This window comes from Rosa rugosa, chromosome 1, assembly GCF_958449725.1.
Source record: "Rosa rugosa chromosome 1, drRosRugo1.1, whole genome shotgun sequence".
Lineage (NCBI taxonomy): Eukaryota > Viridiplantae > Streptophyta > Magnoliopsida > Rosales > Rosaceae > Rosa > Rosa rugosa.
In genome coordinates this window covers 27,843,225-27,915,313 of record NC_084820.1, presented here as the reverse complement: position 1 = coordinate 27,915,313, position 72,089 = coordinate 27,843,225, and the positions used below count along the sequence as shown (strand labels likewise).

Sequence of the window (72,089 nt, the reverse complement as noted above, 5' to 3'; positions counted from 1 at the left end):
AAGGGTTAGTTTGGGATTACTGTGACTTTTAAAAAAAAACTGTTGCTGCTGTGTTTTGAGAATAATCAGCTGTGAATTAAAACAGTTTCGTGTTTGGTAAATAATATTTTTAAAAGTGTTGGTAGTACATAAAATAACTGCAGAGCCTGTTTTGATACACAACAGCTTCTAAAATCTGCTGCCAGTGACCTATAATTTTCAATTAAAGCTGCTTTTTATTTATTTACCAAACACAATAAAACCTAAAATTTTGAACAAAAGCTGATTTTTTTTAAAGCGAAGAATCCCAAACGGGGCCTAAAACAAATTATTTTTTAGAGCCTATTACTGGCAGGTACTGATACATCGGCAATATCAATAAAATGAGCTATGTCTAATATGGTTAAGTAACTAAGTGTGTTAAAGAAAGTTAGAGCTGAATTAGATAGTCAACTTGGTCAAAAACGCTTAGTAGACAAACCAAACATCTAAATTCCACTACCTACAAAGTATCATCTCTAAGACTCTTCGGCTCGGAGGCAGCAATGGGATTGTTCAACGCATGGGCGATACATAGAGATTTGACGTTGTGGGATGATCTTGAAAGATTCAAACCAGTGAGATTTGAAAGTGGTGGCAAGAATGAGGAACACAAGCTTAGAGCAACTCCAACAGTTTCCTCATATTTTAATTTTTCTTCTATTTTAGATAAAAATGAGCATTTTTTGCTCCAATAGATTCTCTATAACTATCCATATTTTAGGGATAGTGAGGAAAGAGAATAAATTTTTTTTTAAATTTACAGCAATCTCTAAAAATCTAAGGAAGAATTGTGGATATTTTAGAGATACCTGTAAAATAATTAGGAATCTGTTGGAGAAGAAAAATTGCCTAAAGGTTTCACTTTTGCTTCTCTATAATACAAAAATTATAGGGAAATTGTTGGAGTTGTTCTTATGCCATTTAGAATGGGAAGAAAAGCTTGCCTTGGAGCAGGCTTGGCCCGATGGGAAATCATTTTGACTTCAGCTTCTTTCATTCAATGCTTTGAGCGGGAGAGAGTTAGTGAGAAGGAAATTGTTGATATGACCAATGAAAAAGGTCTCACCATGCCTAAATTTTTGTCATTAGAGACCATATACAAACCACGCTCATTATGAGACAAGGTTTCCTTTGATTAATGGACAATATTTAGAATGTATTAGTAAAAGTTTAGATAAATTAGATGCAAGACATAATGAGAGTAGTTTACGTCTTTTAGTCTTCTGATTAAATTGTTCAACTATATATCTTACTACAATTTTTTTTTGACGAAAAGAGGTCAGCCCATTATATAATATTCAGCAAGCAGTACAAAAACGAAACACTCCTATGGGGTCGACAGAAAGAATTGTTCCTTAGGGAACCCTAAAAACCTATTCCAAACTAGAATAAGACCCAGGAAAACCCCTAGTACACCAACCTTTTAAAGCAAATACGCCCAATTATTCCAAACAAAGATCATAGACCTCCGAAGCAAGAGAAGTAAAATGGATCCTCAGAGGACTTGATCTTTGCAACCTAAAACAAAATTAAATAGCAGCAGACATTGGGAGAGGAGACTCCCCTTCCATGCCACTTTCTTCAACTCACCCCCCACCTCAGGATGTAGCAGCACAGCTCCAGCCGCACCCACACCATCTGCATCGGCCTCTCCCCCATACTCTTCCATTTCCTAGGCCTTTTAACTTACCCTTCCAATTCAAGAACCCGAGCCGCTTTGGGTTTATTTTTGCTTCCTCGAGGACATCCAAGCTTTTTCTTCTTGGGAGACACAATAATCTTACCATCCTTGTGCTGTAACATCAGAGTGATATTCTCTTCCACCTGAAACTCGGGAGTGGGAAGAGCTAGGTACCGTTTCCCAATCTTGGTAAGCTCGAAGGCTGCTTTACGTTTCGAACCTAACAACACTGTGTCCAAAATCTCCACACTCGGAAATGGTTTCTTTTCAGCCTTCTTAGTATCCAGGGAAACCACTCGAGGCACCGGTTTGGACGGCACCATTGATGACTGGACCGCGCCCGGGATTCCACCTTGGAATCAGAAGCGGACATGTGTAGACCAAATTAAAGAGAGATTCTATCAAAAATTTGACATAACCTCCCCTAAAAATGGACTATCCAAAAACCTGTAAATCAACAATGCACTTCTAATATCATAAATCTCTAATAACTCCCAAATATGACTTCCTGTCTCTCACAAAATCAACTTAACCATCAATGAATAGATAAAACAAAGTGTCTCGTCCAGTATTTACATGCAATTTCAATAGACCTCAATTTACTTATGGCATCTCAAAGCTCCTCTAATTAACATAAGAACTACTACTAAGTAAACTATATGACTGATGTCAAAAGATCAAGAAGATCAAGTGGATGCATGCCTTTGACGTGGATATTGATTCGACCTCTGCAACGCTAAAGTGGGCAAAACTGAAAACCAAAGAGCCCCGAGAAAATCATAGAAAACGTGAGACAAGCTCAGTGAGAGGACAAAAATAATTGAATATTTAAAAGTACTTTCCAAAAATCTTATTTTCCTTAAAAATCATTTTTCTTTCATAAACCTTTGGCATGCAATTAACCACTTATAGTAAAAAGACATGTTCAAAAGTTATATGTCACGAATACTTTCAAATACCAATTTATAAGATAAACTTGTAACAAAATAAGCACTTTGCTTTAGTAAGGTCTCAAGAAAATGAAGGCAATAATTGGGTGTTGAGAATATATACATCCCACATGGGAAAAATGTGACATTGTCTATGGGTTTATAAGGATTTGGGCCACTCCATCCATTGCCAATTGGTTTTGGATGTGAACCCCATATTACTTTATCACTGGGAAGTAAACTCGATATTTGCTTGCAAAGGTAACTTAGTCCAAGGCATCTTGCATAACTTCCAAAACTAAAAAGCATTACCAAATTTGTACCCAAAAGCTAGTCATACACCTATAATGAGCTATATCAAAATAGGTAGAGCGTGGCGGACAACTGGTCATACACTCATGCCGAGCGAACTCAACATGAGCAGAGCAGGGGAGGGGGAAGAACTGGTCATACACCTGTGCGCATCAGGCAGAGCGGGGGAGCTGGTCATACACTTGTGCGTCTGCCGATACACAAGCAGAGCGTGAGGGTATACGTGCACGTAAACCGGAGAACTGATGAAGTATCGCTGTATCTTGCAAGGGTTGGGTACTCGTAAGGTAAGTTGAAATCCAATTTACTTTGCCAAAATAGAAGGTTCTTTTTTTTCGTACAGGTAACAACATTTAAAACTTCATATCTAATAGACCGTTTGAAAAGGTTCTTTCATTCCCAAAAATAAGCAATTTACTTCAAACATAAATTATAAAATTGTATAATGACCACAACAATTAATTTACGAGAAATCACAATAAACTTCTTGAATATTAAATAGATAAATAAAAAAAATCAAATATCAAAGAATCGAAGTAATTGCATGCATTTCTTTAAAACAAAGTCCAACTCACAATGAAGGGTGACTAGGTGAGTCCCATCTCGGGAATGTCCTCGGAAGCTTGCTCAACCGGATTACCTAGTCAATAATAATTTATGAATAAATTAAGCTCAATCCCGAAAAACTAAGTAAAGAAACGTGAATGCATCCTCGCAAATCATGATCGTATCCTCTCCTTGACGTAATGTCACCCAAGTCTTTCTATCGTCAAGTATTCATCTTAACTTTCTTCCACTAGCGTCCCTCTAACTCCAACACTTCCAATTTAAAATTTCCCTAATTTATTCTCAACACAAAATCTCAATTTCTCATCCAAAATGCAACAACTTTACTTGGGCTAATACTAACACATCCTAGGAAGCATAACAAATCACAAAAGAACTAAAAATGGCCATGAAAGGCCGGCGGAGCCGTGGTGGCTCATGGTGGCCGGAAATCCCAACTTCCAAAATCTTCAAATATATATGCAATATTATACTCAAAAGAAAGCCCATGAGGTAATGAAAAATTTTATACCTTGGGATTTCTCTAAATTCTCAACGGTTTCAACGGTTTGGCCGGAATTCGGAAAATAGCCGAAAAATCACTCAATCTTCTCTCCTTCGATTCGTTGCGCACACTTGATGATAGGTCTTGAAACATATATCAAAAGAAAGCCCATGAAGAGAGGAAGAGAATGGTGTAAGAATTGTGGCCGGAATAGGCACCAGCGATGGAAAAGGTGGCGGCAAGGCTATGGCGTTCTCTCCTCTCTCTCTCTCTCTCTCTCTCTCTCTCTCTCTCTCTCTCTCTCTCTCTCTCTCTCTCTCTCTCTCTCTCTCTCTCTCTCTCTCTCTCTCTCTCTCTCTCTCTCTCTCTCTCTCTCTCTCTCTCTCTCCCCTTATGTTTTCAACGTGAAAATGGTTGGGGGGAGGGGGAGAGGATCTGATTTAATTAAGGTAAGGTAAGATGAAAAGACCAAAATGCCCCCACACGAAAATACTCATAACTTTCTCGTTACAACTTCGTTTAACGAACCGTTTGCACCTACACTCTCGTATTGTCGTGCTCTATTTTTCCATGCTAAGAAAATAATTTTTGAAACTCCATAAAAAATAATTTCCTAATAAGAAGGCTAATTTAACGATACGATGAATTGAAATATCTAAATGCAATGCAAATAAATTAAAGGATAGTATTTCCGGGTACGGGGTGTTGCAATTGATTAATTGAAGCCCTGTTCATGAAGCAATTCTCCACGTTCAATCCAGCCATAATCTGATCGGTGCAAGAAGAAGCACCAAGGATTAAAGGAAGAACAGACCCTACATCCTGATGTGACGCATGAGCTACCACTAGCCCATCCAGCCCATCCTACTTCTCAGTAGCCACCTACATTGTCACCTTTTCAGGAACCTCCACCATCTCCATACCTACAGCATTCCCTTCCATCTGCACCAAGAGCTCCCTCGAAATATAACCAGTTCCCGAGTTCCGCCCCTGACCCTCCAATGACAATCCTGCCATCCCACCTCTGGCGGCTTTGGCATCAACTCTTCCTTTTCTTTCATGAGAAAATCATCGCATCCCAACACATCATGTTCAAAGAGTCCATAATCTCTACAAAACCCTTTCACCTTCTCATAAATCAAAGTAATATCCGGTTCAATCGTAGGAGAGAACTCAAACAACATCCATGTACGTACCCGACGACGAGTATCCAAAACCAAGCGGATTCTCTGCTCCTCCTCCTTCCGACGGAGAGCCGTTTGATCAAAACGGATCACTTGCCCAATCACAGATCCGATGAGAGTTAGGGCGGCCTTGTTCTGAAGGGCTACCGGCAAACCTCTTACTGCCACCCATGTCTCCACATTCCACAGAGGGACTGCCTCTACAGGACTGATCCCGTCATATTCACCTAACAAGAGCATGGTGTTCCTATAGAACCAAGGGCCACCATGGAGAGCACGATTACGATCCGCTTCTCGAACAAATTAGAACAAGAAACGGTCACCGGCATCTTGGACTGTAAGACCAGATCTGATGCGCCATATAGAAGGAATTGTATTTTTGAAACCCGGAAACCTAGCTTTAGGTCCAAGAAGACGACCCACCATGTAGTAATGGTCGTCCTGCAGAGTCGCTGTCCCTGCCAGGCCTGAAGACACTCGAGCAGAGCCATTAGAACCAGGTACAAGGCTAGCAGTAGCCATGATCTAAAGATCAAAGATGAAAAAGTTTTGTCGCAGGGAACCTACGATAACCCTAGCAGAGAGACGGCTAGGTCGCTTAAGAGATGAAGAAAAATTAATTTAGTATTTTACTATATATCTTACTACAATTGTTATTGTAACGGAAGTTTTTTAATGCATTTGTTTTTCTTTTTGATCTTCAATTCATCTAATTTTTATCTTTATATTCTAGCTTTCTTAATTGTACGTCAGAGAATGTCAAAATGGTTTAGCACTCTAGTGAATGGTATCTAGATCCTCTCTTGAGCTCTATTATTGCCCAACCTAACTGAGTTTTTAATGACAAAGTGACACGTGTATAAAGGAAAATTTGACGGCTTATTGATTTCCCCACCATACTTTCAATCCTTCCTCTATTCCGACCAGGTACTGTTTACACTTGTACATTGTCAAATATGAGTACGTATCACTGGTACCACTCTAGACAGTTTAGAAGCCCTCCTAAGCAACAATCACAGTTCTCACCAAATTGATGAGAAGTGTTGGAAATTGATATGGGTTTGAGAGTTATCCCAAAGTCAAGTGATTCAAGTCTTTTTTATGGAGGGCTTTAATGAACTCTATTCCTAGCTACCTCAACCTTTTTGGAAGAAAATTGACAAAGGTTCTCATATGTCCTCTTTGACTCTTTGTCATCACTATGAGGAATCTATTGAACACAGTGCTCTTGTGTCCGTGGGTGGATTTATTTTGGTTGGGTCACCTTGAGTGGACATATTCTTAGCCACTTAAAAAAGGATATTAGCATGAACCCTTCTTAGAAATGAAAGGATGATTAAACTGAAGATTTGAGGCGTAAAAGAAGGGGAGTGAAATTCACACTCCACATTTTACAATCCACGTACACTTCATGTTTCTTTTTTTTCTAAATATTAAGTTTTGTCTTTTCAGTAGTGTAAATTGTACAACTTGTGATATTAAGATACCAACAAAATATATATGAAGTGTGGATTGTAAAAGGGAAAGGGCGAATTTTATTTCACTAAAAAACTTGCATTCCATGAGAGGGAGATATAGAGATAGGCCTGAGGCGAAAATATACTTTTTTTTTCCTTATCAAATTATTTTTTATTTAATTTAATAATTATAAAATGATAACAGCGAAAAGAAACATATAGTATTTATGTTATATAACAACTTCAAAACATACGACTCGGAAACATGTCTGTACCAACAAAAAAAAAACTAATTCAAAAAATATAAAAAACTTAAGAAAACAGATGCAAAAATGTCATTAGTGGGATTCGAACTCATACTTAAAAGGAGCCCTTAAAGGCAGCCTTACTGCTGCTCTAACTTATAACATTGGTAATTTAGGGGCAGAGATAATATATATTAGATAATATTTACTGAAAGTCAGCTCCGAGGCCCCCCGGAAGCCCGTGGCCTAAGACAGTTGCCTCAGTGGGCAGCCCTCAGGGCCGGCTCTGGATATGGGCAACTGGCAACGAAGAAACATAAGAGGAGGGGAGAGAGAGAGAATATTGAGGGGGGGCCCAGGGGGGGCGCGGAGCCTAGCCTATTTTAAGCCATAGCATGGATTAAAAAATAGAAAAATAAGTAAATATTTGCAAAAATCAATATAAGCCGTTGGATGGGGTTTTATAGACATGTCGCTTTGTCATCAAATTCTTAGGTAGGTTAGGCAAAAGTGGAGTTTAGGAGAGGTCCCGAATCCAAGAATGAATGCATTTTTGAAATAGACATCCTATATGAAGAAAAACACAAACTGATGGGGCAATTTTCTTTGTATTGAATTGTATTGAACCATTACAGGAATGAGGATTCACAGTTTGAATACTACCTAAATTAATTACAATTGAAGAAAGTCAATAAGAAAGGACACCATGCTTTAGACTTGCTTCACCAAACTTTAAACTTGATTGAATGAGAAAGGACTATTGTACCATGCTACAGCAAAGGACACCAAGCTTGATGCTTTAGACTTGATTCACCATGCTTGCTTTACAATAATAGAGGATTCACCGCATGCACAAACGTAAATTACAAGTTCACCTTATCTTGCAAGTTAACCATATCTTGACCAAATCTTTAATACAACAAGAATTAAGTATTTGTTCAAGTAAATCCAGAATATGTGTCTGGCCCAAACTCTAGGTCTCTTCACCTAGTTATAATAAGGTTTGGAATTAGAGATATTCTCGGAGATATTCATAGATATCCGATTAATTGTGTTTCAGCTGTCTCGTGGAACAACTACCCTCATTCTAGCACCAAATGTTTCAGCTATCTCGTGGGGGTTAGATCCAGCTAAATCACGAGTTGGTCTGGTCTGCCACTATCGCTCTCGGTCTCGCTTATCTGTAAAACAAACAAAGGTAAGAGGGAAGACCGGGTGTACCGGCCTTCAACTCTCCGATTCCTAAGTCAGTATCGTTATAAGATAATGATAATGGAAAGCGATAGTAAACAGTTACCTCTTTGGGTTGTTGGAGATAACCTTAATGTAGCAGATATGTGGGAGCTTGGTTCTGTTTCTTTCGGTGTGGGATGATCGGGGTTCCTGATACTGCCCCGACGGATGTCGGACCCCCGGCTGGGAGCTTTCCTTACTTGTGTACTGGCGATACGAGTCTTGTGTTTCCGATACTTGTGTCTAGGAGGTCGGTATGTGTATACCAATAAATTGTACGATTATCTTTCCTTGTATAACTCTAATTCTATGTCTTGTAATCCTCTATATAAAGAGGTCCCTATTATCAATGAAAGTGCGACTCAATTCTCTCCCAATTTTGGTTTTCCTTAAACACGTTATCAGCACGAAGCCCTAACCTTGAAACCCTAAAATCGTAGCCTTCAAACCCTAGCAGCCACCGCCTCAATCCCAGAAGCCTAGAACCGGTGGTGCCACCCCCAGAACAGGCCGAAAAAATACCGAACTGGCCCCCAGAATAAGCAAAAGATCCCTGCCTGGTTCGCAAACTTTCAGACCCCCTTTCATAGTAAAAGTCGGCCACCATCACCGCCCTGATCCCAGACTCCAGGAACCGGGAATAGTACATCAGGAACCGGCCATAAAAGCACCGGACCGGCCACTCAAATTTACTGCACCACCGTGTCGGATCGGCCTGCCCAGTTTTCTGTCCAAAACTGCTTCCAGCCCAGCCCAGCCTAGTGCCGACGTCACCTTCACTCCGTCGCTTTCGCGCGCCAGTCTGCTTGCACACGACCGGCGACGAGGCAGTAGCCTTGCCGGAGAACCAACAGGAAGATGACGCGAAAAAGAAAAGAAGAAAAAAATAGGTGGGTGTGTGACCCATGATAGTAACCCGGCCCAGAAGAAGAAAAAAAAAAGGAAAGAGAAGGCAGCGGGCCCAGAAGAGGAGGCGCGGCCCGCATCAGAAAAAAGGAGGAACGCTAGCCCAACAAAAGGAAAAGAGAAGTGAGCTTCGGCCGAAGCAGAAAAGAAAGAAAAAAAAAAGGCAGGCCTGGGCCAAACAGGAAAAAAAAAAAGAATGCAAGGGAAGTCCACCAATATCTAAATGACGCTTTCAAAGCACCTCAATCAATGGAGTCTGAGCAAAGAGATGTATGTTCTTGATGTGGAGTATCCAGTCATTGGGCACACATTTGTAGAGCTCGTGAAGAAATTGTGACCGTCTACAAAGCATATTGTGAAGCAAGAGAAGCTCACTATGTGGAACAAGAAGATCAAGAAGATGGGTTGGAGACTACAAATCTGGTTGGGATCAATAGATCGTCAATTCTGTTTAAGTCTTTATTTTTCCAAGAGATGTAATAGGCAATTGCCATATACTTTGTAGTAAATGCCATTGGTTTAGTTTTTCTTCACATAGGCTCATCCAAAATGAGTATGATGTCTAGGAAGGTTTTGAGATAAGTGGTACTTAAGCGATCTTTGCTCCACTGACATCTCTCTGCTTACCTTGTCATATTTATTTTGGAGTTACTGAAAGAAGTCAAACGACTACCTTTGTTTTGCATTAGCTAGCATTTGGATTAGATTCTCTTAATTGTTAAGAGACAATGATGTACTCTGTTGGCGTATGAATAAAATTTTGAGTTCTTTTCATTATGACTCTATTTTGATTCTGAGCATATTACTTTGTGACTATGATGGCTGGGCCATCAGTTTCTCTTGCCAAATGGCACCTTGATTACTGTAATAGAAACTCTCTACGCTCTTAGGGCAAACCGCACCTATGAATAGCCAACGGATTCCATGCGAAAACGTATGTAGAGAATGGAAATGAGTTCCTTTGCAATACCTCTAACGATTGCAAACAAATGGGAATCTTAGAGAAGTTTATGTGTCTCTCTAGTAGACTCTATGTCACTATTCGAGCTATTAAATCCAATAAAGTTATGAGAGAAGATCTATTGTATTTAGACACATATTGACTTTGTCACGACAGGATAGGTCATCCTAGTCATGATTTGATGATCCGTCTACTAAAGACTTCACATGGACATCCTTTCTCTCGAGCGAAACGAAGCATGAATCGAAAGTTGATTCTTGGACTAAGTGTGACCACCGTCGTCCACCACTAGCCTAGGGATGGCACAGTCCCTATCCATGACGCCATGGATGGCGTCCATCAGGGTGATGGCACCCTAGGTGATGCTGCAATTACCAACTTTGCTTCACATAGTGTTTCAGACGCTCAGGCCCAACCAAAATCCACATTGGTTGCTGCTAAAGCCTCTCGCTGATTTTGCAAAGCCTGTTCCTTAGGGAAATTAGGACTAAGACCGTCCTATGCAAAGGATATGAAAATACTCATTCTGTTCTTACATAGAATCCATAGGCATTCTGTGGACTAATTCAACCACCTTACGAACGCTTAAATACTTCATGATATTGGTTGACACGCAAACACGCTGGTCACGGGTTGTGCCATTGTCCACCCGTAAATGATGCTTATACTACACTCCTAGAAAATATCATATGACAACGGGCTCACTCCCCGGATCATCCTATTCAGTTAATTGGATTTGATATTGCTAGAGAGTTTACATCGAAGACTTTCGATGGTTATTGAATTGGGACTGATGTTGGACATCATATTCCCATGAACACACCCAAATGATCTTGCGGAAATGACTACAATGGTAGTCCGGACATTGGTAATGCTCACCAATCTCCTTATATCCGCTTGGGGTGATGCAATATCGCATGCAGCTATGCTAATTCTACGACCCACTGCCACTCCATCTACCTCTACGTTACAGCAAGTGATCACTGGGTACCAGTATCGTACTTACGCATATTTGAGTGTGCCATTTATGTGTCAATTGCACCGCCACAGTGTACTATGATAGGTCCTTACAGACGAATGGACAACTACGTTGGATTTGAGATTCTAACAATCATCCGCTAGTTAATGCCCTTGCTAGGCGATCTCTTTATCGCATGTCTTGCGGATTGTCACTTTGATGAGACAGTCTTCCCGTCGTTAGGGGGAGATAATAACACGAATGTTCAGCAGGAACAACAGGAATTGTCGTGGTCTGTCCCCACTATGTCTCATCTCGATCCCTATTAATGTGACGAGATCACACATCTGCTGCAAATATGCTTGCAAGGAAGGACGTCCCTACGAGAGGATGTATCGCCACCCTGCACGGAGGTAGGCATGGCGCCAATGCCAAAGAAAGTGGCACTCTGGCATTATAGGCCATGGCCCCACCTAGGATGCGTGGGAGGTCAGTGGGTTAGAAGGATACTTTGGCACAACCCAATGCTTAGATCATCGACGCTCAAAATCCGTCTCATGAGAATCTTCTGGATTATGGTTATCATTGGGGGACGCGTCAACGTCATAACCTATTCCTGAGAATATAGAGCTCTATGAAAATTACACTAGTGTACATGAGACATGGGATAGAAACTCCATCATAATTGATGATGTAATCGCGCATTTCGTTGCGCAAGAGTTTGTTGAGTCTGATGATATCGAACCACACTCCGTTGATGAATGAATGCCAACGTAGAGAAATTTGGCCTAAATGGAAAGATGCAATCTAGGTTAGGTTGAATTCTCTAACGAAGAGGAAGGTTTTTGAGCTAGTGATGCCAACACCTCCTGACATAAAACCTGTTGACTAATGAGTCTTCGTTAGAAAGCGTGATGTTAACGTTTAAAGTTCAGCGGTAGCTAAACCATTGATAACGCTGGTCTGATGGGCGGACCGATACTTGTGCTGTTCTCAAAGCTTCCGCTACCTGTCAAGTAAAATACAGAGGGCGTCAAAGGGAGACCGCGTTGGGCGGTCTTCTCTTCTCCGATGCCTAAGTTAGTAAGTCAATGTATTTATGTTGACAAAGTAACAGTAGGTAAGTATTAAATGCGTAATTAATAAGGAGAGAAGAGAGAACCTTTTATAGGTGAAGAAGGAGTTGATCTTCTTCATGTTTTCGATGTGGGACTGACATGCTTCAGTCCCAGCTACTGGAGCTTCTGATGCTGTTTTGGCGCGGCGTGTGGCGGCGCGTCAGCGGTGATCTGGGGGTAAGCCGGGGCTCAGGCGGTAGCCCGCATGGCTGTGTACCCATAGGTCACTCATTTGGCGGGAGTTGGTACCGCTGGCGGTAGCATGAGCATGGCTCATTATAGCTAATTATGCTTGCAAATGCCTATGTAAGTACACGTGATGAGAAAAAGAGATAGTAATCTCGCCTTATGGCGCAAAGCTTCTCACAAAACACCCTGGAATCGACTATGATGAGACATATTCTCTCGTAATGGATGTCACTGCACTCCACTATCCTGTCAGTTTGGTAGTTTCCGAAAAACTGAACATGCAGCTTACAAATGTGGTCACTACTTATCTCTATGGGGATCTAGATACGGAATATACATGAAGGTTCATGGTGAATTTTATTTACCCAAGTCAAGTGGTTCTAGACCATGGAGCGCGTTTACAATAAGGTTGAAACGCTCACTAAAATGACTACTTGATTGAGAAGGAATATGCCCGCTCGTTTCCATAACAAGTTTCAGATTCTATCGCGGTTCATGTTGGACATGATCTTCATTGGAAGCCCTTAAAAAATTAAGGGTGAACACTTGAAATTCGAGTTTGAGATGAAAGATCTTGGGAGAACACCATTATGTCTCGGTTTAGAACTTGAGCATCGTGTTGATAGATGCTTAGGCATTTTGACAAGGTCAAGGCTTCGAGTACCCCCATGAATGTCAGTAGCCTTGTTCCTAAAAAGGATTCTCTTCGTCCAAAGGATGATGACGAAGATGTGCTAGAGGCAGAAGTGTCTTACTTAAGTACAATAGGCGCATTATTGTACTTAGCTCAATACAGAAGACCGTACATCTCATTTATCGTGAACTTGTTAGCTAAATATAGTTTTGCGCCAACGCGACGTCATTGGATTGGTGTAAAAGATATCTTTCGATACCTAAGTGGTACACTTGATATGGGCTTGTTCTATCCCTAAAGAGAGACGATGGATTCAGACCCATCATATGTCATGAACGCCACCAACAGTGGTATGCGTTCCCTCTCCCCATCCCAAAACGACATTAGTGTTTTGGATGGTTTGCTGATGTTGGGTATCTCTCTGACCCACACAAAGGTCATTCCCAAACTGGTCAAGTGTTCCCCATGGGTAAGATCACGATATCTTGGAGGTCTACATAATAGACCCTAGTCGCTATATCTTCGAACAATGCAGAGACTATTGCTCTTCACGAAGTGGTTCTTGAATGTATATGGATTGGATCCATAGTTACGTATGTTCGAACAATTGTGGCTTGAAGTCTACCATAGATGAGTCTACGAGCATTTAGGATAATGCTGCTTGTTTTGAACAAATGAGGCAAGGTTACATCAAAAGCGACAACACCAAGTATAATCAGCAACAATAGACTCTCCTCAAGATCAAAGTGAACTAGGTTCAATCTGAGGACAGTGTGGCAGACTTGCTCACTAAATCAGTGCCTAAATTCTATTTTCGAGAAACATGTTGGTAGCATCACTTGCGGAAGTTATCCAAACTCCCATGACCGTAGTCATCAGGGGGAGATGTCTACATGTATGGTCTCAAAACGTGAAGGGTGTGTTGTGCTCTTTTTCCCCTTCGACCGAGGTTATTTTGTCCCATAGGGTTTTTGTTACTCGGTAAGGTTTTTAATGAGGCAACGAGAGGAGCACCACGTTTGGGTGACACAAGGGGGAATGTTCAAGTAAATCCAGAATATGTGTCTTGCCCAAATTCTAGGTCTCTTCTCCTAGTTGCAATAGGGTTTTGAATTAGAGATATTCTCGGAGATATTCATAGATATCCGATTAATTGTACGATTATCTTTCCTTGTACAACTCTAATTCTATGTCTTGTAATCCTTTATATAAAGAGGTCTCTATTATCAATGGAAGTGCGACTCAATTCTCTCTCAATTTCGATTTTCCTTAAACAGTAGTCAAATAATTAAAATTTATGACTAATCAAATATTGTTAACATAAGAATTGAGACAAATGAAAGTCATATACTAATTTACTAATCTGATTACTTGAATTACCACAGCTACATATAAAATTCATATATTAGTTCCGTCATTCCATTTTATCTTCTCATCAACATGATGAATTGACGATAAAGGATCTGATCTCGGGCCATAACGATGAGGATCTAGTAATGATTTGCGGATTCCATTCTTCCTTTCTCCAAAAACCGAAAAGATAACAGACACTAATAATGAGATAAGGATTCGTTCTTAATGAATTATATATATTGCAGTATCCTTTATGTGTTTTAGTGTGAACAATCATCTGCAACACTTTTATTTTTATCAAACAAAACTATATGCAGATGAAAGCTTGCAAATTAGATCTTCGATACTGTTGAAGTTGCATATCCTCGGAGGCCGCTCACTGACAAAAGTAGGATAATGGAGTCCCCCACCTGTCAATTGAAGTTGTCGTAACCAAGGTTTGAAATATCTGCGATATTTCCGATATATCCCCCGATATCTCCTTTTTTCGACGGACCGATATATCTTGGAGGGTAAATATCTTATCTTCTACCGTTTCTGTGAAATTTCTCCGATATCGTCAAATATCCCCGATATATTAGATATTTGCGATATATCCCCGATAAAGCGAAGAAATATCTGTAAAATTTGATATATAAAAAAAAACTCAATAATTCTCCAATGAAAATCTGTGTGAAGGGAGATCTCCTCAAGGCAAATCTGAGTGAGGAAAAATCCTCTCAAGGTGAATCTAGGTGAGTAGAAAATCCCCTCGATCAAGGTGAAGCTGGATGAGGAGAAATACCCTCAAGGCGATTTTGGGTGAGAAGTAATTCTCTAAATGCAAATTTGTGTGAGGAAAGAATATGTGGTCAATGAAAACAACTATATAGATCTACTTCATGTTGCAAGCGAGCCTCTTGATAATGGCATTGATCCACTTCATGATTGGATTATGCCTGCACACCTCGATGATGAAGCTAGAAAACCTCTTCCACAAGTTGTAGAAACTGCAACTAATGCTGGAATCAACGTAGAGAGAGTCTTATCTGAAGAAGTTGTTAAAAACCCAGAAGATAATTCAGATAGTGATGATGCGTGGGGTGGTACAACAACTCCAGATAGTTTTGATGATGGTGGAGAGGATGGAAGCGGAACAGGTGGTGAAGGTGAAAGATATGAATATGGAAAATCTTCTGTGGATGGAGGATTAAACCAATTTACCTATGAAGGTAATTTTGATCATACCACCCAAGATGAAGACCATGGAGTGAAAACAGCTGGTCATGGTGCTCAAGAGAAGACCCAATATGGGAGGAGGACTAGAGGTGCAACTGATGATCAAAGTACCCCATCTGATGTTTCTTCAATTGCCTTAAGTTTTGACTCTATCAGTTTAGGCACTAAGCGCAGTGGAATCTCAAATGAATCTCATGAAGGCAACAATCAATTTGGCTATGATGCTTATGGATATAATCAATATGGAGAAGTATATGATCAGTCATCCAGTTGCGTTCATCCTTATTATCCCCTTATAGGGGAAACAGTCGGCAGCTCTGAAGAGATCTATAACTATCATGTTCATCACTACAATTCGCACTATATGGGTCATATGTCTTGGTCTGATTATTGTATTTTCGTAGACCAATGAGCGGCTTTTCAACAGCCTAGAGTCTCTTTTTGGATGTAGATGAAGTTGACATTCATATGTATTTATATGTAATTCTAAATTTCTAATAAATTGACTTTTTTCAAAAACGATATATTTTCTCATCTATACCCGATATTTCCGATATTTCCCTTTTTCAAAGTACCGATAGATATGAAGATACCGATATTTATAACCCTGACCGTAACAAAGTACCCCAAAACGACACATGCATGTACATGAACTACTACTATTAATACTCTCCATTAGTGAATAGTGGCAACAATTCCCCTTATAAATCATATTTGTCACATCAACGCCACAATATATCATCTTCCTCAAAATATACCGACCATGGTAAACGGCTTCTTCTACACTTCTCTCTCCATCATCGTGTGCCTACTCATCACCCTAAAGCTGTTTGAACAGCGACATTACCCCAACCTCCCTAGCTTAAAGAAATAGAAAAATAAGTAAATATTTGCGAAAATCAATATCGCTTTATCATCAAATGCTTAGGTAGGTTAGGCAAAACGAGTTTAGGAGAGGTCCCAAATCCTAGAGTTAATGCATTTCCGAAAGAGACATCCTATATGTAGAAACACACAAACTGATGGTGCAATTTTCTTTGTATTGAATTTTATTGAACCTTTACAGGAATGAGTATATATATATATATAGACAAAAGAAAGAGAAAGAAGACTAAGAGGATTCACACTTTGAACCCTACCTAAATTGATTACAATAGAAGAAAATCAATAAGAAAGGACACCATGCTTTAGACTTGCTTCACCATGCTTTAAACATGATTGAATGAGAAATGACTATTTGTACCATGCTGCAGAAAAGGACACCATGCTTTAGACATGTTTCACTATGCTTGCTTTACAATAATAGAGGATTCACCACATGCACAAACATAAATTGCAAGTTAACCATATCTTGATCAAATCACCAAATCTTCAATACTATAAGATTTAAGTAGTGATATAATTAAAAATTATGACTAATCAAATATTAATTGTTAACATAAGAATTGAGACAAATGAAAGTCATATACTAATCTGATTACTTGAATTACCACAGCTACATATAAAAGTCATATACTAATTCTGTCATTCCATTTTATCTTCTCATCACCATGATGATAAAGGATTTGATCGATCTCCGGCCATGACGATGAGGACGTAGTAATGATTTGCGGATTCCTATCTTCCCATCTCCAAAAACCTAAAAGATCACAGACACTAATAATGAGATAAGGATTCGTTCTTAATGAATTATATATATTGCAGTATCCTTTATGTGTTTAGTGTGAACAATCATCTGCAATACTTTTATTTGTATCAAACAAAACTATCTGCAGATGAAAGCTTGCAAGTTAGATCTTTGGTACTATTGAAGTTGCATATCCGAAGGCCGCTCAACATTCATTGCGTACATTGGGAAGATAGGAGTCCGCAAATAATGGAGTCCTCACCTGTCAATTGAAGTTGCCGTAACAAAGTATCCAAAAATGACAAATGCATGTACATGCACTACTACTATTACTACTCTCAATTAGTGAATAGTGGCAACACTGCCCCTTATAAATCATATTTGTCAGATCAACACCACAATATATCATTTCTCTCAAAATATACCTACCATGGTAGACATCTTCTTTTACACTTCTCTCTCCATCATCGTGTGCTTGGTCATCACTCTAAAGCTGTTTAAACTGCAACGTTACCCTAACCTCCCTCCAAGTCCTTCCTTATGTCTTCCGATTATCAATCACCTCTACCTTCTCAAACCCCCGGTCCACCGCACCTTCCACCGGCTCTCACAGAAACACGGTCCCATTTTCTCCCTCTGGTTCGGTTCCCGCTACGTGGTCATTATCTCTTCCTCCTCAGCTGTGCAAGAATGCTTCACCAAAAACGACATCGTGTTGGCAAACCGTCCCCCTACGCTCCTGACTAAGCACTTTGCGTACAACAGCACCACCATTGCGAGCTCCCCCTACGGCGATCACTGGCGAAATGTTCGACGTATCGGCACTGTCGAGGTCTTGTCCACCAGCCGGCTCAACTCTTTCTCAGATGTCAGAAAAGAAGAAGTAAAGCACTTGCTCCGTAAGCTTTTTCTAAACACAAAAGAAGAAGAAGGTCGTTTTGTGAAAGTGGAGCTGAGGTCTATGTTATATGAGCTGACCTTCAACAACATAATGACAATGATGGTGGGGAAGAGGTATGTTGGGGACCATGTTGCGAGCAAGAAAGAGGGGAAGGAGTTCATTGAGATCATGGATGAGGTGTTTTCGTACAGCTCGGGAACCAACCCAAGAGAATTCATGCCCTTTTTCAGATGGTTTTGTGGTAATGGTTATGAGAGGAAGGTGAAGAAGTTGGGCAAGAGAGCAGATATGTTTTTGCAACGTCTGATTGATGAGCACCGGAACAAGAGTGCTTCAGAGAGTAAAAATACCATGATCGACCACATGCTTTCTCAGCAGGAGTCAGAACCTGAATATTACACCGATGAGATTATCAAAGGACTTATACTGGTTAGTAAATTTTTTTCGGTTATATCCAAAATTACAGTCATATTAGTTCACCTTTCAGTGTTAAGTATTTACTTTATAAGAAAGATAATCAAATAAGGGCCCGTTCGGTAGAGAAAATAACATCCCATTTTTGTTTTTAAAAATGAAAATAATAAGAAAATCTGTTCGTTAGCCTATTTTTAAAAATACTGAAAATAAAAATTGAAAATGTTTTCTAACTTTACTCTAAAAATCAGAAAACGTCAAATTGATGTTTTCAACGTTTTCTCTCAATCTGCTTTCATTCCTCACCAGAAAACTTCCACTTCTCCATCCTTACACTTCCAATAACATTGGGTAACTCAAAGAGAAAAAACTACCCAGACCCCTGTAGTCGCCGGATTCTGACCAAACTACACCATCAACGGTGCCGGAAAATTCTACAAAATGTTAACGTATGACATGCATACAATTGCCTTAAAAGTGGTAATTTGAGTCCTCAAAATAGTAATATTAGTCCTCAAAGTTGTAACATGAGTCCTTAAAGTGGTAAATTTTCTTAGTTACCACAAGAGTCCTCAAAATAGTAATATTAGTCCTCAAAGTGGTAACATGAGTCCTTAAAGTGGTAAATTTTCTTAGTTTACCATATGAGTCCTCAAAATAGTAATATTAGTCCTCAAAGTGGTAACATGAGTCCTTAAAGTGGTAAAAATAGTTGATGTATGAGAAATGCTAACATACCATAGCTTTACCCCAACGGTGCCATTGTTGGATTATGACTAAGAATCTGTGAAAGTTCTAGATCTGGATTCTTGTATTGAATCTATAGAAACGATGATTGAGAAACATATAAGATTTATATAAATATAGAACTCTTGTATGATTAATTATCGATCATCTGGGTATTGAGTTGATTGTATATAGTCTCTTGCATGATTGATAAGTGATTATGGCCAGTAAACACTCGATTGTATTGGCTGTTACATAAACAATAGCTTGCCTTGTTTGCTCGTTAATTTGCTTATCTACTTTTAGGAAAATCAAATACAGAAGATTCATGGGTACGCCAATCCATTGATAGTCTATTGCCTCTGAGTTATACTGAATCTCCATTGAGTCTCAGCTTCCATGACACCATGACTCATGAATTTCTGATATTAAAAAGGAATATAAAAAAAGAGAATGAAATACCGAACTCATTTTCAATATGGAAAATATAATCTCTTTTCTCTTTTTCATTTTTAAAAAATGTTTTTGAAATTTTGTTTTTGAAAACTTTACCGAACGGGCCCTAAGAGTCTAAAACGATATAACTAGAGTATTTTTTTTTTTTGGTCAAGTTATTAATTAACTCGATTTAATTTTCAGAATCTATTATTGGCGGGCACTGATACATCGGCAGTGACATTAGAATGGGCCATGTCTGGTTTGCTAAACCATCCAGATATGTTAGATAAGGCTAGAGCTGAACTGGATGCTCAACTTGGTCAAGAACGCTTAGTAGACGAACAAGACATTTCTAAGCTTCTCTACCTACAAAGTATTATCTCCGAGACTCTTCGATTGTATCCAGCGGCACCAATGCTATTACCACATTTTGCATCAGATGATTGCATTGTAGGTGGATTTGATATACCACGTGACACGTTGTTATTGGTCAATGCATGGGCCATACATAGAGACCCGAAGTTGTGGGATGATCCAGAAAGCTTCAAACCTGAGAGGTTTGAAATCGGCAGTAAGGACGAGGCACACAAATATATGCCATTTGGAATGGGAAGAAGGGCATGCCCCGGAGTAGGATTGGCCCAACGTGAGGTGGGCTTGACTTTGGCCTCATTGATTCAATGCTTTGAGTGGGAGAGGGTTAGTAAGGAGGAGGTTGATATGACTGAAGGGACAGGACTCACCATGTATAAACTAGTGCCATTGGAGACCATGTACAAACCACGCTCAATTTTTAACATGATTTTCCATTGATCAGTGGACAATTTTTATACTAAAATGTATTATTAAACGTCATTAAGTTATGGGCTATTGATTATTTAAAATAACTAACACCGCGGGCATTACATACACAGACATCACGAGGTAGGTGAGATATTTTCCCTATTGTCGATTTTACTAAATAAATGTATTAATAAATTATAAGCTATATAAATTGTGCACAATTTTGTACTATTATTGGTTTTGCATAGTGTGTATTGATGTCTTTATTTTGGTTTTTGGTCTTCAATTCATTAATTTTTTCTTATTAATTCTTAATATTTATTCTTTATATACAAATGAGATTGAAAGATGAATATCGAGGTATATTTTTCCATTTTTTTTAATTTTTACTAAATTTATTCAAACACTCTAACTTATAATTTATAACAGAGCATGAGAAACTTGTAATATATTCAGAAATTTATTTTTTCTGCATAATAAAAGCCAAAGAGAGAAGTGGAGGTTCTAACTCTAGCCTTTATTTAAATGGTATGGCCATCTCCAGTGGGAGCCTTTCACTGTGGCCTTAATAATATTTCACATGACACAGTGGTACTGCCCAATGAGTGGGCAATAAATACAAATCATAAATTTTGGGTAATTTTGAAAGCAAACCTGAGAGGTTGAAAGCAGGAGTAAGGATAAGGCGCACAAGCTTATGCCATTTGGAAATGGGAAGAAGGGCTTGCTCTGAAGCAAGCTTGGATAGACGTGAAGTTGGCTTGACTTTGGCTTCCCGAGCCTTGTACGCACCATTCGTCACACTATGGGAGCTGACCATGCTCGAAGTCGTTAATTATCTTAACCGCAAAGAAGTGGATGCTGATTCATGCTTTGAATGGGAGAGGGTTAGTGAGAAAGAGATTGATATGACTGAAGCTAAAAGGCTTAGCACACCTAAAGTTGTGTCTTCAGAAGCATTGTGCACAGGGATGGTCTTGACTTTTTGGAGATCTGAGGTGCACAACTAAAATGTGGCTTCATATCAAATTAGCAACTACTATTTAGACAACCTTTTCTTCAAATGACTATATAATATTGAGTGCAACCTTTTCTTTTCTTTTTTCTTTTTTATAAATAGATGGGACTCGAACAGATGGCATGGCCTCATCAATGGAAAATCATTGTCTTACCACTACACCAAACACGCACACTGAAACAAAACTATGAAAGAAAAGTATTAGAAATTGTGTTAATGCATGGATGAGCAGAAGCTTATTACTTTGAAAGGAAAAAAAATATATAGATGAAGAATAAACTGGTTTTGCTCCTTTTTTTTTGAAAGAAAAGAGATTTTATTACTAAATACGATTATGATCGTACATGATGGCATCTAGAACAAACTCTGGAGCATGACCAAACCAATCAAGATGGATGTTTGAATCAAAACTATAACTAGCTAGGCGATGAGCAACCCGATTGCCTTGCCTAGGAGTAAAACCAACTATAACATTTCCCACTATACCCACAAGTCCTTTGATGTCAAGAATCAAAGCACCTAGCTCAGACAAATCCTCAGTCAAAGAATTAATGGCCTAAACTGCCACTAAGAAATCACTTTCCACAACCACCTTGGTGACACTCAGAGCTTGAAGGAATTCTAACCCATACTTCAAAGCCAAAAGTTCAGCGTGTAATGGAGAGATCACAGACTCAGCTCGGTAGGAAAAATCCCCTTGATCATTCCTGTGGACTCCTCCTGTACCACCATACTTAACCGACGAAAGGAAAGCGCCATCAACATTTAGTTTTAGGGTACTAGTCGCTGGAGGCAGCCACTATTTTTGACCCGTAGGTCCTCGCCGGGCAAGAGATGCAGTAGCCTGATTGACCTGGGAATACTCCTCAAACCAAGCCATAGAAGAGGCTACGATACTAGGACTAATCTTAGAGCAATCTCTCCATTACTTGTCATTCCTATTCTTCCAAAGACTCCAACGCAACACAAGCAATTTATCAAAGCAGTCTGGTGACATCGAGGTAACCCGTTCTAGAAACCAATCCTTCCAAGATAAGGAGGAAACCGGGATGATAAAAGGAGGAGCTCCCACTATCTCTCTAGTCAAACTACATTGACAGAATAGGTGTTCCACTGTCTCCACACCACTAGAGCAGACAACACACTGTAGGTCCCCATTATAACCCTTCAAAGACAATGCAGCACGGGTAGGCAGGAGATTATGGACTGCTCTCCACCCAAAAATAGCCACCTTACTAGGGACTTTAGCCTTCCACAAGGCTCTCCAAACCGGGCCATAAGGATCCCCATTGGAAGGAGAGGCAAACACATTGCCAATAGAGAAGTCTCGTGCTATTGTATACGCTGATTTCACATAAAAGAAACCTTTCTTATGAAGCTTGCAAGCAACTCGGTCTTGTCCATATCGACGACTAAGAGGGATAGAGAGAACCTGGTGAGCAACCTGTGGTTCAAAACACGTATGGACAGCAGCCTCATCCCAGGTCCAAGTGTCCAGGTTGATCAAATCAGCAACCTTTTCAAAGATGGTATCCAACGGTTTAACCACAGAGTGATGGGGAACAGAAGGGATCCAATCATGATCCCAAATACTAATAGAAACACCGTTTCCAATCCGCCAAGATAAACCAGCTTGCAACACCGGTCTAGCTTCCATAATGTTTCTCCAAGAAAACGATGGCCTTTCACCCATGTCAGCTGTAAGGAAAGAACCATAAGGATAATACACAGCTTTAAAAACTTGAGCCACAAGAGAATTTGGATTAGTAAGGATTCTCCAACCTTGTTTTGCAAGCATCACAAGATTATGAGCATGCAAATATTTAAAGCCCATACCTCATTGTTCTTTTGGGAGACACATCCTCTCCCAAGACCGCCAATGAATTCGACGTCTGTCATCAGAACTTCCCCAAAAAAACTGACAACAAAGCTGCTGAAGATCATCACATAGAGATTTTGATAGAGCAAAACAGTTCATAACGTAATTAGGCAGAGTTTGAGCTACCACCTTAATAAGTAACTCCTTACCTCCAATACTGAGAATTTTAGACCTCCAACTGATAAGTTTTTTAGTGAGTCGCTCCTTCAAATAGGCAAAAATAGCAGACTTATTTTGCCCTACATGTATAGGAAGCCCTAGGTATAAACCATGCTCTGTGACACACTTAACTCCCAAAATTGCCGCTAGCTCCTTGCGCTTATTTAAACTGGCATTGCCACTGAAAACCACACTTGACTTCTGGAGATTAATATGTTGCCCCGAGGCCCTGGCATATGTCTCCAATATGTTCTTGAAAGTATGACACTCTGTAACTGTCGCTTCACCAAACAGAAAGCTTTCATCAGCAAACAATAGGTGATGTATCGTAGGAGCAGTAGGAGACATCTTAATGCCCTTAACAACTCCATGCTCGACTGAAGAAGAAATCAACACTGAAAGACCCTCTGCACAAAGAATGAATAGATATGGAGAGAGGGGGTCCCCTTTGTGGATACCCCTAGTAGGTAAAATAAAACCTGTAGGAGACCCATTGATTAAAATAGAGTAGCTAACTGATTTCACTGTTGCCAAAACAATCTTAACCCAGGTTGAACAGAAACCCAACTTAAGCAAGACTGCCTCTAAATAATGCCATTCCAACCGATCATACGCTTTAGAAATATCTAACTTTAGGGAGAAAAAACCATCTACCTGGCTACGAAGTTTCTTCATGAAATGAGCTACTTCAGTTGCCACAAGAGTATTATCAGAGTATTTTGGTTTGTCAAATTATTAATGAACACCAAGAATTGATACACGAGTTTGGGATTTATATATTTGATAGCTAGAAGCTAGATAGCTATAGCATGGTTGTGATCTCTATACAAAATATCAAAAAGCGAAAGTTTTCTTTTGGGAGAGTCTGCAACTTTCAGAGTCTTCTCAATGACCTTTCGGGCCTTCTTGCTGCTTATTTTGACTCTCATGCTATTTCTCTTTTCGATCTTGTTATAATCCGCCGCTGGTTTTTTCAACTTCAAGGACACGATCTATCTGCCTCGATTAGGAGTAAAACCCAATAACAAATCCTACTAACAACCGGAAGCACCTAGATTTTAAGGGTATTGGATTATCTTTGAACTTCATCTTTTGTTAAAGTTTAAACTTTTATCTGCCTCGATTAGCCGTCGTCGAAGCTCGAAGACGACCTCCTAGTTATTTGAAATCCCTAAGCCCTTTCAAGCTCAACCAAATTCAGTAGCGGATGGGTATTGAGAATTCAACCCCGACCAGTCAGAAAGCCCATTGAAAAAGCATAGCCAATTCATTCCTAGGAACATTTGGGGTGGATAATGAAAGAGAATTGCTTTACCATGAAGTAGGAGACCAATCAGGACTAGGGTTTAGAGGGAAGATACCCTCATGATGGTGTTGATACGTCTAGGCTACCAGAAATTGATCTATCTGGGAAGAGAAGAATTGAAGAGAAGAAGAAATGGAAAAGAAGAAAATCTAGAGAAGAAGACTCGTGGAGAGAGATGGAGGAAAAGAAAAAAGGGAAGGAAGTCTACTATAAAAACTTAAAAAAGATATTTATTTATTTATTAAGCTTCGGACCCAACAAGCTTTTTAATATTCAATCCTCAGACCGGGATGGGAGCCGACCGGGTTTGAGTCTACTATAAAATCTTAGTGATTTCATCAACATCAAGTCACCAACTAAACAGTTTTCCAGCAAATTTGAGTAGCAACTAGAAGTCTAGAAGTCTATAACAATAAGCAATTAAGCATAAAAAAGAAAAAGAAAAATTATCAAATTGCTTACTAGGCAGTGAGTAACATTATACTGAAGCAACAAAGTTAAATGAACTAAGAACTATGCAATTCAACAATTCTGCAAAGTACAAGGCACAATTTAAACTTTAAATAACCATTCAACAATTCTACAAAGGTGCAAAGCCACAAGTTAAACAACCATTTTGCAAGTCTGCAACTCTCCAAATCTAACGAATTAAAAAAAAAAAAATGAAGCACTGAACTAGTGAACTATCTGAAACAAATTAAAGTAAAATAACTCCAAGATCTAATTGCATAATACCAGCTGAAATCATCAAACACTTCATCAAAACTTTCAAGCATCAATTTTTTTCCTACACAAGTCATGAAACAAAATAGGCAAAGTCACATACACTGAATACTGGTATACAATGAGATAGGCAAAGATTCAAACCACACACATTCCCATACACGGTTAATAAACAAAGTACCTTTAGATTTCTTTGATGGCACTTTACTAACTTTATCAGCTTTTGAGGCTCTAGCTGCACTTGTCTTTGAAGGAGTTGCAGCCATCCTTGTCTTTGAGACTTTTGTAGACTTTGAGGTTCCAACTACATTTGTTGGAACATCTTCAGTTTCAACAACAACTTGTTTTCCCATGTCTTGTATTACTTCTACAGAAAACAATGAGACATTTAAATTATGATTAGAATCTCAGCCATCAAATTAACATGTGAAATATGGTAACAGCAGGGGGAAAAAGAAAAAGAAAAAAAAAAAAACCAAGATTCATAACAAATATTGAAAAGAACCTCTTTCCATTTTTTTCATAAAATTCAAGCTCTTCTATGCTTGGATAATTTTCAATGTCAAGTTGATCTTTTTTTTTCCTCATTCAATTTTGCAAACAAATTAATGCTTCCACAATTTTAGGAGTTAAAGAGCTACTAAAAGGGTCAATGACTCTTCCATCTATACTGAAGCAGGACCCAGATGCAACTGTGCTGACTTGGATAGCATGTACATCCCTTGCAAGAACAGCAAGGTTTGGATATTTGCAGTCATTTATCTTCCACCAAGTAAGCAGCTGCCAGTCTTCTTCTTCGTTGGGTTTCTCCATTGGATCAAGGAGGTACCTTTCCACTTCACTCTCAACAACAATTTCTTCAGATTTTGCTAGGGCTCTCTGCTACCCTTCTAACATCTCAACCATTTTCCCTGTCATTTTCTTGTTATTGGACTTGGGAAGATGTGGTTATTGCTTTTGTGCTGCTGGAAACACACAGCTTGTTATGTTGTTGCTTTTAGTCTTTGAAGAGGCATTGCTTGATGTTCCATACATATCAGTTAAGGACAGTAATAGCTTTTTAACTTCAATGTATGTACATTTCTTTCACTATAACAACATCATAACTCAGTATTTGTGAAAAAATATGACTTAAATTTTTCAACTTGAACTTGAGATCCAAGACTAGGCCTACTAACAACAACTGATTCATATCGTCATTCATTAATGCTTCCAAAATACTTTCTAGACTTTGATATCATTTTCACTGCCACATCAACCATTATTTTTTTGAGTTTCACTTCCATCACTCACCTCAAGCTGCACAAAGAGTGCATCAATCTCAGCTTGTATTGCCACAATGTCATGAAAAGCCTTATGAGCAGTGAAGTGTTTGGTTGCACTGATTCTCGTTGTGACGTCATAAAAAACCCTCAACAACTTAACAAAAATTTCAGCTTTATCCCAATCTGCGTCAACTGGAGACCCCACTCTTTTTCTTGGATTTTTTTTTTTTTTGAACTTCAATTTCAAACTCTTCTTCCTCCTCAACCTCTTCATCTCCATCAAAATAGCCTAAGTACTTCTGCTCCTTCTCTTTAGACAATCTATCAAAAGGTTTCCTCAACTCTAAAGTTGTGTCAAGCATTAAAAATATGGAATTCAATCGTGTTGGAACATCCAACACATGAATTTTTTGACTTTCCAGCTTCTCCTTTTCAATGCATAACTTAAAGCAGTCCAATTAATCTGTTGGAACTACTTCTAATATATTTCACAGCATTTCTAATTGGCGCACAGTTTCAGTCCATAATACACAAACCAGCTCTAACTATAATGTTCAAGCTGTGAGCAAAACACCTCACACGCAAGAAGTTGTCACCAAATATTAGGGGGTTCTTTTATCCTGCCATTTTCCTTTTCAGAGGTGGCGGCACATGGAGCCCGCACGCAACCAATTTTGGCAGCTCATAGGGGCGCATGCACTGTATTTCGGTGTTTTAATTTCACCTATTAGATAGAGCTAATTGATATGAACATGTCGATATGGTTTTTGTTGAAGTTGGTGAACGTTAGGTAATCGATCGGAATTTCTGAAGTATCTAGATTTCGGGGTATTATTCCTAATGATCTGACCGTTGGATCGACCTCATTTTTCGATAGGTTGTTATAGTCTTTGAGTCAACCTAACCTATGAAATTTGAGCTTTTTTTCAATATGATTTTGAGTTTTCGATTCGATTTTTATTATCGATAATTTATTTTTGATTCTTGAACATAGTTATTCATAATATCATTTCATTCAGGACAACGTGTAGATCAAACTCGAGGAGGATTTCATTGGACAACCGTCATGTCTGTAATTCTGTGAGTGGACCTTCGCTTTAAAATGAAATTGCATGCAGTGTGTGTGTGTGTGTGTGTGTGCATTGGATGGAGGCCAAAATGGCCTAACAAAGAAAGAAACTTAGCTCAGGCGGCTAGAAATAGTCTTGCTTCTGATAATGTCACACAAGTCATCAAGCAGGATATCCCTGACTTGTGGAGCAGGGTGCTCAAGGTAGTTTATGCATAAAATCGTCCTCCAAGCAGCAATTGGATAAACCATTGGCAACCTTATTTTCTTCCCTATATATATGGTGTATATCAGTTTCCAAGAAGAGACTTAGATAAGCTCTGCAACTGTTAAGACTAGAATAGAGAGGATAAAGTTCATTAGTTCCCCTAATCAAGATAAGCATTAGGGTCTTAGAATCACACTAACACAACACACTACTACAAAAAGTGCATCACACAACACTAATCACACAATGGAACAGAAATCATCTGTTGTGTGTTTAAGTAAACTCTATTGTACAACGGTATTAGTGATGTTTTGTTGTGTGAATGTTAAAAAAGTTATAACTTTTTTATCAGAACTACATTGCACAAAATAATTAAGTATTGTCCGTTGTCCGAGTCTTAAAAAATTTAGCGGCAGATTTCCCTCCACTCTGGAGTCTTGGTTGCCTCTTAAAACACTGAAATTCGGGCTACTAGGTACAACAGTTTCACTATTTCCGTTGTATGATTGAAAAACTGAGCACCAAAGTTTGAGGAAGCTTGCTTGAATGTCTTCCCCTAGATAGGCCTAGTGCAAGCTGTAAAAATTGTACAACAGATTTAAGCTTTTCTGTTGTGTGAACTTTAAACTGGGCGGCAAATTTTGAGCCAAACTGTTATAGTCGCCATGTTTCCCTCCATGATTTCAGATTTTGATTTTTAGTGTTGCACTCAGACAACAGTTGGTGAGGTTTCTGTTGTGTGAATAACTTTGAATTTTTTGCTAGGTTTAATTGCCATGCCACATCGTGTCCAAAAGGGATGTACTTACATAGGCATTTGCAAGCATAATTAGCTATAATGAACCACGCTCATGCTACCGTCAGCGGTACCAACTCCCGCCAAAGGAGTGACCTACGGGTACACAGCCATGCAGGCTACCGCCTGAGCCCCAGCTCACCCCCAGATCACCGCTGACGCGCCGCGCCAAAATAGCATCAGAAGCTCCAGAAGCTGGGGACTGAAGCATGTCAGTTCCACATCGAAAACATGAAGAAGATCAGCTCCTTCTTCACCTATAAAAAGGTTCTCTCTTCTCTCCTCATTAACTACGCATTTAATACTCTCCTACTGTTACTTTGTCAACATAAATACATTGACTAACTTAGGCATCGGAGAAGAGAAGACCGCCCAACGCAGTCTCCCTCTGACGCCCTTTGTATTTTACTTGACAGGTAGCAGAAGCTTTGAGAACATTGCAAGTATAGGTCCGCCCATCGGACCAGCGTTAGAGAAGGTTTAGCTACCGCTGAACTTTAAACATTAACATTGGCGCCGTCTGTGGGAATCCTTGAACAAAAGGTCATCCCACCACAACAACCACCATGACTAACGGTAGCGGGGGAATTGCTGAGGAGCAAGCGGATCAATCCGCCAACCCCCATCCCACCAACCCCGCGGATAACGTTAACCCAGCGGTTAACGTTAACCGGGCACTATTCAACACACTGGTCAACCCTGGCGCGGAACCCCAGGTTACACCCCAGATCCCGCCAGCCCAAACTATAGCGGAGGCTCAACCGAGCGGCAGCCTCCCACCGGTACAGGACCTCGCCGCCATGTATGAGCTGGCACTGGCGGACCTTCACAAGGCAAATAGGGAGCCCGAGCAGGAGCGCAGAGAAAAGGCCGAGGCCCAAAAGCAAGTGGCCACACTGATGTCAAGATTTGACGAATTGAAGAAGGCGCTGGAGGCAAACGCCAACCCAGCGCAAAGCGAGCAATCGCGGAGCACCAGACGCAGTCAACCTAACACCGGCGGATTGGTACCCGGACCAATCATTCAAATGCAGGTACCGCTGAACCCACCAGAGCTACGGGGAATGGGACCACCTCCTTCGCCCTGACTAATGCTGGAGCAGGAGGCGGAGTCAGAACCATACACCAACCGCTCAGCACTCAGGGCTAGAACCGAGGGTAATATACCTGCCCCCAGGCGAGGGATGGTTTAGCGAAATGTCCAGGCGGGACCCAATGGAGACACAACCGCCCTAATATTGGAGCGGATGCAACAATTAGAGCAAAGGCTAATCAGGGCAGAGGCAGGCGCCCCAGCGCCAATACCAAATCCACTTTTTGCATCCAGGCCATGACCATTCACCGCCGGCATCCTGCATGCCATCCGCCCGGCACATGCAAAGACGCCAAAAATGTCACATTATGGCGGCAAGACCGACCCCTTTGTCCATATGGACACCTTTAAGAAAGTCACCAATAACAAGGGATTCGATGACGCCAACCTCTGCCACTTGTTCAGCGAAACGCTGAATAGTGAGGCGATGAGTTGGTTTTTCGAGTGCTCGCTGGGATCCATCGACTCATTCCATGCCCTATCAAATGCTTTCCTCTCTCGGTTCATACTATTGGCCGCCGGACAGCACAGTACAACTCAGCTGTTCAGCCTCAAGCAGGGGGAGGAGGAAACATTGAAGGCATTTGTTACCAGGTGGCGAGCGGCCACATCCCAGTGCCGCGATCTTGATAAGACAATGGCGCTGGCAGCTTTCAAGCAGGGACTCCTCAAAGGGCCATTTCCCTATCACCTCAATTACAACCATCCAAACGCCGCTTACGACCACGTCATGAGCCAGGCTGTCATCCATGCACAAGCAGAATTCATCACATACGGAGAAACCCCCCACCACCACCAACACCTGTAAAGTCCACCCAACCCTCCGCCAGCCATCAGGCAACCGCTAGCAAAACATCTGCTACCCCGCCAACTAATAAGAAGAGAGAGTGGCAACAGGGTAATTACCAGAGCAAGCGGCAGAATGACCAATACTACAGCAAGGGAAACCGCTCATCTCATGGGGATAACCGTAATAAGCAGACAGAATCATCCCAGCGGTACGCAGTGTTTACAGTCCTCACGGCCTCATACGAGGAGATATATGACCAGTGCAGGGATCAGATCCTGCAGCCACCCCCAATAAAATACCCAACAGTGGGCAAACCCAGAAACATTGGCAAGTGGTGCAAATACCATGAGGACAGCGAACACAATACCAATAACTGCAACGCCCTCAAGACAGCCATTGAGACCTTGTACCGAGATGGTAAGATAGAGCAATTCAAGGTACACCAACCACCACCCGTGATCGCCAACATTGAGCCCATGGGCCGCATCAACACCATCGACGGTGGTGCTCCAATCACCGGCATGTCTCACAGGGCAAAAATGTGCTACACACATGCTAACCACCCCAAGGAGGTGTGCAATATCCGCTATGAGAGGTCCGCCAAACTCCCAAAATCTGGTTGGGAGCCCATCACCTTCTCAGAGGAGGAGGAGCGCGGAGTACATCTACCCCACGACGATCCATTCTTGATCGACGCCATACTCGATAAATGGTCAGCGGGAAGGATCCTTGTCGATAGCGGGTCCGCCGTAAATGTCATCTTCCACGGTTGCTACTACAAACTTCAGCGGAATAGAAAGCTACTACAGGATCATGAGCCATTGCTTAGTTTCTCCGGTGACGTCACACAGCCATTGGGTTTTGATTACATGCGACTAGCTATCGGCACCAGTCCATGTAAGGTGGAAATCCATACAGAGTTCATCATTGTGGACTGCTTCAGCTCATATAATGCCATCATCGGTCGACCGACACTTAACAAGCTCAAGTGCATCATCGCCGAATACATGCCCCTCATGAAGTTCCCTACGCCCAACAGGACAGGCTATGTGAGAGGAAGTCAACAACTGGCACGAGAGTGCTACTCCACAATCGTGGCACGGTCAGCGCGCCGCCATGAAATCCTAACGGTGGGAAACCATGCACCGCCACCAAACATCTTTGAGGACCCCAGGGATGACGAGAAGAAATAGGTCAAAAAAGAGCCTGTCAACCCAGAAACATCCTTAAGGGTTATCAGCATCTCCAACGAACACCCTGAGCGGACAGTCCGCATCGGCGCTCAGCTAGACCCAGAGGTAGCGGCTGAACTCACCCAATTTCTACGTGATAACGCCGCAGTCTTTGCATGGTCCTACGCTGACATGTCAGGCATCTCCCCTGAGATCATCACACACAAGTTAAGTATCAAACCATCCGCCTACCCTGTCAACCAGCAGCGGCGGGCCTTTGACGAGGAGAGATATCGTGCAATAGGGGAAGAGGTGACCAAGCTCTAGGGCATCGGATTCATCCGCCAAGTCAATTACCCTCAGTGGATTTCCAACTTGGTCATGGTAAAAAAACCCAGCGGAAAATGGCGAATGTGCGTCGACTTCAAGGAGCTTAACGAGGCATGCCCCAAAGATAGCTTCCCGCTACCTCGCATAGACCAACTGGTCGATGCAACCGCTGGGCACGAGCTACTCAGCATGATGGACGCGTTCTCCGGCTACAATCATATCAAAATGCACCCCGGTGACTAGGAGTGCACCTCCTTCACCACCGACAAAGGCCTATACTGCTACAATGTCATGCCTTTCGGTTTGAAGAACGCCGGTGCAACTTACCAGCGGCTGATGAATGCTATGTTCGCTGAGCATCTGGGCAAGATCATCGAGGTTTACGTGGACGACATGTTGGTAATAAGCATAAAGGCCAGCGGACACGTGGCAAACCTCAGAATCATATTCGCCATCCTCTTGGCTTACGGTATGCGCCTCAACCCAGAAAAATGTTTCTTTGGCGTCACCGCCAGCAAGTTTCTAGGTTACATAGTCAGTGAGCGGGGCATAGAGGCCAACCCTGACAAGGTACAAGCCATCCTCAACATGAAGGCTCCAGAATGGAAGAAGCACGTCCAGAGCCTCCAGGGCAAGTTAACCGCCCTCTCTCGGTTCATCTCCAGACTCACTGACAGATGTCTCCCATTTTTCAAAGTCCTGAAGACAACCCACAAGAAGGTCATTGACTGGAACCTAGAGTGTGAGGCGGCGTTTCAGAGCCTGAAAGAATACTTGGCAGCAGTCCCGCTCCTCTCCATTCCTGTGCAAGGGGAGACGATATATATATACCTAGCGGTATCACAGTCAGCGGTAAGCTGCGCCATTGTTCGGCGGGACGGCCAGGATGAGCTCCCCATATTCTACACAGGCAGAGGCATGAACGGGGCTGAAACAAGATATCCCCCCCTGGAGCAGTCGCTCTCGCACTCATAGTCGCTGCTAGACGCCTCCGCCAGTACTTTCAGGCCCACACAATTCATGTCTTAACAAACCAACTGCTGAGGCAGGTACTGCAGAACCCTGAGCACTCTGGGCACCTAAGCAAGTGGGCCATCGAGCTCAGCGAGTTCGACATCGACTACAAACCAAGAACCGCCATGAAGGGCCAGACGGTGGCGGACTTCATTGCTGAGCTCACCGAGCGTCAAGTTGAACCCAACATAGGGACAGAACCTAGCATGGAAGTGATAACCGCTAAAGAACCAGTCCCCCAGCAGTCAGACTGGAACCTACCTGTGGACGGCTCCGCCTGTGCCAAGGCCAGTGGCGCCGGAGTCATCTTGACAGGCCCAGAGGGATTGAACGTGGAATACGCGTTGAAGTTCAATTTCAAAGCCTCAAACAACATGGCGGAGTATGAAGCGCTCATTGCCGGCTTACTCCTCGCCATTGACTCAGGAGCTGACAGTGTCAACATATTCAGCGACTCCCAACTTGTCGTTAACCAGGTCAATGACAGTTTCCAGGCCAAGGACCAGCAGTTAGCGGCATACTTGGGATACATCAAGACGCTCCTTAAAAAATTCAAATTTCACACCATCACCCAGATCCACAGGGAAAAGAACGCCAAGGCTGATTCACTGACAAGACTAGCAACCGCCCAGCCACACCAAAGTCCAACGGACACAAGGGTGGAGTGTCTTGACAGGCCAAGCATCACAAAAACCCTAGCGGAGATCTTCCACATTGAGGTCAACCCTAGTTGGATGGACGAAATCATCGAATACAAGCGCAATGGGACACTACCAGAGGACAAGGTCGAAGCACGACAGCTCAAGCGGAGGGCAACTCGCTACAACATCCAGAATGGCAGGCTTTACCGCTAGGGGTTCACCCACCCCAACTTGCGGTGTCTAACCCCAGAGGAGGGAAAGGTCGTTCTGGCAATGATACAAGGCGGGGAATGTGGAAATCACTCGGGCGCCAGATCTTTGGCCAACCGCACAATGCGGCAAGGCTACTTTTGGCCTACACTCGGTGACGACGCCAGGAGAGTATCCAGATATTGTCACAAATGCCAACAATATGCTGATCTCCCTCACGCTCCGGCGGAACCACTGTCGATCATCATTGGTCCATGGATTCACTCAACTTGGGGCCTAGACCTGATGGGAAAATTCCAAACCGCCAAAGGCCAGTTCAAATACATCATTGTTGCCATCGACTACAACAACAAATGGATAGAGGCGGAGCCACTGACGGCAATAACTACCGCCAAGGTAACTCACTTCCTCTGGAAGAACATCTACTACCTCTATGGTGTCCCCCACACCATCATCACGGACAACGGCACACAGTTCAACAATAAGGAACTCATATCGTTCACCGCTAACCTGGGCACCAAGATGAAATTTGCATCTGTCGCTCACCCCCAAACCAACGGCCAAGTCGAAGCAGCAAACAAGATAATCAAGAAGCTGCTAAAAAAGAAGCTCGACGAAGCCAAGGGTTTATGGGCGGAAAAGCTTTCGGAAATACTATGGGCCATTAGGACTACCCCAACTTCCGTCACTGGTGAAACACCATTTTGTATGATGTTCGGAACTAAAGCCGTCCTACCCATCGAGGTAACTCAACCTACCGCTAGGGTCGAAGGCTACTGCCTCGAGACCAACGGCGAAGGCGTCAACCTCGATAGGGACCTCCTAGAGGAGAAACGACACAAGGCCCATTTGCACAATTTGCAAAACAAACAACGGGTATCGCGTTTCTACAACGCCAGGGTCAAGGCCCGGAACCTCCAACTGGGGGACTGGGTAATGAAGCAAGTCATACCACCGCCAACGGCACTCCGCCCAACATGGGAAGGTCCATACAAAATCGCAGAGGTCGCCAGCCCTGGCACATTCTACCTGATGGATAAGGATGGCGTCACAACGACTCACCCTTGGAATACCGAACACCTTCGGTTTTACTACAAATAGTTATGCTGCTACCCTAGCGCATCTTGACTTAGCTAAATTTTTGAATCAATATTTAGCTAAGGGAAGCTACCCCACGGGTACAACCCCGCTTTTTGTAAACGTTGATACATCAGCTATCAATGAAAAGAGGAATTATTCAAACCATTGTCTCCAAGTTCTAGCACAAGAATCAACTGGCAACGCCAACAATGTTCGGCGGACCACGTCCGCTACATCGTGCACTTGGACCAATTTTAATCCCTTTAATGTTTCATTGAGTCACAAAACAGCAGTCAAAACGCTAGCGGTTCAACAGTTTAAACAATACAATCAGTAAACACAATCATATCACAAACAAAGAAAAACCATCTGTATATTACGGGTCGGGACTCCCCGCCCAAATATAGTCAAATTACAAGAGGGCCTTAGCGGCGCCAAAAAAAAAGAAAAGGGGGAGACAAAAGGCTCCAGCGGCACTACTTCAGCCCACAAGGCCATTTTTCTGAAGCAACAGCGACGGGCTCATCCTCCGGCGGCGGTTGTTGCTCTGATTGGCGGCTCATCTGGTCAGACCCACGAGTGGTTGGGCTTGGCGTTATTATGGTACCATCCGCTCGGGTGTGAGCACCCATAAAGTTAGCACGAGAAACTTCGGACTGAGTCGGAGGAGGGGTCCGCTGAGGGTCGTCCACCGGACGAGCACTACTTTCTCCGCTGCCTGAGCGGGCACCCCTAACCTGGGCAGGAGCACCCTTCGCGGGCGGTGCATTCTCGCTTGGCGGTGCATTCTCGCCTGGCTGTCCGGCGGGCTGGGACGCCTTGACCCAGTCGATGGCGCCCTTTTTGTTCAGCAGCTCCACGTTGGCGGTGGCACCAACTTTCGCCGCCTCAATCATCGCATGCTTGTATTCCGCCGACTGCTTAAACTCAGCCACAGCGGCGGCCCTCACACGGTTCCCCTCAGCTTCCAGCCGAGCAACCTCATCCTCCAGCTTCTTGACCTCAGAGGATTTGGCTGCAGAATCCCGCTGAAGGATCTCAACCTTATCCTTCGCCGCCACGCGATCCTTCAACAGGGCTATATCATGCTCCAGCTTGGAAACGTGGTCATTCCGCTCCAAGTCCCGCTCAAAGGCGACAGCTAGCTTGCCGCGAGCATCCGCAGCATCATAGTCTGCCTTGGTCAGGCGCTGCTCTACATCCGCCAACCTATCCTTGGCCTCCCTCAACTCCTTCTGGAGACCCTTGACCTCCTCCCTAAGCTGCCGCTCAGCCCGAGGATGTTTCGACACCGCCAGAAACATCTCGTGCAGTCCAACGGAGAGATGCCCAAAGGCCGAGCTGTAGGACGATTGATCAACAGCGGTCGACCGAACAATCCCCTCCAGGCCGCCAAACCCGAGCCGCTCACAGAGATGAAAGAGGAACTCCCGCTCGTTATCAGTCATGAACTCCGCATACGCGGCAAACGAGTCCAAGTCGCTCGCTGGCACCTCCTTGTCGGTAGCAGCAGCCACCTTGGACGGAGCCTGTCTTGCTCTCTTCTGTTGACGGGCCCCAATGGTCTCCACGTCGTCCTCTTCCGCCACATCAGCGTCGTTCTGGCGATGCCTCCTCTGAAGCACCCCTCCCCTGGAGTCGGCTCCCCCTTGCGGCGCCGGCTCCGCAATAGTGACTACGCCAGTCGGCGGCACTACCTTCTCTTTCTGGGGCCCACGCCGATTGGCGGGCACTCTCTCTTTTTGCTGCACAGTGGCAGCAGGGGCCTTACTTCCGCCGGCTGCCCCGCGGTCTAAACCAGCCCCCGCCTGTACGACGGGTGAACCATCAGCGCCAAGGTGCAAGTGATGCGGCATCGGTAGCACCACCGGAGCCTCAGACTGACTCAGCGCCAGCGTCTCTAGAGCAACAGCGGTCTTCTGGGCCGCCAACCCATGAGCATACATGCTCTCCAGGAAATTATCGATCTCAGCGCGGTCCATGGCTTTATCGAACGCCTCACGGCTCGCTTTGTTTCCCGGCGGAGAATCTATACAAGCAAAGAGTTAGCTCGGCGAAAAACAAAACGAATCACACATCGGCGAAGGATACTTACCAAGGGCTCGCGTCAGCGCTGTAGATCGACCAACAACTCCCACCTGGTGAGTAGGCGGAGATCTAGCAGGTTGCGGTTCTGCCAACAACCTCGAATTCTGGCCACGCGACACTCTTCCTCATGCGTCAGATTATATCGCAGGCCCGCTACAAAAAAAAAAAAAACAAATTGTTAAGCGTAGCTCATTATAGCTAATTATGCTTGTAAATGTACATGTATGTACACAAACGAAAGTCAATTACAGCGGAAGGAATTAATGTGCAACAAAACCCGTGAGTAGCGAAAACCACCGACAACCTCGGATAGGTTGAAACTCCGACTTAATCCTAAACGTCGGCTCCCCCTCGTTCGACCCCGCTTGATACTCCCATCCGGCGGTAGCAACACAGAAGGTTCCCCGCCAGGGTGACATGGAGTCCTTCAGATTCTCGATCACTTGTCCGCCAGGGTGACATGGAGCCCTGGCGGCGACTCAAGTTCACTTGTCCGCTGCATCCTTGGTGCCTCACATACACCAACTCGTAGAAGTGCAGCTCCTCCGCCACGGTTGGACCCTCACAGCCGGACAGACGCCAAAGTGAGTTCAGCGCCATCAGCAACCGCCACATATTAGGGCAAATTTGCCCAAGGGCCAGCCCAAACTCACAAACCAAAATCTGGAGATTTGGCAGCAGCGGGAATGTCACTCCCTGGCGGAAGATTGCCTCATGCACGGCGGCATGCCCCGCTGGCAGGATCGACGCTCGCTCATCCTTTAGCGGCGGTCGCAGCTTCACTGCACCCGGCAGGCGGAACACCCGCTTCACACGATTGACGGCGGCCACCGTCATCGGTCCCCCCGCCTCGTCAACCGACGTGCCGTCGGCAAGAAACCACGCTGACTCAACCTCTTCCCCGCCAGCCTCTCTTCCCCCGTCAGCGGAGCCGCTAGCGGCGCTATTGCTCGCCAACCTCTCCTCCCGCCTTTTACGAGTGGCGGCATCCTCCCTTGCCCTAGAGCTCTCAGGACGACTAGCACGACCCATGGCAACTTCCCAAGGTATGGTCTGCAGCGGCACGATGTCTACCGGGTCGGACAGTGAGGTTCCTGCAGGGGCAGACAGACGCAACGAGTCAATAAACACCCTATCCGCCACATTGAGCGACACGTCAGACCCGGAATCCTCACTACTCTAGATTTCTACGACGCTAGCCATCCCAAACCCTAAAACCCAAACAAGTCAGTTCACACAAGATCTAAACTATCACTATGTCAGTTGCATCCAAGAACATCAAGAACAGCTGCCCAGAAAACACCAAAACAAGAACAAACAACCCCCAAACACTCAGCCCAGATTCGACCATCTAGCAAATCCCAAAATCCCAACTCTGTCAAAAACACCAAAACCCATCCCCCAAACTCGCTTTACACACTCAGAGCACACCGGGGAAGAACAGAGCACCCCAAAATCAAAAAACCCAGAAACTGACAGAAGCAAACACACAGAAATTCAATGGAACAGGGATGAGATTCAGAATACCAACCTCAAAGGTGAAATCTTAGGTGTGATCGAAAGCGCCTGTCTTAACCGCAGAGGACCCTCGTGCTTCAGAGATCGATAACTTCACGAAATCGTAGCAATCTTCCTCTCTGAATGCGAGAAGCTTGAAGACGACGATACTAGGTAAAAAAGTACAAAGTGTCAAACCCTCCAGATTTCCCTCTCTTTTATGTCAACATCAAACTAATCTACGATGTTCGCTGAAAAACGACATCACACCACAACCGTACACGTGCCCTACAAACGCACCTACTCTCCGGATTAACGCCTCGGTTAAAAAATCAATAATTACTCGCATTAATGGCGAGGCGACGGGCGTGCTGAAGAGACGTTTTAACACACGCTAATCCAATACATGTCGGCCACGTGTCAAACACCGTCACACGAAGCGTCTGTACAAGATAACCATCGAAAAGGAAAATCGTCAGTCATCGGGACACTCAGCGAGATAGTCTCCGCTAAGCGCAACTCCGCTAGCGGAACTTCTCCCTTTCCATCTTGCAAGCGAGATAATCTCCGCTAAGCGCAACTCCGCTAGCGGGACTTCTCCCTTTCCATCTTGCAAGCGAGATAATCTCCGGTAAGCACAACTCCGCTAGCGGAACTTCTCCCTTTCCATCTTGCAAGCGAGATAGTCTTCTCTAGCGGAACTTCTCCTTTTCCATCTTGCAAGCAAGATAGTCTCCGCTAAGCGCAACTCCGCTAGCGGAACTTCTCCCTTTCCATCTTGCAAGTGAGATAGTCTCCGCTAAGCGAAACTCCACTAGCGGAACTTCTCCATTTCCATCTTGCAGGCGAGATAGTCTCCGCTAAGCGTAACTCCGTTGGCCGAAATTCTCTCACCTCGCAAATAAGTCCAACACCGCTAAACACAACGCCACACACCAGGCTACTGTCAACGGCGGGTCCTTGCAACATTGCAGGTCACTTATCATCAGCGGAGGGACTTCCGCCAACGACGATTCCGGAGGCAACGCCTCACTTGGACAACGACCACAACGTACGTGGCGTTGCAGTCAAAACATGGTCCTCCGGGACAGGTAGGGGGATCCATCAACAGTCTTTGACGGCCTGATCAGGCATGTTGACCCCCGCCAACTGGGTATCAAAGATTGGGCTCGCTACCCAACACCCTCTGCTCCGCACAGCTCCCCTCAGCAAACAATACACCGACCAAACAGAGGTCTATCTTAGCCGGGGACTGGGGGACTCCCTGGGGGGCCTAGCAGGGGCCCACCCGAAGGGGCACAAAGCGTTCGTTCAGTAAGTCAAGGTTGACAACGCACTGACGCTAATTATGCTTTGTCAAGACTGGCGGAAGCAATGCTTCGAACCGCTAGGCAACTCCCCAACCAAGATTGCCCTCCTTGACTGGGGACTTGGGGGACTTGTACTTACATAGGCATTTGCAAGCATAATTAGCTATAATGAGCCACGCTCATGCTACCGTCAGCGGTACCAACTCCCGCCAAAGGAGTGACCTACGGGTACACAGCCATGCAGGCTACCGCCTGAGCCCCGGCTCACCCCCAGATCACCGCTGACGCGCCGCCACACGCCTCGCCAAAACAGCATCAGAAGCTCCAGAAGCTGGGGACTGAAACATGTCAGTCCCACATCGAAAACATGAAGAAGATCAGCTCCTTCTTCACCTATAAAAGGTCCTCTCTTCTCTCCTCATTAACTACGCATTTAATACTCTTCTACTGTTACATTGTCAACATAAATACATTGACTAACTTAGGCATCGGAGAAGAGAAGACCGCCCAACACGGTCTCCCTCTGACGCCCTTTGTATTTTACTTGACAGGTAGCGGAAGCTTTGAGAACATTGCAAGTATAGGTCCGCCCATCAGACCAGCGTTAGAGAAGGTTTAGCTACCGCTGAACTTTAAACATTAACGAGGGAGAAAAAAGAAAACAAATTAAAACCTAGCTAGCCTCTCGACCCTCTCTCTCGACATAAAGCATCTCGACCTCTCTCATTTTTTGAACCCTCTCGACCCTCTCTCTCTCAGTCCTCTCTCAATTAGATTTGGATTGCTGTCCTTCACCGTCCTCCTCCGCCTAGGTTTGTCTGCAGTGCCCCTAATACACTTTCTCTCTCCTCCATCTCTCTCTGAAAAATTAGGATTAGAGTTTTTTGCTGAATCCCCAAATTGTGCTGAAGAGATTGGCGGTGGTTCGGGTTCGGCGAACTAAAGACCATCTCGCTTTAATTTGCCATCAACATGTCATCAGTCCCTTCAATTTCAAGTCCTTCACCTCCATCAGTCCATCGTTTCCTTGTCTCTTTCACCGGTTATTCTCTTAGCTGGGCCGATTGAGGTTCGGACTCTCGAGAAAGCTCTCAGGTTAGGTATCGTTTTGGGTTGATTCCGATTCTTATTCCCTTCTATTTTTGCTATTATGATAGAGTTATGTGTTTTTATTTGCATTTTTTTTTAAATTTAGGTTTGCATTTCACCAAAGTTCTTCAGCGATGGAGGACATTGAATGCCCCAGATCCACTTTCTCTCTCCACCTCGCCTTCAAACTAGGGTCAATTGAAGAGATGCAGAAGACGAAGGTGTCCGAGAGCGGAGGCCAACATGCTGTTCTGCGCTGACGAGGCAGCGCTGTGCTTCGATGTCCTTAACCTCTTCATGGTATTGTTGTTTTCGATTCTAGTTGCTCCTATATAGTTGTACAATCTGTATCAGATTCCCAATTTGTTGGCCTCTAGTTGTTATTTATTTTTTCTGCCGCAGGTGACAGTAAGAGATGCTCTAAACTCTGCCTTCGATGAGAAAATGTATGCCGATCTGAAAGTGTTTTTGATGGGTGAAGAGGTCAGGAGACGTGGATAGGTTCTGTTTTTGTTGATATGAGACCCAACTGATTTTATTTTCGTGACCTTGATCTTTGCTCGTTCTATTTGCAGGTTGGGCAGTATCAATGTGCTTACAAGGTTAGAACTACTCATGGAAAGAAACACATTTGAAGTTTTTTGTTTCATTTTATTCAAGAACATATGTGAACTTACCTATCTTCTTCATCCTCCATTGTATATAGATAACTGAGGACTTTTGGATAAGTATGGCCTTGAGAGGGTTCTCGATACCTCAATCACAGAGGTGATTCCTGTTACTTGACATGCCAGTTTAAATTCATTCTTTCTTACTTATGTTCAGTAAAATTAGTAAAATTATTCTATGTTGGGAATGAGATAGAACAGGGGTCCTTTGGCATTTCAATGGTCATGTTTTTGCATATGTTGTGAAGGGAATTATGGGAATGTAGGTGAAGCATGAATGCACACAATTCAAAGAATTTTGTCTAGCAGGAAATGCTGAAGGGTAAAACAAACATGTCTCTTGTATATGTACACTTTATACTAGTAGTATTACAACTAGTTCTTCATTTTCTCCCTGTTGGGGCTTCATGATTATGATTTAATTTTGTAGATGCTTCAGGGCTTTCCAGAGAGCGAAACATGAGCATCAGGCATTAAAGAGGCAGTTTGAAACTCATTTCTAGGTACCTCTAGACTCTTTCTTTGTTTCTGGGCAACTGTACGCTGTGTTCGATTAATTAAGTAACTCTTGGGCTATTTTTCTTTCATATATTTGTAGTTGAGAAGACAAGCTGGAATGGCACAAAGGTCTTGAATGCCACATAGATTGGTGATTGCATGAGGTGCCCATATAATAGGGAGAAACTAGTTGAGAACCATGTATTTTGTCAATCTCGTGAACTCCTAGCTACGTAATATATGTTTTACACTTCAGTCTTTGTTGGTTTCATTGCTGACCATAGTTATTGCTTCATATATGGTTCTCTTTGTGTTCTCATTTCTCCCTATTATATGGGCACCATAGTTCTTGCTTTATATGCTAGGAGTTGTTATCCAGGTGAGTTGTGATTGGATATGGACTCCCTTATGTCAATTATGGGGTTCTAGTTTAGCTAAGGCACACTGGTTGGTTTTCTTGACAATCTTTTTCGGTTTGGTTGTAGCTAAAGATCTCTGTAGGCACACTGGTACTCATCTATTCAAAGTGTTAAGATTCCTTCCAGAGTATGGGGGTGTAATACCAAATGGATTAGAAGGGGGCACATTTCAGGTTGAATCAAAAGTAGTCTGTCGAGCTCCTAGTCTTGTGTACATGTGTCAGTGAGTGACTTTGGTGTTGAAATTAAAATGCAGATGCCAGAAATGGATGGATTTGAGGCAACAAGGGAGATAAGGAAAGTGGAGAAAACTCACCATGTCCACATTCCGATCATTGCATTAACAGCTCATACACCAGGTGAGGAAACAAGAAGGATGTTGGAGGCCGGCATGGATGACTATTTGAGCAAACCCTTGGAAAAGGGTCGTCTACTTGAAACAATGGGTAGACTGGTAGGGAAGCAGTAGAATTGTTGGAAGCTGCAGTCATGGTTGTCAGAGAACAAAGGAAGAGAAAAAAACAAACAGGGCTTTTCATGTAAGTTTCGTTCAATTCTGTATCTAGTGTTGATCATCAGTTGCAATATAAGAGAAGTCTCTTAAAATGACATTCTAAAGTGAAAAACTTGTGAAGAAAGTAAATTGTCCTAAATAATGATAACCGCATGGGTTTAGTTATTATGTTAATTGTCCTAAATATGATGTTTACTTAATATAGGGTTAAATACTGTTTACTCATTGAACTTTCAGAGAAAAAACAGTTCAGTCCCTGCCTTTTCAATTTCACACGTTTACTCCCTCATCTCTCAATTTTGAACCAATAGGTTCATTCCGTCGAAAACTCTATTAAAATGTCTATTATACCCTCAGTTCATCTTTTTTCTTTTTCTTAATTTATTTTTTTATCTTTTTTTTTAATTAATTAATTTTTTTGAAAAGATTTTTTTCTCTTTTGTTTTGTTTTTTTTCCTTTTTCCATCTATTCGATTCCGATTTCACTTTCCACGATGGAAAGTGAAATCGGAATCGAATAGATGGAAAAAGGAAAAAAAACAAAACAAAAGAGAAAAAAATCTTTTCAAAAAAATTAATTAATTAAAAAAAAAGATAAAAAAATAAATTAAGAAAAAGAAAAAAGATGAACTGAGGGTATAATAGACATTTTAATAGAGTTTTTCGACAGAATGGACCTATTGGTTCAAAATTGAGAGATGAGGGAGTAAACGTGTGAAATTGAAAAGGCAGGGATTGAACTGTTTTTTCCCTGAAAGTTCAAGGAGTAAACAGTATTTAACCCTTTAATATATGTAGCTCCTTAAAGTGCCTTCCAGTTTGCTGGTATGAGCGTGCATGCTAACTATGATTAAATGTTTCAATCATTGTGTGTGTCGTTGCATTGTTTTTGTTTATGTTACCTAAAACACTCCAATGCTGGTCTAGCGAAAAAATTAAGTACACTATATTAGACATAACTCAATCACAGTTCTGTATTATGGAATGACATATAATATCAAATGACTTGTTATATGACGTTTCAATTGTTTCAGGAGTATACATAGCATCCTTGGTGCCCACTGTTTCCCTCTAGCATGTTTAGTTGAATGTATTATCTTTTAAAGATCGATGCATTATTGATGAGTTAAGCATATCTTCAGTCGTTTATTCAAAACTCTAATGTTTTAAGAAAATTCTGTCTTACTGCAATCCTTAAAGATACTGATATCTCCAGTGGTATATTTTTTGCAAATATAGGATTTTTGGTTATTTCATTGATGCCCATATGAGTATATGCTAAATCTTTAAAGCACAAAGTTAAATAGACCTTCACTCGGTGGTTCTACTGAATATCGTGATGCAAAATTAAGAGATTTTGGTTTTGTTGTTTTTTTACAGGGAATCTGACATCTTGTCTCCGACAGTTGAACTAGAGCCAACATAGCAAGCGGTAAGTCTGTGAAGAGGCTGCTATGCTTTACTGATTGAGAAAGTTGATTGCTTTTTATTTTGAATGTAATGTTCAAAACTTTGCTTAATTTCTGCAGGTTGAGGCTGTGAAGTGTAAAAGTGAGCGGCTCAAGTCCAGTAGGCTCAAAGAGATCATTTTGAAAAAGATGTTGGAACTGGAGGACAAGCTGTTGGATGCTCCACCCGACACACTAGGTGTTGTTGCCTTAGCACTACACTATGCAAGTATGACAGAACTTTAGTGCCAAATATTTTCCTATCGCGACGATTTGATTGTATCAGCTTTTGCTATCTTTCAATGTAATTAGCTAGAATGCAGCAGCCATCAAGCTAAGCTAGAATGCCTTCTTTTTTTGTTTTATGGTATGGATACGTGAATGTATAGATGATTGACAAATGCTAGCTCTTTCGGTACATTAGATGGTACAAATGCTAGCTCTTATATTGAGCATTATTTTTGTGCAAATATTTCAGGCAAAGAATCGATAATAAGCAAACAATAGTGAATTACATTACGTTGTATGAATATGCATGTGTCGTTATCACACAACAAATCACTTATAATCACACAACAATACCTATAAAATTTTGTTGTCTCTTTAGTACTCACACAACAGAAAGAATAGATATCAGTTGTCCAATATTAAATCACATAACGGTATAGAAACAATATGTTATATGACTTGTGAAGAATTCAACACTCAGCCTCACACATACAACAGTTACTTTATGATATCTGTTCTGTGACGGAACAACCAACAACAGTTGCCATATTTTTCTGTTGTATGATAATGTTTCTGGTGGCTTTCTCCGGGTACTTCACACAGAATGCTATACCGTCTGGGGTATCGATCCAACTCCTAGATCCTGAATCAAGAACACAGCGTTAGAGGGGTAAACCGTACCGGACGGTTTACACCTCTCCGATGCCTGAGTGAGAAACTAATAAATGTATAAAGTAAATAGTGGATGAAGGAGTTATTACCCGTAAAAGGTAGTTGTACTGATGCTTTAATACTAGAGCATGGGAAATGAGTTTCCCCTATCTTCGATGTGGGACGCAGGTTGTTCTCCTGATGCCTCATCAACCTTACGCTGTGTAACCAGATGGGTTGTGCTGGCCCTGCCCCGGGCCCTGGGTGCCTGGGGTGACATCCCATATGAGCCCCGCCATGGTGGGTCGTGAACCTGGCCCATGGCATAGTAGCTGGGAGTACCGATGGGGCCCAGCCGATAGTGCCAAACCTAGTTAAGACTTCCCTAGTATGTACAAGTCCCCCAAGTTCCCGTTCAAGATGTTTCTTGGGTGGGGACTTATTATTTTTAGTCACAAGGTTTGGCACTAGTGTGCCTGTAGGGAGTCCCCCAAGTTCCCGTGCAAGAGATGTCTTGAGCGGGTTACGCTGTAGGTAGCTAATCTACAGTGCTCCCAATTTAACCTGTAAAGGTTAAAGGAAGATCTCTTGGTACCTCTGGCGGACTTGAGCCTCTGATACCCGATGGGATAGGATGAGGACTTGATCCTCTGATACCCAATAGGGTAGAATGAGGACTTGAGCCTCTGGTACCCGGAAGGGTGAATGAAGGCTTGAGCCTCCGGTACCCGGAAGGGTGAATGAGGGCTTGAGCCTCCGGTACCAGGAAGGGTGAATGAGGGCTTGAGCCTCTGATACCCGATGGAGTAGAATGAGGACTCGAGCCTCGGATACCCGATGGGGTAGAAAGAGGACTCGAGCCTCGGATATCCGATGGGGTAGAAAGAGGACTTGAGCCTCTGATACCCGGAAGGGTTGGTGGTGCATGTCAGCCACGTGGGGCAGACTGGGCTGTGCAATAAATGCCCGTCTTATCAACTGACAGTTTTCGAGATGTGGGACACGTGTAATGATCCTGTGGTTGAAGGCTTTTCGGCTTCAACGGCCATGATGCTTTGGAGATTGAATTTAAGAGGGAAACTGACTGTTTCCCTTCTCACTATTTGCGAATTTCTGAAAAACGCTGTGTTTCTGTGCTTTACTTGAGGCTCAATCGTGGGGAAAGCTTTGGCCAGAAGAGCGACAGTAGAGAGAAAAAGGTAAGAGAATGTGGTTTGGGTTTTTGCAGTTTGCTATGTTGTTTGTTTTGTTTTTGGGTTTGCATTTTTCTGGGTTTTGCTTGATTTGTGTGGGATTTACGTTTCTTCGCTTTTGCCTGTGTTTCTGGGTCTATTCGGAATGAGTAGTGTGTGAAAGTGGGTAAAAATTGCTACGGTCGATTGGGTGTTCTGGGTTTGTAGGTGTTTCTGGGGTTTTGCTTGAATTTCTGGGTTTTGCTTGAATTTCTGGCTTTTGCTTGAGTTTCTGGGTTTTGCTTGAAGTTCTGGGTTTTGCTTGAAGTGGGGAGTGATCCGTGCTTCAACATGGTCTTAGATCTGGTTAGGCTAACCCTTGTGTTTCTGATTCCAGATATAGCGAATTTTGAGGTCCCGGTTGTCATAGTTCTAGGATGGAATCAGAAACCAAGGCCGGGGATGCGGGATCGTCGTATCAGTCTTCTGCAAGGCAAGCGGAAGCGGATATCGACCGGTACCTGGCTCGAAGTAGAGCCGGGAAGGAATTAGCGGAGAATACCGGATCCTCGACTGGGGTGTTCTTGGAGAGTAGTGAGGAGTCCGATGAAAGTGAGAGCGAGGATGGATCTGCGGAGGCACCGGTAGTCACGGTGGCAGTTCCCGAGGGCATCCCGAAACCTAGGTACACATTAGTGGACGGGACCGTATGCGACGAACCCGGGAGAAGCATGACAATGAAGGAGATCATCGCCATGAGACTGAAGTGGGGAATACCGGACGAGGTAGAGCTTAGGCCTCTCAAAGCTGGAGAAATGGCTGCGAATCCTCCCCCGGGATGGGTGGCGCTGCACGAGAACCAGCTCCACCAAGGGCTATCATTACTGCTGCCCCGGTGCCTACAGTATCTGTTGCGGATGCTGAATCTGTCACCGGGGCAGTTGACTCCGAATGCAGTTCACCAAATCTATAGTATGATGGCCATGTGGGACTTGTGCCAGTAAGGGTGGCCTTCCATAAATGAATTCCGCACGGTATACAGGGTTCTGTATTCAAGGAAGCTGTCGTGTATGGGTACCGTGACGTTTGCCGCCAGGGACTATGAGCCTTTAGTTACCGATATGCCTACCTCAATGAGCAAAAGGTGGAGGAATTAAGAATAAGAAGTGGCACCTGACCGGTACCTTCCAAGCTATCGGGGACCAGGCCTATGCATTATCCGAGGTGGAAAGGAAGAGGATAGCCGGGGTATACACTGTTTGGAGTGAGGATGAGAGAAGCTCTTATAGATTCATCCGGTACTCTGTTCTTTATAGGTTAGGGCTAGGGAGACTTCCCGGTGAGGCTTATATATCTGTTGAATATGTGTGTCATTCTTGTCCTTTTACCCTAGTGACTAACTTTCTGACTGATTGTAGTGAAAGCGCCGAAAAGGAAGCCCCGTAAAGGTAAGGAGGACGACAGAATGGACGACAACTAGCTGATGGAAATGTTGATGGGCCAAGGAGAAGACGCCCTTCATATTGAAGTCGACCTGGGGTCGAAGGCTATGGGTCGGTCCGTTGAAGAAACCCCAATGGAGATCACTGATGCAGGATACGGGGAACCTGACCCTAATGCTCCCGTGACCCAGGTCGAGCAGCCTTCTGCCGGGGATGTTGTCACTATAGCCGATACCGGAAGGGAGAAGGTACCGCCCTCTGTATCTCTTTCTTCTCGGTCCGCCGGAAGCGATGAAGCCTTGCTTCCCGGCGAGAAGAAGAGATCACATAGGCACCGGCACCGAAGCTGGGATAAGCAGGAGGTGACGTATACCGGCCGAGATGTTAAAGAATCAGGGGTGAAGAGGCAGAAGAAAAATCACCCGGGACCAGAGTCGTCGCTCTCGCTTGGCATGTTGTCTCCCGCCATACCGGTAATCTCCAAGAAGCCCATCAAGCAACTGTTGAGTGAGTACGGGGTTGCTGATGAAAAGTTCGTGCTCTCCATGCTCGGCGACCTGAAGGACATAGACCCCGACCGGGTGCGGGCCAAAGATAATACCCCTCAAGAGAATCGCCGCCTTGCCCGGGAGTCAATGATGCGGGTATGGGTTAGCTTGCAACTCTATATATATATATATATATATATATATATATATTTTGTGGTCTAGCTAATGGTGTGCTTGCAGGCAATTTACAATGTGTACGCGATTGATGCCAGCGAGGAAGATACGCACCTGAAGGAGGAGGTTAGCAGTCTCTCCGGATAGGTGAAGTATCTGCATGGGGAGAAGGCCAAGCTGGAGAAGGAGCGGGACTCCTTGAAGAAGAAGATTGAGTCCTTGACTCTGATGGTTACCGAGCTGGATGCAGCAAAGCAACGAATCGCGGAGCTTGAGGGCGAAATGTCTGAGGCGAGGGATGAGGTGAAGAGTGCTCGGGACTCTGAAAATGAAGCTGCAGAATCTGCCACATCATGGAAGGCGAGGGCAGATCACTTCGAGGAGCGCCTTCCTGTGGAGAGGCACGAGGTCGTGGAGGAGTACAAAGGCTCCCAAGAGCTTATGGATATGCTGATTGCTGCTTAAGACAAGGCCGTGATCATGACGTTCAAGGAGTGGTTGGCAGCCGGGTATCTAGATGAAGCCAAATTCCGGCGGGGGCTTCTTGAGAAGAAGAAGAAAGACCAGGAGGCGGCAGCCAAGTCTGGTGCCGGTGGATCCGAGAGTACCGGCCGCGACCAGTAGTCCTTGCACTTCCCCTTTTTTTTTTTAGTAGAAATTATCCTTGCCCTGAACAATGGCTTAATTCCTTTGCCTGGTAGTCCAGGCTTTTTGTGAATGGAAATTTTTTTAACTTGAATGGGAATTGGAAAGGAATTAAAATTTCTAGGATTTTATACCTTGCTTTTAAGCATTTACTTGCATCGCTTATTACCGGAATAGAGTAATTGACAATAGCTATGTCCGGGAATGCCCGGTGTAGGTAAAAAAAGTGCTAGAAATGGTCTGAATAATTCATTTTTCCATTCAAGTACCACATGGTAGTTAATACAGAATGAGTACCCGATGGGTAGCTTGCCATAGCTGTATGGTCAAAAAGCAAAAGCTAGGACAAGATGCTCCGGGAGCTACTTGTAATAGTACCGTAGGCGCTGGGTATTCCATGGATGCCGGGAAACGACTCCGTCCATGTCCCGGATGTAAAAGGTTGCGGGGCTTACTTCTTCAATGATCTCGTAAGGGCCTGTCCAGGATGGATCCAGTCCCCGGGGCTCTGGGTAGACCTGCTTCATGACCCAGTCCCCCAACTTCAGTGTCCGGGATTGTACCTTGGCATCATAATAACGAGCTATCCTCCGCTTGTTTGCCAAGTTATGCATGTGTGCCACATCTCTTTGTTCCTCGAGTAAATCAGCATCGAGCTGTAGGCCCTCTGAGTTGGTACCCGCATCGAAGTATTCGATCCTGGGACTCTGTACTTGTGTTTCAATAGGGAGAACCGCTTCAGATCCGAAAGCCATGCAGAATGGGGTCTCTCCGGTGGCCTCCATTGCCGTGGTCCTGATAGCCCACAATACTTCCGGGAGCTTCGCAGCCCAAAGACCCTTGGCTTCGTCGAAATTCTTTTTTAGTATCTTCTTGATTATCTTGTTGACAGCCTCGACCTGACCGTTGGTCTGGGGGTGAGCCGGGGATGCATAGAGGATCTTAGTGCCCAGGTTTTCTGTGTAAGCCCTCAACTCATCATTGTCGAACTGGGTACCATTGTCCGTGACTATGGTGTCCGGGACTCCAAACCTGCAGTAGATGTTCTTCCACAGGAAGTTTTTCACTTTTTCCGTGGTGATAGCGACAAGAGGTTCTGCTTCTACCCACTTTGTTTGGTAGTCCACAGAGACAATGGCGTATTTGAATTGTCTCACTGCTGTGGGAAGTTTACCGATTAAGTCCAGGCCCCACTGACAGAACGGCCAAGGTGCAAGGAGGATGGAGAGGGCAATGGGCGGCGCCCTTGGGATATTTGCATACATTTGGCACTTGTGGCAAGAACTAGATATTGTTTGAGCTAGGGCCGACATGGTTGGCCAGAAATATCCTGCCCTTAAGGTCTTGTGTGCTAAAGACCGGGCTCCAGCATGGTTACCGCATACACCAGCGTGTATGTCCTTCATTATTTTGTGACCGTCCTCCGGTGTTACACACTTCAGGTTGGGGAAGCAATGACCCCTTCTGTATAATTTGCCATTCATGATCGTGTATTGAGCTGATCTTAACTGGAGTCTCCTGGCCTCGACCTTATCGTCCGGTGCTAGACCGTCGACCATGTATTTCAAAATTGGGTCCATCCAGGAGGCTGTGTGATCCACCGTAAATATTTCTGACACGGTTTTAGAAGTGCTAGGCCTTTCTAGTATTTCGACCTTAGTGGCCCGTAGGTAGGACTTGGAGAAGTTGCCGCAATCTTAGCAAGGGCGTCTGCCTTGTCGTTCTCTGCTCTCGGTATTTGGGTGAAAATGTAGGAGGTAAATCTCTGAACCAATGCCCGGGCTAGGGCCTGGTAAGAGGACATGTGTGGCTCCTTTGCCTCGAAGTTACCGCTGACCTGATTCACGACTAACTGAGAATCACTGAAGATACTAAGGTGCAGCACACCTAGTTCCCGGGCGATCTGCAGACCTGCTATGAGCGCCTCGTATTCTGCGGCATTGTTGGATGCCTTGAAGGCAAATTTGAGGGCGTACTCGTAGACTTGATCGTCCAGGCTAATTAGCAGGATATCGGCTCCACTTGTCTTCTTGTTAGATGCGCCATCAACATACAATCGCCAAGTGCTTGGTGGAGGTGGGTCCGGGGCTAGTGGTTCAGGTGATCCCAGGGGTGGGTTATGAGAGGGAATTAACTCAGAAATAAAATCTGCCGCGGCCTGGCCTTTAATAGCTGTCCGGGGCTGGTACTTGATATCGAACTCCCCCAGTTCGATGGCCCATTTAATTAACCTGCCCGATGTCTCTGGCTTCTGCAAAACCTGCCTCAATGGGTGATTAGTGAAAACGGTGATCGAGTGTGCCTGGAAGTAATGTCTAAGCTTCCGGGCCGATACCAGGAGGGCCAATGCTATTTTTTCAATGTCCGGGTATCTGGATTCTGCACCCGTGTAACCCTTTCCAGCGTAGTACACCGGGTACTCATAATCGGAGTCCTTCCTAATCAGAGCTGAGCTCACGGCTGTCGAAGATGCCGTAAGATATATGTAGAGCATTTCCCCTGGCAAGTATGCCTTCAGGCCAAGAAAAGCAGCCTCGTGCTCAGCGGTCCAAGCTATTACCTCGACGTGCTGGGTTTTTAGCAGTCTGAAGAAAGGAGTACACTTGTCCGTCAGCCTGGAGATGAATCTTGACAAGGCGGCTACCTTACCTGTAAGAGATTGGACCTCGTTCCGGTAGGTTGGGGATACCATGTCTAATATAGCCTGCACCTTCTCTGGATTGGCCTCAATTCCCCTGTGGCTAATGATGTACCCGAGGAACTTTCCTACCTCAACCCCAAAGATGCACTTCTGTGGGTTAAGCCGTATACCATTGCGTAATATGATGGTGAAGACAATTGACAAGTTGGTTACATGATCCTCTGAGGTTAAACTTTTTACCAGCATATCGTCCACGTATACCTCCATGATAGTACTGATGACTTCTTCAAACATGGAGTTGACAAGTCGCTGATAGGTGGCACCTGCCTTCTTCAATCCAAAAGGCATGACCTGGTAGCAATAGAGACCTTTGTCTGTGGTAAAGGCAGTGTGCTCCTCGTCTGCCGGGTTCATTCGAATCTGGTTGTATCCACTGAACGCAACCATGAAACTGAGTAACCGGTACCCAGCAGTGGAGTCGATTAGTTGGTCAATTCGCGGGAGCGGGAAGCTATCCTTAGGGCATGCTCGGTTGAGATTTGTGTAGTCCACACACATGCGCCATGATCCCGGAGATTTCTTTGGTACCATGACCACGTTGGCTAACCACCGGGGGTATGTCACTTCCCTGACAAAGTTGATGGCCATCAACTTCTTCACCTCAACCTGGATAGCCAGGTACTTATCGTGTGTGAAGGCTCTTCGCTTTTGTCTTACCGGTGCCGAGAAAGGAATAATGCTAAGATTGTGTGTGGCGATCTCGATCGGTATACCGGGCATGTCCTCGTATGACCAGGCGAAAGCAGATGCGTTAGAGCGGAGGAACGAGATCAACTTTTCCCTGATAACCGGAGACAGCCTGGTACCAATTTTGACAGTCCTGTCCGGGAACTGCTCTGATAGTACTACCTCTTCAATGTCTTTCACGGCACCGGACCGCTCTTCGTCAGAGTCGGTATCATCTCTAGGATCCTCATACCTGTCCGTCAGAGGGTTAGTAGCTACGGGCAACATCTCAGACTTTCCCTTTCCGCGAGATACAGTCAAAGAATAGCATTGCCTCGCTGCAGCCTGATCACACCGGATGGTGACGATACCGACCGGGGTTGGCACCTTCATCATCAGCATGTGACCTGCAATGAAGGTTTTCAGACGCCAGAGTGCCGGTCGACCCAGGATAGCATTATAGGATGAGGCGCAGTCAACTACAATGAACTCTGTTTTGATGATTGAACAATTCAGACTCTCCCCTACCGTGATCGATAGGTAATCTGATCCAAGTGGCTGGACGATGTCTCCTGAAAAGCTAATGAGGGGCTCATTATCTTGTGACAGCTTGGCTCAACCTCTGTTCAAAGCTTTGTATGCGTCGCGGAATAATACGTTAACCGAGGCCCCGGTATCCACGAGTACCCGGGACACTATGTAATGGTCCATTTGGAGCGTGATCAGGAAGGGATCATCATGGAGCATCTTCAGATCAGCCTCCTCCTCCTGCAGGAATGTGATAGATGTCCATCCGATACCTCCATCTTGTTGCGGGGCTTTGTGGAAATTGAAAACTTCCGGATGACCGAGACTAGAATTTCGCTTCTTCCTCTGGGGAGGTAACTCTTTCGGGCCCCCACCGTGGAATCGTGAAGATCTGGCCGTACACGTCTATAGCTCCTATCTCCTTAGCAGGCAGAACCCGCTGAAGCTTGCCCCCCTGGATAAGGGACTCGATAGTATTTTTTAAAGCCACGCATAGATTGGTATTGTGTCCGGCATCCTCATGATATGTGCAGAACCTTCCGGTATCCTGCTGGGTAAGTTTACTCTTTGGGAACTTCCTCGGGGTGGTCCAGGTATCTCATCCTTGTTCTCGTTCCAAATAGTCTCGTATGAAGCGTTGAGGATAGTGAACACCTCGTATTGGGGTGGTGGTGGTGTTCGCGGGGCTTGCTGTGTCCTTTGCTCCCGGTGAGGCTGGGTGGTGCCGTAACTGTTGGACCTGGACGAGGATTCTTTGCTTCTCTTGCTCGAGGTATGGGGTGACCGGTCCTGACTATAGACCCACTCCCTCTTTCGTGGCTCATCCCTGACCGCCGGGGTCGGGGTGGAAACCCTTAGCTATGGTCTGGGGGTGTCCCCATACGTTTCGAATTCAGCCTGGGCGTGTCTGATGGCCGTAGCCATCAGCTCGTCGTAGCTAGCCGGAGGGTTATGGTTAATCCTGTAGAGAAATTCTCCGCGCCTTAAGCCCCTCCTAAAAGCCAGCTCAGCCAGTTCCTTATTAAGGTCCCGGCACCTAGCGGTAGCCGCCTGCCATCGATTTACAAAAGACTTCAAAGTTTCATTTTCCCCCTGCTGGACCTTTAGCAAGCCCTTTGGTGTGTGTATCCCATCAATACGTAAGATGAATCGAGCTACAAATTTGTCAGCTAGCTCTTTGAAATTCCCTACAGAACCGGCCGGCAGTTCGTAGAACCAACTCAAAGCTTCCCCTGATAAGGTCTCCTGGAACATATTACAACACACCTCATCCGTATATCCCTTGGCGCTTGTTTGTGATCGGAAAGCCTGTAGGTGCTGGTATGGGTCCCCAACTCCCGTATAGTCAATCTTCACTGGTTTTGATATATTCGCTCGAATGGCGCCCCTAACTTGTTGGGTAAAAGGACCCGGGCGGTCCTCGTAAGTGGTCAGGGCTCTCTAGGTGTCCCTATTCTCTGTGGCCGCTACCCTTGCCTGCAGGGCATGCAAAGAGTTGCTCATTTGCACAAGCAATGCCGTGTTTGCATCGGTTACCGGTGAATCACTTTGAACTGGCTGTGGTAACGGTGGTGGTGGCAGATGCCTCAGGTTTTCTGGGAATAAGTCTGTCGGTATTTGGATAATCCGGTGGCCGCCTTCCGTTACCGGGGCAGCATTTATGCCTGTCGCTACTTGGGATGCTCTGGCCAGGGCCTGGGTAAGTGCCTCATTGTGCTGGTGTCTCCTTTCCGGTGCTCGGGCCAGCGCAGTGTTTTCATCTTCCAGCTCCTGCAGTCTCTGTTGCGAAAGGCGTTTTGTTTCCCTATTGGTACTCTGCTGTTCCCGATCAATCCGGGACTGTTCCCGGAAGGCTGCGATTTCTGCTCGCATAGACTCCAACTCTGATACCGGGGCCTATTGATCTGGGGCCTGCGGTTGCTGGATGATTGGTGGATTGCCCGTACTCTGCGGGTCCAAGAATCCGAGACCATGCGTTTCTCCTCCGACACCTGGCGTTTCTGCTGATGACGTATCCGGAGAGAATATCAGTGCCCGGGCGACACTTCTACCCACTTCTGCCATTCCTTCCGGCTCTGTCATGATTTAGCCCCTATCTGGCGCGCCAATGTTTCTGGTGGCTTTCTCCGAGTACTTCACACAGAATGCTATACTGTCTGGGGTACCGATCCAACTCCTAGATCCTGAATCAAGAACACAGCGTTAGAGGGGTAAACCGTACCGGACGGTTTACACCTCTCCGATGCCTGAGTGAGAAACTAATAAATGTATAAAGTAAATAGTTGATGAAGGAGTTATTACCCGTAAAAGGTAGTTGTACTGATGCTTTAATACTCGAGCATGGGAAAGGAGTTTCCCCTATCTTCGATGTGGGACGCAGGTTGTTCTCCTGATGCCTCATCAACCTTCTGCTGTGTAACCAGATGGGCTGTGCTGGCCCTGCCCCGGGCCCTGGGTGCCCGGGGTGACATCCCATATGAGCCCCGCCATGGTGGGTCGTGAACCCGGCCCATGGCATAGTAGTTGGGAGTACCGATGGGGCCCAGCCGATAGTGTCAAACCTAGTTAAGACTTCCCTAGTATGTATAGATAAGTTAACCAACAACAATATGGTATTACTTCCGTTGTCTCAGTGTCATTTTTCTGTTGTGTGAGAAGTTAACCAACAACAGCGTGTACTTACTTCTGTTGTCTGACCACCATCGAAACAACAACTGAATGCGCTGCATCAAATTTCTGGCATTGGCATGCGCAGAATCGGTGCAACGATTTTAACTGATGTGTTGTGTCTATGGTATACACACAACGGTGTTTCACCGTTATTGGAGTATGCTCATCACACAACACCGAGATAGACGACAGTCATGGTCCAAATCACACAACAGATTTCCACCGTTGTGTGATGCACTTTTTGTAGTAGTGACAATTTTCCTCTATATCTCTCTAAGGTTATTTTTAAGCCAATGAGATCCCCTAGGCTTCAGCCTCAATCATTCGGCCACACTAAGACTATCACAAAAGCCACAAATCCAATTTCCTCTGTGAGCTCCTAAAACTTAGCTTTCCTAGCCCCATCAACATTGAGTTTAAACCAACCATCATCTGGGCACTTCCACTTTAGCTCAATGGTAGAAAAATTAGATCATCATTATTTTTCCCTTGAGCAGCTCACCATTCAAATGTAGCATCCATCATAATTTTTCAGGTGTAAATGACATTTTAAATTCTTCATCAAAATTGAATTTCCACAAAAACCAGCATGTATAGATGAAGACACTATTCCATTGCAGACCATTATTGCAATAATCATTGCAGTGAATATTTGCAGCAAACCAGCCCCACCAATTAAGGCTAAGAGCTCTACTTATCTTGTCCACACAGATGACCTTTTTTCAAACCTTCATAGCTCTAGAACAGTCCCTAAGAAGATGGATTAAAGTTTCAGGGTACTTGTGATAGATAGGGCAAGTAAAGACAACAGTAGAACCTCTCTTGGTTCTTTCCATATTAGTTAAAATTTTGGGGAAATTCATTATAGACCCAATTCCTATAAAATCTAATGGAAAAAACCCACCTATTATTTTTTTTCAATCTACACCCAATTATTGCCAACTGGGATAAACTATTGTCTTCCTTTTTTTCTAAAAATTACACATATTGCCACTATTTAAATCAGGTAAACATTAGTCAGTTAGCACAATTAACATCTTCTTTAAGAGAAAAATTCAATCACCGTCCCCAAACTATGCTGCCAAGGCCAATTTGATACCCGAACTCTCAAAAGTATCAATGTGATACCCAAAGACATATTTTGATATCAACGAGATACTTCCGTCAAAAATTCCTAACGGGGCCGTCTGTTTGCTGACGTGGCAAGCACGTGGGTCCAATGTGATATTTTTATCAGGGGTAAAATTGTCTTTCTCTACTAATTAATTAATTAAAAAAACAAAAAAACAAAAAAAAAAACAAAACAAATCTCTCTCTCTCTCTCTCCCCCTTTCGCAATCTGATCCTCTCTCCTTTCTCTCTCTCCACCATGGCCGCTTCCTCCTACCCAAAAACCCCAAATCTGGTCCTCACACATCATATCTCATACCCATCCGCCTCGAATCCACCAACTACTTTATCTGGTCCTCATCTCATGATCACCATCTTCACCGCCCACGGCCTCTACGGCAACGTCGACGTCACCATCAAAACCCCCGACAAATTCGCCCTCAACGCCGGAGTCGAACCCATCGCGCAGCTCACCTCAGACTTCAAGCTCTGGCGCCGGTACGACGTCGGATTTGCAGACGATTACAAAGGGAGGCGACTTGGTGAATGTGTATGTGGGGAGGATTGATGAGATAAGGACGAAGCTCTCGTCTGGTTTGATTGGGGAGGATTCTAATTTGGCGATAACCGAGAGGGCGACGACGAGCCAATTGACTGTGAGAGTGGTTCTGTGGTGGAGGTGAAGTCTGAGGTAGGTGGTGGAGGCCAAATCGTTAATGGGTCCGACCCAATTGATTGTGGGCTTGGTAGTGTGGTGAACGTGAAGTCTGAAGTTTCAGAAAATTTGAGGAGTTCTATTGAAGAAGAGTTGGGGAAGGTTAGTTTGGTTGGAGGGAATGAAGAAAGTTTGGTTCTTGATAGTGGGAATGAAGTGAGTGAGGATTTGGAGACCAAAATCGAAGGTGTGGAGGGTGTGAAGAGCAAAATGGAGAGTGGGATTGAGAGCGAAAGTTCGGAGTCGGAGAGTGAGAGTGAGAGTGAGAGTTCATCAGCAGCATCATCTTCTTTGAGTAGTAGCTCTAGTGATGAGGAGGAGGAGGATGAGAGAGAGAGTGATGATATGGATGAGGAGAAGGATGGAGAAGGGAATGTGAAGGCGAAGGCGGAGAAGGAGGGCAATGAGGAGGCTTGTGAACTTGAAGAAGGTGAGATAAGTGGTGCAGAGCAGATAGGTAATGGAAGTGGTGATGAGGAGATTGACCGTGAAAGTTTTCAGGTGGGATTCCAATTTTGGGAGTGGAGATGGGAGATTGAAATTTTGGATTAGAAGTTGAATTGTTTGTTCTTGTTTTCTCAATTTGAATTGGATTAGAAGTTGTCAAATTGCTGCATTTGTATGTAATGTGAGATTCTTGATGTTGGGGGCGGTAACTGTGGTCGGGGCTGAGCTCACGTTCGAGACCGAAATCGGAATTCATTTTGGGGTGAGTGGTTGGTGGCTGGTGGCTGGTGGCGGAGCTTGCTTCGGAGGTTGCGGCAGTTTAGTTAGAAGAAGAAGAAGAAGAAGAAATGAAAAGAAAAATAAAAATAAAAATGAATTAACAAAAACAAAAGGGTAAGTTGGTCATTTAACTTCTTTTTTTGTCTCCACGTGCTTGCCACGTCATCAAATAACGGAGCCGTTAGGAATTTTTGACGGAAGTATCACGTTGATATCAAAATATGTCTTTGGGTATCACATTGATACTTTTGAGAGTTCGGGTATCAAATTGGCCTTGGCAGCATAGTTTGGGGACGGTGATTGAACTTTTCTCCTTCTTTAAACACCCTAACTGTAGATTTTTATTGGTCCTATTATTTCAGTAGTTTTCCTTCGATCTACTCATCATTATTGCTAGAATTATGGATATTTTCTTTACATTTTTTTTAATTCAAAATTTCAATAGATTTAAATGAATGTGAAATTTAAACTTTCTATTTTAATGGTAGATTTTATGTTCCAAAACTTAGTTAATCGGTATTAGTTGTTGTTATCTATTGTATTTTGCAAAAATGACACTAAATTTATGTGTTCCATCCATTTACTAGCGATCTGACTTAAAGGTAGAGGCTTAAGTTTTTAACCTAGCTAATATGAACCTAGCTAGTATATTTTTATTTTTTATTGGTTAAATTAGATATGAACCCAATTTCCTAAAGAGGTAATGGGAAAAACCCATTCATATTTTTCTGTCAATCTACATCCAATTCACATAGACAACCTTTCTTGCAGAGTGTTAATGTATAATTATTATTTTTTTCATATTTTCCTATATGCCTGATTTACCTTTGGGCAACCTTCTTCATTTTTTTTTTTGAGAGGTTGGGCAACTTTCCTTATAGAGTCTTGATGTATAATTATAGTATTTTGCCACTACATGATTTATGGCTTAATTCGTGCATTCTTTGATTTCAAATTTTCATTGAGGACAACTTTTGTATATAGCACCATGATTTCAAGCTATTCGTACAGGTACAAGTTCAGTTCCTATATATAGACCATAAGAAAGAAGTTCAAATTTGTTGTTGTGAACTTGTGTATCACCTATGCATTAGTGATCATATTCCATATTCTCTTTCTAATTGTTGGCTTTTGAAAGTATGGTATCTACTAATAAGGTATATTATTCATGAGATTTGGTTTTTCAAATCTTTTCTTTTGTAATCATTGCCCTGAATTTTCTTATGTAAAGTATCTTGTTCTAGGTATATTGTCATACCTAGAAACAAGATAATTTTCTTTTCTTTGAACATTTCCTTTTGTATATTTTCATATTAATTTGATAGTTGTTCATTCTCAATTGTTACCTAATATATAGGAATATGCATATAGAAATAAGTTAGAGATTTTCAACCTAAGAAATATGGTCAACTCGCAATGATAGAATACCTAAGGAAGAGGTCGATGTGAAAAATGATTCAAATGAGTAGGTTGATATGAAAATTCCTAGAAGTGAGGTTAACTAAACGAACGCATGTAATCTTTAGTTGTAATAAAAAATGGGAAATTCATTATAGACCCAACTCCTAGAGTCAAATATTAATCACCAAGTGTTTACATAAACACGAAAGCATCAAAGTAAAATGTAAAGCTGACTAAGAGCATACTACAAACAGCAGTACGATAACAAAATAGGTTCTGAACCTAACAGTGCTGCACTACACACCTCGGTCTCAACCTTGGTTGTCCTGACCTGCAGGAATAACCCCTACACCATGAAATAGTGCACCGGATTGCAAACAACAAACCCGGTAAGCTTTTTAAGCTCGTATGAATAAACTCAAATAAAATACCTACAACACATGCTTAAGAATTTCTCAACTCAAGAATAATTTAAGCAACCCAAAATCAACTCTGCAAATTAGTATGAAACCAAATCGATCCCTCAATGGACAATAAAAGAAAGAAACCACCTGACACGCTCTTTTAACAAAACATGTACTCATGAGTCGCAAGTAACCTACGTGTTACCCCCATGACGTACAATGGCAGACAGACTAGAGCTCTAACTGAATCGTAACCCGTCACCCAGCCAAAGGTTATGGTATCCGATATATTTACATCTGTCACTACTGTGACACTAGATGCGTAGATCGAAAACATTTATGAAGTCCCACATGACTCAAAATGTTACACCAAAACTCAAATACACTTTCAACACAATAAAATCAACAATTACATGATATATTGTAATCCCGCAAAGAGTAAAAGCTCAACACAATGACCTAAATAAAATCACAATTTATTATGCCTATCACAATGTCACGCCCTCAAGATATATATTTCACGTAAATACACACACACACGTAGTCATCCACTCAGAAATGTTATTAATACCAACTATAATCAACAATCGCCAAAACTCGAGAAAAATCATTTTTATAATTAGAATCTCATTTTACTTACATATAAAACTTAGCTGATCAAGCTCATATGATTTAAAACAAATATTTATTTCACGAAAACAATTTCACAATTTAGCGATTAAACCGAACAATAATGACTCGGTTCATAGATGACCACGTGAGATTTACTCACCTCTAAATTCCGCTGCGCCTTCTCTTATAGCCGAGATAATATATAGATCACTTTCCATCAATCACCTAACTAAAATAAGGTCTCAACTTAGCACACGATTTAAAACAAAAGTGATTACGGTTCGAACCGAGCATTTGAACCCAAAACCGAAGACTTCATCAATTAAGACAAAACTTCCTCTGAGACCTCCCAAAGTCTTCGGAACACTTCTAGGATCAATTTCTCAAAATTATAAGACGATCCAACGGTCGGATCCTCAAGAATCGCAAACCGAGAAAACCGAAATTACGTAAACCTAGCATGCTTCGAGTAATTACAACATGACCCCATGATATATCAACAAGCTTGTATCGACGTAGTAGGTGACAACCAAGAAAACAGAACCCAAAAACCTGGCCGGACGCGCCGCGGGCAGTGGCTGAGAGTGGGCTCCATCAGCCGCCGGCAACCTCAAAATTGGGTCACGAAACCTATGCTAAAATGTTCATCTCAACATGTACATTAATTTCATAGCTAGCACAAAGTCTGAATCGAAGCGATTTAGCTGGAATTTTCCTCGAAAAAACTAAGAATCTGTGAAACCCTAGAATCTCAAATCCTCGATTCGACCTCCACACTTCAAATCGTTCCAAGCTACTTGGAGGGAAACATCTAAATTTTATGGGCTTTAAAAGACCTCAAAAATCATCGCCGGAGGTGGTCAAATCGAGAGTTCCAGAGGTGTTGCGACGCAGCATCGCCACTAATCTTCTCCATCTTGCTACGCCTTCGACAGCTCAAATTGTGCCATAAAGCTGCCACAGACTTGAAGAGGGAGCAGAGATGAAGAGATTGGGTAACGGTGGTCGGACATGGAGATACCGCCAGATGAAGGAGAACGGCAATTTCCAGCTCGGGAGAGAGAGAAAATATTGGGTTTCTAGAAACGGAAACTTGGGTTTCTTTTGCAAATTTTCTGAAATTTTGGCCTTTATATAAAAATAGAAACTTTTTTCGATTACCATAACTCTTCATATGAACTCTGATTTTCGTGTTCCGCATGTCTACGAACTCGTATCGACACGCTCTACGATTTTCGTGAAAGAAGTTTTCACATAATCCTAATGTATAAAAAGTCAACCATCGAATCGAAGCATTCCGAGCGAATAGTTGTTCGAAATAGTTTCTAATTCTCAATTAATCATAAGAACAAGAAATTAGTACGAACATTCAGGTTATTACAGTTCCATTTATGACTGTTGAATCCTTCCTCCTTAATTAGAGCAGGGTTAGCTGATTTGACAAAAAAAATTCCCATTTTAAGCTTCATCCCAGATTTTCATATCAAGACCATTATTCAAAAAAACAACAGGAATGCTGAGAATCTGGTTAATAATATCAGCACTGAAGTGATTCTTGAGAAAACTCACATCCCATCCATCTTGGTTCCAAGTACTAACCTTGAATTGCAAATCCATGTTAGTAAGGGAGGAAACATGAAGCAAGGTGGCCACAATGTAGCCATTTATCAAATCAGAAGGAGATTCTTTGACCATCATCGACACGCCAAATTAAACCCTTTCTTAATAACTCCACACCAAAAGTGATGCTTCTCCAAGTACTCGAGCATGTAGATGGATTTTTGTAGGTAAGGTCAAGGAATGATTCTTTTTTCAAATACTTCATCTATAAGACATCCTGCCACTGTCCTTCTCCAGGTTGCATCCATCTCCAGCCAATTTTAGAAAGCATATATGGCTTGATTCATCATTGATGTTTTTTTAATACCAAGGCCACCACACTTTTAGGTCTGCACATTTTTCGATAGGTTGTTATAGTTATCGAGTCAACGCAAACTATAAATTTGTGCTCCTTCCGATATCATTTTAGGGTTTCTATTATTATTATTGATAATTTATCTATGATTCTTGAACATAGTTATTCCTAATATCATTTCGTTCAAGGTGATGTGTAGATCGAACTTAAGGAGGAATTTGTCAGCCAACCGTCATATCTCTAATTCTGTGAGTGGACCTTTACTTTTAAATGAAATCGCATGCAGTATATATTTTTCAGTAGGGTGCGTCTATTGCCACCCTACCATTTCATTTGTTCATCCTACTTGATCATTACACCCTACGTTTTAATTTTAATTATTAAATTTACTTATCTAACCCATTTCTCTTTCCAAAAATATCCTTATATAACATATCCAATTAAAAAAAATTAACTAAAATCTCTTATTTAATTTATATCAATAAAAAAACTAAAATATGCTAAAGGTTCCTAATAAAATCATAAAATCATAATCTAATTTACTTTCATTTTAATTTTTTTTTCAGTATCAATGTTCGTCTATTTCAATTTATATTAAAAGATTAGTAATTTAACAACTATAAGCAAAAAAGAATAGATTGATTTTTTTTTTTTGTGTTTTTAACTTTTTGTGTGTTTTAAATTTTTTACTTTCGGTGTTCACAAAAAGTATTGCAAAGATTTTGATGAAATTAACATTAATAGTTTTGTGAATTGAATAACAAATTCGATGTGGAGGCAACAAAGAGACAAAAATAATAGTAATAAATTCAAATTTGGATGGAGAAGATCAAGATTAATGTCATCCAATGAGAAATTAAGTAGTCTTTGTATTTAATTAATTGGTTATGTATATAATTTTCCTTATAGATTTGAATTTTAGAAAATTAGTGTACTTATTAGTCATTTTACATTTGGGTAGTATAGTCTTTCAATAATTTAAATGTTTGTAGGGTGAACTAAGTAAATGGTAGGGTGGCAATAGCCGCACCCTTTTCAGTATTAAATTATCTATTGATTTTTATGATGATATTTGAATATGAATAATTTATCGAGATTTCATGATTTATGTTTTCGATGATTTACAAGGTTGATTAAGTTGAGATTGAGTTTTACTTTCCGAAAGAAAGTTTTTATTAATTAACGAGTTAATTGAATTTTGATTTATTAAGATTTCCTTTTGGAAAGTTGATGTACTATTGAAAATTTGCTTTTTGAAAAATGGAGATTTAAATATTATGAATTAATGAGTTAAATATAAAATGAGAAATTATGAGTTGGAGTTATGAATTAAATGAGGTAAATGATGAAAGATGATGATGTTAACATATGTATACATTACCTGGTCGGCAATACCCTCCAGGTAATAGTGAGGTCAGCAATACCCTCCACACAATATTCTGGTCAGTAGTACTCTCCAGAATATGTATTCCGATCAGTAGTACCCTCTGATGCGTTATCTGGTTAGCAGTACCCTCTAAATGGTATGAGATGGTTAGTCGGCAATACTCTCTAACCATCGATGGTTAGTCAGCGGTTCCCTCAACTCATTGCTTCTTAGTATTTCGGTCCGGATGACCCTCCGATGAGTCATTTGATCAACAGTATCCTCCAAATGGCATGAGAAAGTTAGTCGCAGTACCCTCTAGCCATCGCTCCCTCGTATTTCGGTTGGCAGTACCCTCCAAATGGTATGAGATGACTAGTTGGCAATACCCTCTAGCCATCGTCTATGTTATGGAATTAAGAGTTCTGAGATTTCTAAAATGATTTTGAGATGTAAGCATGCATGTTTGAGATATCATCATGTTTTGAGTTCATTTACAATATGTTTTTGAGATTTCAGTACCAGAGAGTTTACAACATGTTTTTAAGATTAGTACCAGAGTATGACTAAAAGTATTTTTCCGAAGACTTTATTGCATGCTTAGTTTTTATCAGAAACTAAATTTCGGAAAGCATTAAATTTTACTTTATTTCATTGAAATTATTTATTTTTCATCTACTCACTTGAACAGTTTTCAATGCTTTTCCCTAGGCTTCTAAGGTTTCCATGCCCAGTCTACAGATTAATTGAGGTCGACTGCACGTGGAGTCGAGGCACTCCCATCATTTATGTAAATTATGTGCTTAACCTACTCGTATTCTATTCAATTCATTGTCTAGTTGTTTTAATGACCAATTTTCAATTATGCTAATGATAAATTGATCTGTGTGTGTATAAGTGGAATTGTTGAAAGCATGTAGGCTTATAGAGATAGAGTTGCTGTTGATTTATTTTCAAAGGTTAGGTAGTCCATTTTTAGGGATAGTTCTGTCAATTTTTTTGGTAAACTTACTCCTAAAGTGGGTCCCACAGGGCCACTCAAGTCAAGGTGAAATGTGCGGTCGGTCCTGTCAGTTTGTCCATCACTAATTAACACATGCTGTGTGTTTTATAAATTTAGCCTACCATATATTCCTTACAAACTTTTTATACATGTCTATGTAAAGTACCTAGTACCATTAAAAGAAGAATCAGCAACAATGCCAGTGCCACAATACCTGCATTTAGCGCGATTCTCAAATCGAACTTCCTCCTTCTTCCCATCTTTTTCAATGCAGGGTGGACTGTCATACTTTTCGTTATACTCCCACACCCACGAGGCCACGACCTCGAGGCAGCCTTCTTTATTTGCCTTTCTCTTTTTCTCTTTTACGGCTTACCCCGGGATGTCTGAGTTGGTGCTCTTTCTTTTTCACCTTCTGCTGCATCTTTTGGTTCCTTATTCTCACCTTGTTGGGAGACAACAACAATCTCATGATTCTTATTCCTATTTCTTCTATCAGCTTCTAGATCTTGAGAAGCTGAAATTGCAAGTAATGATAGAGCTGAATCTGATGGCTCGAATTCGATGAGGTTGCCATTGAGAGAGAGGAGTTGGTTACTGAAATTGAAGAAGAAGAAGAAGAGATGAGCTAATTCTTGGTCGAAGAAGAAGAGAGATGAGCTGATTTTTGGTTGGAAAAATGGAGAGGTCGAGAGGTGGAGTCGGAGACCTCTAAAACTGATGTTGAATTAAGGATTTCAATTTTCTAATAGGGATTTAGGGTTTAACTTTTGTTATTCATCAATCAGCACCTATGGCCATATCGATACAAAGTGTATAGACTCAGAAAGCTGACCTTTTAATGGGAAACATGTGTATTACTTCGGGTTTTCCAGTCCATGAAGTCATCCAAAGTCAAGAATCAGGACTGACCCGAAAGACATTCGTACTAAGACCGAACCGGCCCAAAAGCAGTCAATTAATGGATAATATTTCATTGGATTTTTTGCACCAACAGTGTCTAGAGACTTAGGGGACTGACAATATGATACCCGAACTTACAAAGTTATCAAAGTGATACCCAGACTTATTTTTTCATATCTTCGGCGTACCTGCTGTCAACTTCCGTCACGTCTCCGTCAATTTCACCATGTGGTACGCACGTGACTCGTTAAATGAGGCCAAAAAGTCCGATTTGCCCTCAATTCATTAAACTATCCAACAAGGATCAAACCAAATACTACATTCTTATCGTCCCTCTATACAATAACCAAAAAAATTCAAGTTCTTATCATGATTCTCTGCAGGCAAAACACCTTAATCAAACTAAAACACAGGCATAAAACTAAAATCCAGTCGAATCAATTATCTGAGCTTCTTTGGAATCTAGCTGGAGCATATGGATTGAATCAAACTCATGAAAATTCAAAGCAATTTATAGGCCCATATGTATAAATCTGGTTCTTAAAATCAAACAAGAAGCTACAATGGTACTAACAAAAGTCAACCCACAAATCTACAAACTCAAATTTGCAATTAAAGCAAGAGACTTTAGCTTCCCCTATAATTTTCCCACACATTTTTCCAGCAAAACCAAACATAAGAGAAAGCAATCAAAGAACCCTAATCCAAAATAGAGAGAGAGCAATACAATACCTCGCGGCTAGTGAGGTGGTGAGAGGACGAAGAAGACGAAGAGGGCTTGGAAGAAAGGTCTTCATCGCCGGAGTCGGCGACGGGAATGAGAAGCTCTCGATCTCGCAGCACTCTATCTCTACTGCTTGCCATTACAATTGACGACGATGACGACTTCACATCGCCCATCACTCATCACCCACGGACCTAGAAATTTAAAGCGACGCCGTTTGAACACCACCGCCGGGAATTTCCAGAAGAGCGAAGGACTTTTACCTCTCTCTTATTCATCATCCTCTTGATGGGGCATCTAGAATCTGCTGATATGGCAGCCTTTAATGGAATTATAGCAGATCTGTTGATCAAATTTACTTGTTTTTGTTGTTTGAGTTTGTACTGTTGATCAAATTTTCTTTTTTTTGCTGTTGTTTAAGTTCGTATCAATTGATGGGGGAGCTCTAGAGAGAGAAAGATAGCATCAGCTTTTGGAGGCGAGTAGTCTGAGTCAAATGACAGAAGTCGAAACTCTATGTAATTGTATGTCAAGAAAGATGGCATCAGCTGGGTTTAAGAAGATGAACATGAATGGGTTCAAGAATTTCTTTTGTTTTTGCTATTATTATTTTTTTTTTTTTCCTTTTTTTTTATGGAGTGAAAAAGTCTTTTTTGCCCTCATTTTGCGACTCACGTGCGTTACACGTGGTTAAGATTGACGGCAACGTGACGGAAATCGACCGTAGGTACCACGTTGATATGAAAAATTGAGTCTGGGTATTACTTTGATAACTTTGTAAGTTCGGGTATCATATTGTCAGTCCCCTAAGTCTTCAGACACTGTTGGTGCAAAAAACCCTATTTCATTTATACCCGATGGAACCGGCCAGTCCAGATCGGATCGGTGCGGTTTTGTAAGTTTTATTTCATTTGTGCCCAGCCCTCAAATCTGTACAAGGTTGGTTCTCCATTGATTTATGGATAATCTTTCAATTAATTAATATGTATTGATAATTGAACTACATTATTTAGCCACAAGAGATCGGTAGAGTGTTGTATGTCCTTCAGTTTTTGAATACTAGTCTCAATCGTACTATCGTGATTGTTTATGTTCATGCATTCTGCTTTCTTTTTGGTATTTTGTTCTCTTATTTTGAGAAATAGATTATATATTAGAGAATGTTACAATTACTTTCATAGACATTCAGATAAACAAATTGAGCTATTTAAATTATTTAGACATTGTTAAGATGAGAATCTAAGGCGGATGAAACTAAGAGATGTACTAGTCAAATTGAGCTTCTCACTATTTGATGTTGAAGAACATATCAACATTATCTCACAAGTTAGTATTGTCTAATAGTTCTGTTATTTAAGTTGTGATATGATCAATAAAACGCAGCTCTATTATTAGTATCTTATCCAATGAACTATCTGCTGGAATCAAGTTGTACGTACTTGCAATTCATTGAATGGCAATATATAATGCAGATTATGATAAAATTTACAGCGGGATATAATTTGCTTTGTTTCTATTAATTTAGAAATTCTGGTAGGACTTTAAATATACAAATGTGTGGTTGAATGCATTCATAACACAGGCGTGTTTACACTATTGATTTTAGTCTGCTGCAATGTGATTTTGGAACACTAGTGTTTATTCTTATTCACCATAATGTTCTTAAGTTCCTTGTAGTTAGACATCATTGACAGATTAGTCCATATGTGAGTGTGTGTGTGTGTATATATATATATATAGACACACACACACACACACACTGTGACGCCCCGATTTGCACCTCCTCAAATTGGTCACGCTACAGTGCCGCAAACCATTAGGAGCATAAGCTAAAAATAGTTCAGCCTCACTCCTAAAGATACGCAAAGCATTTGAATAAGATTTGACATAAAATTACTTTGAGATGGAAGGTAAAATCGAGCTAGAAGCGTGTATGAATGAGGTGAAATTGAGAAGACTTTTGGTGCAATAACTTGTTACGTCGAATACCAAAATAAATTCCATTTCTAAAACCAAGTTTCGGAGTTCCAAATCATTGGTCCGAGTAATATTAATTGAGAGCAAACAAGTAACAGATTTCAAGAAGATTGGAAAGAGATAAGCTGATCAATTTGAGTAGAATACCAAAGGAACTTAGTATGCAATTTCTGAATCAATAACTTCATAGCAAACACATAACCAGCAGAAAATAATTGAAGAAGATGTTCTTATCAATTGTTACAAACTTACTACAAAACAAGGAATTATGAAATAGGTAGAATCATGAGATAGATAATAGGATTTGGAATCCACAATCCAAAACCTGTTAACGGGAACAACTTTTCGACAATACACAAATTCGAAATTGAGAGAAAGCATGCCACACCCATCGTCAATCCTAGTTGTCCCGTCTTTGTGCACAGTACCTGCAATCACACAACTGTTGTAGGGATGAGCAATCGTCCTCGCTGGCCCAATATGGCTCAACCCTAGCTAGGTTTGAAACAATTGTAATATATAAACATAGGTGCCGGCGAGTAAGTAAAAACTACATATATAGATAAAATCTACATTGAAAACATTTTCTGTAAACTCAAATATTCGGATATCCGATTAACAAACCTGATGACCGATCATAAATCCAACTACACCTTTACCACGATTACTATCATTTAAACCGGCAAGGCGTAGTGAGAGTGTCCACTTACGCCGTATCACCTAGAAGCAGTGCCACACCTCAAAGGATGTCAGACACTCTATCGTCCATACGGCCAGGGGATCGAAGCCCAAGGAAGTCGCTATGCTCCTCTCACTCTCAGGTCACCCTCATTATCTCAAATAAGAATAATCATAGAAAACCAATTTTCAAACTATAAAACAATATAGAAAACCACTAACTAGGGCGAGTCCCCCCTACCTGGAGTCCAAAGCTAAGCGATGTTGGGTGGATAATCAATGCAACGCCATCGTCCACTGATCTCCTTTGAGTTATAGGAGGCCCTAATCCGGAAATAAGCAAGTGTCACTAACTATATAGAAGTGAAAGATGACAAAGCTGGATTATTTTGGAACTGGACAGTCTGATAGTTTATACATAGTAAACATTGACCAATCAAGCTAAAAGTTTCCAGACATAAGGTTCAAGGTGTACTGAATACATCCCAAAAAGAATCAAGTAAAAAGAATGAAAATTGAAAGAGTTATGCTCAAAACATTTCAGCTGGTCAGAAATTGAACGAAACTGAATTGGTTTCCAGATTCCTTAATGAGGCTGAAAATAACAAGTGTTGGATATTAGCTTTAGTAAAAACATCACTGAGGTGACGTGAAGGCTTCACAATACTTGCAAATCATTTAACCAAAGGCAAAAACGTACTGAAAACACAATCGATTTTGATGTGTTCAGAAAGAGAAAATGGAGTCTCTTTCAAATTGAAATTCACAAGAACAGGCTTTGATATGCAAGGAATTCAATCCAAAAAGAATTCTGCCGGAGTTAATTTAAAACTCAGGGAGTTTGATCAAGTAAACGCAATTCTCAAATACAAGTTGAGCAATACGAGAGCATGTTGTATGAATATAGATACAAAACTAGAAACCAACCAATCATATCATTAACCACATTAAGAACAAAGTTAAGAGAAAATAAGACACTCACCACTGAATCAAACGTATGGGTGAGTTCCCTCATGAAATTCGACAGGAAAAGATGGAGACAAGACAAATTTGGCCAAGCCCAGTCATATATCAAGGAATGTCACTTCCGATTTAAACATGCAAGGTAAAATAAGAGGACCTCATTGAGTAGGATACTCAATAAAGTATATTGAGTTCTAAAATTGGTAGGAAGAGAAGGAAATATAAACTGAACAATGATATTACCTCATAATAGAATTATTTCCAAATGAATTTGAGAAATCCTGAAAAGGAAAGAGGATAAAGAAAATCTGAAACTCGAAATCTGCTGATTTCTGAGCTACCTCTACTCAGATCGATGTACAGACTTCATTACAGATCTGATCGCACTGATTTTTGGATATGTTATAGATGAGATGATGATGAACAAATTTGATGAAGAACGTTTTTCGATCAGAGGCTTCAATTTAGGTGCATTAAGGCATGAAAATTGACTGACGTAAACAGGGCTAAGAGAAGCTTCAGGAGGAGAAGAACTTATGACACGTTTGCTTGGAATGAAAAATAATCATAAATTAGAGACAAGTGGAATGGGAGAATAAAGATATCGGTATTGATTCCGGATGATTTTATTCCTAAACCCATCTCCCCCCTTCGTAATCAAATTCCTGAATATTCAGGAATCGATTCCTGATAAGGAGTTGAGACCTACACCCATTCCGATTCCTCCATGTGTTAGTAAACGCATGAATACATTTACCTGGAATCATTCCGATTCATTTATGTATTAGTAAACGTAGGAATACTTTTACCCCGTAATCATTTCCTCTCATTCCAAGTAAGTAAACGTGCCCTTAAAGAATTACTTTTGAGAATTGGGCTTAATAAGGTTAGTATCAATGGAGTTCTCTAGAAAGAGGTTAATGATATGGGATGATAATAATAAACTTAAGAAAATAATATGTTAGGAATATAAATTGTAGAAAATAGATAATTATTTAAAAGTAATATAGAAGTTGAACAAATTTTGTAAATAATAATTTTGCAAGAATTGTCATAAGAGATATGTTGAAGATTAGGAAACAACTAAAAACTTATCCGTCGAAACTCAAAAGAGACACTTGAAATTTCCGGGTCTCACACACACACTCACATATGGACTAATCTACTAAAGTTTGCACTGCAAGTTTAGACACTTTAGTTATTCAAATTTGGTAATCTAGATTTGTCAATAATGTCTATATATATACAGATCCTATCCAGAGCGGAGCTCCGCTTTGAAATTAACGTGTGAAGTTCGAGTTTTTGGTCACTTTTCGGTCGCATATCCACATCTTGACCGTTCAGTTTTTATGTACTAGTGTATAGATCATCTCTGCAAATTTTCAGCCAAATTGATGATCGTTAAGGTATCTAACTCGCTTAAACCAATGGACGGACTGAATCTGTCAACCTAAACCGTACTAGCTTTAAGGCAGTTATCAATGCCTTAACGGCAGTTATCAATGCCTTAACAATCATCATTTTGGCTGAAAATTTGCAGAGACGATCTATACACTAGTACCTAAAAACTGAACGGTCGAGATGTGGATATGCGACCGAAAAGT

The 72,089-nt window shown here is 42.3% G+C and overlaps 1 protein-coding gene and 3 long non-coding RNA genes across 11 annotated transcripts; 2 read left to right on the top strand and 2 right to left on the bottom strand.

Moving 5' to 3' along the window:
- Positions 1-1,245: 1,245 nt before the first annotated feature.
- On the bottom strand, positions 1,246-4,266 carry LOC133730388 (uncharacterized). Its single transcript, XR_009856657.1, has 3 exons — positions 4,022-4,266; positions 3,519-3,583; positions 1,246-2,149 (listed from the first exon to the last, which is right to left on the bottom strand). It is a non-coding gene; the product is annotated as an uncharacterized LOC133730388 (long non-coding RNA).
- Positions 4,267-17,497: 13,231 nt separating this feature from the next.
- Positions 17,498-20,485, top strand: LOC133730374 (cytochrome P450 81Q32-like). Its single transcript, XM_062157980.1, has 2 exons — positions 17,498-18,407; positions 19,758-20,485. Exons 1-2 carry the CDS (start codon positions 17,508-17,510, stop codon positions 20,367-20,369), a joined length of 1,512 nt encoding a protein of 503 aa, XP_062013964.1. The 5' UTR covers positions 17,498-17,507; the 3' UTR covers positions 20,370-20,485.
- Positions 20,486-40,651: 20,166 nt separating this feature from the next.
- LOC133724500 (uncharacterized) lies at positions 40,652-45,142 on the top strand. 8 transcript variants are annotated; one of them, XR_009853744.1, is made up of 12 exons: positions 40,652-41,082; positions 41,183-41,376; positions 41,479-41,559; positions 41,652-41,678; positions 41,783-41,844; positions 41,993-42,066; positions 42,184-42,247; positions 42,343-42,621; positions 42,728-42,834; positions 42,918-43,200; positions 44,556-44,607; positions 44,705-45,142. It is a non-coding gene; the product is annotated as an uncharacterized LOC133724500 (long non-coding RNA). The 8 variants fall into 8 exon arrangements; XR_009853741.1 differs by having other exon boundaries at positions 42,175-42,247; XR_009853742.1 differs by having other exon boundaries at positions 41,946-42,066; positions 42,175-42,247.
- Positions 45,143-68,999: 23,857 nt separating this feature from the next.
- LOC133737330 (uncharacterized) lies at positions 69,000-70,933 on the bottom strand. Its single transcript, XR_009859828.1, has 3 exons — positions 70,505-70,933; positions 69,764-69,846; positions 69,000-69,286 (listed from the first exon to the last, which is right to left on the bottom strand). It is a non-coding gene; the product is annotated as an uncharacterized LOC133737330 (long non-coding RNA).
- Between the last annotated feature and the right edge of the window lie 1,156 nt (positions 70,934-72,089).

Bases quoted from the DNA above. Each gene is read 5' to 3' on its own strand.
- LOC133730374 (XM_062157980.1), top strand. From the start codon at position 17,508: ATGGTAGACATCTTCTTTTACACTTCTCTCTCCATCATCGTGTGCTTG. The intron at 18,408-19,757 runs GTTAGTAAATTT...TTTAATTTTCAG, and splicing joins TTATCAAAGGACTTATACTG to AATCTATTATTGGCGGGCAC.